This window comes from Lepisma saccharinum, chromosome 21, assembly GCF_977018435.1.
Source record: "Lepisma saccharinum chromosome 21, izLepSacc3.1, whole genome shotgun sequence".
NCBI lineage: Eukaryota > Metazoa > Arthropoda > Insecta > Zygentoma > Lepismatidae > Lepisma > Lepisma saccharinum.
The window spans coordinates 10,331,303-10,403,391 of NC_139249.1; the positions used below are offsets into that span (position 1 = coordinate 10,331,303).

Consider the following 72,089-nt stretch of genomic DNA (forward strand, 5'->3'; position numbering starts at 1 on the left):
GGGGCCACCTAAAACAATTGGTTCATGCAGTTGACATTCCTAATGCAGACACACTTCATCAACGTGTCATGGAAGCCTGCGAAACCGTTCGACACCGTGTGGGAGTATGTGAAAGGGTTCGCCGGTCCATGATCCGATGAGTGCATGCGCGTGTGGAAGCAACATTTTGAACATTTATTCTGAGTTGATGACAGTGTCTAACAGATGTGTCATTATGTTCTTTCATTAATAACTGAGAAACTAAGGATTTTCGGACATATGCTTATATGAACTATTTTTCATGTTTTGGTTTCAGGAACCAGCCCTCAAGTTTGTAAAATTATTTCTGAAACACACTGTATAGAAGAGGAAGCCTGAAATGATTTGCAATGCAAAAACTTGGCTGGAATTGTCAGCAATATTACATTGACCCCACTCTTATTGAGAAACATTAGGAATTTCAAGTTTGTAACAATTTTTTTTTGAACTCCTGAATCAGTACAATGTAATTTCCTGGATTATTCTGATTTAATCTGCATGTAAACGGCAATTTACAAAAATGTGGGATGTCTAGTAAGAAAGGTCAAATCAGATTTTCTCTTTGATTACACTGTCTCGTTGTCAGCAAGTGTTTTGAATGTGTTCTAAAAATGTTTCGCAAGGGTGCAAAAAACTGATTCAAAAACTAAAGTGTCCTGAAATTGATCGAAAGTTGCTTTTTTTGGAAACACTTTTGAATTGAGAACGCTTCTAGTGCACTTTTCATGTGTACTAAAAGTGATCAAAAAGTAGTTTCTAGAAAATGTACAAAAATTGATTTTGTGTTTACAGTGGAAAAGTTGGCAACATTGGTCTGGTGTTAACTCCCTTTCAATATATCACAGTCCATCAGTACACCCTCTTGATGGGTGAACGGACAAGAGGAGGAATATCCCGGGCGCATTCTCCGACGGCAATCTGGCAGATCTGCCCGCATTTGACTCCTCTCTTTCATGCGATAACTGAATCACGGGTGCACGCGTCAGTTAGTGTCATCATCCCAAAGTGGCAGCTAAATCATATCCGGCCGGCGCGCAGGGGAGGCCGTAAGGAGATTGCTTCGAGCGCAACGGACATCACACCCAATAATTTTAACATGTATTGCAATCCCATTTGTCTGTTCCTGTTCCCTCCTACCCGCTGCCCGTTCCTTTCTTTTCTTCCTGGGTGGACGGGCGGTAGTGGATTGGATACATAATCGTTTACTTGAGCATGAGGTATTAATCCTGACATCCACAGCATACGGTGTGTTCGGGTGGTTCGTTTGAAGATGGAACCTTTTCCTGTGGATTTTGCTTCTGCGGTGATGTGTACTAAAACCATTTCCTCTACCTGTCACACACAGGTTTCTTATATTTCTGCTTCTCACATTCCTTCCTAATATCTATTCTTTCCCCATTACTACTACTGACTTTCCCTCATCTCTATACTTATCTTTCTTTCGTCCCTTGTTTCTCTATCTTCTTCGTTTGCTTTCTTTATCCATTTTATCATTCTTTCTCTTTTACTATATTTACTCTGTTATTTCTCTTGTCCTTTGATTAAACTCTTCCTATTTTATTTAATCTTTCTTCCTCGTTTCTACTTCTTTTGTCTTTTTTTACTGTAGTTATCTCGTCCTTTCTCCTTTTCTTGTTCCTTCTTATGTTTCTTCCATCCTTTGTTTCTCATCTTTCTCAGTTTCTTTCGTCCATTGTTTCTGTATTTCTCTCGCACTTTGTTTCTTTTTCATCTTCATCATCGTCTTCTGTGTCTGTATTTCTTTGTTACTTTATTTCGGTTCCTTCTCTTCTTTTATATCTTTTTCCGTATCTTTCGTTCTTTGTTTCTGTATTTCTTTCGTCTTTGTTTGTCTTCTTTTTATTTCATCTTTAATTCTTCCTCTACTTCGCCATCTGTCTTCCTTCCTTCGTTGCTCTCATATTCATTCTTTTATTTCCTTCCTCTGTTTCTTTTGATATTTTCTTCTCAATTTATTTCTATCTCATAGTCGATTGGTGTCGTGTCGTTTCACACATATACATCTTTTCTGCAATGTCTGGAGTAGCGACGCGCAGAGGCGAAAGCTTGTGGAGAGGTCCAGACTAGGTGGAGAAGGGTGCGATTGGCTAGTCGAGTCGCCCTATCCCGCGATACCCCCTCCGCGCGTTCATTGGACGAGGCACGCACCCGCAACGTGCGCCAAGGACGAGTTCGCGTTCTCTTACTCCAGACATTCCGGAAAAGGAGTATAGCTACCACGTCTTCCTATTTAAAACAGTTAATCAAAATTTTGCACATGTTTATTTTGCGTTATATTTCTGTCACTTTTGGCGATGATGACGAGAGAGCATTAGAGGAATTTGCTGAATGGACACTTACAAAGAATGAAATCAATAATTCTTTCATACTTTAGCGGGGGAGGGAGAAGTAACCCATGTTTTTATCCTCTCGTTAGATGGCGTTGGTCACAGTTCGCTTAATGTTGAATAACCAATGAAGTGTTGTCAGGCATTAACCTAATGCCAATGCTGCATGCACTTGTGAATTTGAATGTAAAATTTTGGGCGCGTCAGCACTTAGGCAATTATGCACCCGTCACATTATACGGGGGCCAGCCCCTTACCATTACAGATAACAACTCTAACGTTGCATAACTGAAAACTTAAAATATTCTGACTTAGTTTAAAAGCTGAGGCTGTAAAGAAGCACTCAGCATACACAAGGGCAAAACACAGGACAAGACACACAAAATTATACTGGCCATAGTGCCAGTCGCCAGAGCCTCGTTCGTCTGCAAAATGCAGTCCAGGGTGTACTACGTGGAGGTGAGGTTGACTTTTGGGTGCCTATGTGGAAGGTACCCCTTACACCCTGTCAATGCTGCATGCAACGGTTACGCAAGAAACTCAGCTCAAAGTTTCTGCTCATCGCGAAGGATGAGCACTCATAACGGGAGAGACTAGCAATAAATGGCGATCCTACTATAATGGCAAAGTTGCAACACTAAACCAAACGCTGCCAGCATGACCCAAGGAGATTCTAATGAAAAGGAACAGCTAGTAACACTAATCCTACCAATGCCTGTAAGACCCAGTGAGTATTCTAAGAAAAGGGAACAGTTAGCAATAGCAATACTAGTCCTATCGCTGCCTGTGTGGCCTAATTACGATTCTAATAGAAGGAAAGAGCTAGCAACATTAGACCTACATTTGCCTGTATGACCAAATGAGTATTGTAATGAAAATGAACAGCCAGCATTACTAGGTCTACCACTGTCTGAATGACCCAATGAATATTCTATGGAAGGTGTTGGTATCGGCTAGCAGCACTAGGCCTAACAATGGCTGTATTACCATTGAGGATATTAATGGAAGGGATCAGCTAGCAATATTAGGCCTACCACTGCCTGTATGGCACTGTGAGTATTCTAATGCAAGGAAACAGTAATTTTAGGACAACCGCTGCCTGTATAACCTAATGAGAATTCTAATGCCAGGAACAACTAGCAACACTAGGTCAACCATCCCTGCATGACCTAGTGAGGATTATAATGCAAGAGAACAACTAGCAACAGCAGGTCAATCATCCCTGTACGACCTAATGTAATGGAACAACTAGCAACACTAGGACCATCGTTGACTGTTTGCCCCTGAGAAGATTCTAATGCAAGGGAACAGCTAACAGCACTAGGTCAACGGTCCCTGCATTATCTAGTGAGGATTATAATGGAAGGGAACAACTAGCAACACTAGGACTACCGCTGACTGTGTGACCCGGGGAGGATTCTAATGCAAGGAACAGCTAGCAACAGTAGGTCAATCATCCCTGTACGACCCAGTGAAAGGGAACAACTAGCAACACTAGGTTCACCGCTGAGTGTGACCCGGGGAAGATTCTAATGCAAGGGAACAACTAGCAACACTAGGTCAATCATCCCTGTACGACCTAATGTAATGGAACAACTAGCAACACTAGGACCACCGTTGACTGTTTGCCCCTGGGAGGATTCTAATGCAAGGGAACAGCTAACAACACTAGGTGAACCATCCCTGTATAACCTAGATATGATTATAATGCAAGAAAACAGCTAGCAACACTAGGACCACTGCTGAGTGTGTGACCCGGGGAAGATTCGAATGCAAGGGAACAGCTAACAACACTAGGTGAACCATCCCTGCATAACCTAGATATGATTATAATGCAAGAAAACAACTAGCAACACTAGGACCACTGCTGAGTGTGTGACCCGGGGAAGATTCTAATGCAAGGGAACAGCTAACAACACTAGGTGAACCATCCCTGCATGACCTAGATATGATTATAATGCAAGAAAACAACTAGCAACACTAGGATCACCGCTGAGTGCGTGACCCGGGGAGGATTCTAATGCAAGCGAACAGCTAGCAACAGTAGGTCAATCATCCCTGTACGACCTAATGTAATGGAACAACTAGCAACACTAGGACCACCGTTGACTGTTTGCCCCTGGGAGGATTCTAATGCAAGGGAACAGCTAACAACACTAGGTGAACCATCCCTGCACGACCTAGATAGGATTATAATGCAAGAAAACAACTAGCAACACTAGGACCACCGCTGAGTGTGTGACCCGGGGAGGATTCTAATGCAAGCGAACAGCTAGCAACAGTAGGTCAATCATCCCTGAACGACCTAATGTAATGGAACAACTAGCAACACTAGGACCACCGTTGACTGTTTGCCCCTGGGAGGATTCTAATGCAAGGGAACAGCTAACAACACTAGGTGAACCATCCCTGCATGACCTAGATAGGATTATAATGCAAGAAAACAACTAGCAACACTAGGACCACCGCTGACTGTGTGACCCCGGGGAGGATTCTAATGCAAGGGAACATCTAGCAACACTAGGTCAAGCGTCCCTGCATTACCTAGTGAGGATTATAATGGAAGGGCACAACTAGCAACACTAGGACTACCGCTGACTGTGTGACCCGGGGAGGATTCTAATGCAAGGAGCAGCTAGCAACAGTAGGTCAATCATCCCTGTACGACCTAATGTAAGGGAGGAGCTAGCCACATAAGGCTTACCGCTGCCTGTGTCATTCAATAAGGATTATATTGGAAGAGAACGGCTAGCAACACTAGGCCTACTGCTACCTCTATGACCCAATGAGGATAGCAACACTAGTCTCGACTCGAAACAGTGTAGGAATTGATCGGTCATCTTAAACCATTGTTGCCTTTTAATTAAGATCCTAAGAGGCTCCCCATGGCTGCGATTATTACGATCTCCTCCACGTGGGACATAATAAGAGCAGCCTGGGGGGAATCCCCATCGTGGCAGATGAGTCCTAAGGCAGACATTTGTTAGGGATTCCCCTCGTATGACGTTGTCACCCAATTTCAGCAGGATTTTCCTACATTTTATGGATTCGGGTGTTCCCGATATGGCCCCCATGTGTCCTCTTTTGTTACTAATCAGTTTACGTGCCCCCCCTTCTCCCCCCCCTAGTCCCCCCGTTTCTCAATGGGGACAATTGGGTTTAACAGCGCGACCGTTGTGTACGTGAGTTTAATAAGATTACAAGCGATGCCGGATGGAACCGACGTCCTAAGAGGGGGTGGGAAGGGGGAGATGACGAAAGCATCTGGCGTCGAGAACATTAATTAGAAAAATGATTTGCCTTAATGCACTTGGCTTGAATGTTTGTCACGTGTCAATGTAGAATGATCATTTGAGGAATAAACAGATTATGCACGTGGCGGAATCGTTTCTATTGGCTATTCTCATAGGGGGGTGCGTCCGGGAAACTCAAGAGCAGGTATTATTTTACGAATACAGCCTAATTTGATTGAGGGAATGATTCGGTCAAATTTCGAGACGGATGATACCTACGAAAGCAGTAAAGTATAAAATAGCGCACTTACTTTATCATCTGGGGTGTAAGGGAGTGGGTGCCCTTTCAGCAACGCACCCAAAAGTCAATCTCACTTATCCGTAGTACAACTTCTTGTAGGCCAACGAGGCTCTGGCGTCTGAACCCACGGCCAGAATATTCCTCTGTGCAGTCGTGTTGTCCTGTGGTTGTCCTTGTGTGTGCTGAGTGTCTCTTTGCAGCCTCAGCTTTGAAATGAGAAAATTAGATTTTAGTCCTCAGATTTCGTATAGTTTTAGTTCTTGTTAAGTAATTAAAGAACAAGTTAGGGGCCTGTACTAAATTTCGTTTTAGTTAAGGTGCCCATCCCCATAACGGGAAAAAGTAGCGTGCTGATATGCTCGTAATATCGTGTCGCAGCCCTAATGGCTCGGCACTCGCGCGCCTACACGCAGAGAACTAAATGCATCATATGGATTGATGCACCAGAATGCATCGAATGATGCACTAAAGTGTGTTTTATGGCTTCTTCAAATAATCAGATTCACATTTGATGCATTTGGGTGCATTTTTGTATGTCGTGAAAGAAACACCAAAGTGCATCATTTGATTCAAGTGAGGATTTCCTTCAGTCGAAATGCACTTCAATGCATCATCTCTTTTGATGATGCACTTAAACGTTTGGTCTGAGCTACACAAACTCTGTATGCAGGAAGGTGCATCAAGGAACATCAACTGATGCATTGAAGTGCATCTCGACTGAAAGGAATCGTCACTTGAATCAAATGATGCACTTTGGTGTATCTTTCACGACATACAAAAATGCACCCAAATGCATCAAATGTGAATCTGATTCTTTGAAGAAGCCATAAAACACACTTTAGTGCATCAATCGATGCATTCTGGTGCATCAATCGATATGATGCATTTAGTTTTCTGTGCGCATGTCCCCCAAAAGGACTGCGTTGAGGTACAAACCTGACCAGATTAAATAACAAAACGAAATATGTTTTCTAGATCTATAACCGTCGGGATTGAGAATGGCAAACACAAGGGAAGACGGAACTTACCCTGTGACGCGTCAAGTATCTGAGCGCTCAGCGAGCAACGTGATCGCTCAGCTATAGTGAAGGCCAAATAGGCGTTGCTCACTTGTGTGAACTTCAACCTTGCTCGCCACAGGTTTCAGCCACAGAATATAAAGTGGAAGAGGAGGAAAACTGTATGATGATGACAGGGTGGCGGTCAATGAGGAAATATATATGATGAACGGCTTGCGATATAGTATAATTACAGAGGAAGTTCAAGTAATCAGTGACGTAATATTCCAGTTTTTGTAATTGTATTAAAATGAAAGTGTTGTTTAAATATTACATAATGCACACCGTAGTTTTGGAAAGTTGTGCAAATGTGTGAAAATGAAAATTTCGATAGTTTTGTTCACATCAACTATTCCATTTCTATAATTAACAGCTTTTGAAACACCGAAATCTTGTACACTCGTCGCAGCCACATTCATCACAGATTATTCAAAGGCACTGATATGTTGTAACTTTGGCAAGTCTTTCGGAAGGGTTTAACATATGCATTATTATACCGATACGCATGCGGAAATGTCTTTGCATCATTGTGATTGAATCGATAGCTCCAACTCACAATACGCCTTCTACTGGTCATTAGCCATTTTGCGACACTGGCGATCCTGGTGGAGCATCGGCTAATCAGAATAAGCCTGCTAAGTGATGCCTTGTCGGATTTTCTATCATAAATAAGTGGTAACGTTCTCGCCTTGTAATCAAGGGGCCCCGGGTTCGATACACGGTGGAGGCACATAGTGGTTCGGATCCCACTTTAAACTGTAGGTCCAGTCCCGATTAGCCTCACTGTGCATAAAGTGGACTTAAAACACCAAATTCAATCAATCTATCATAAATAGTAACACTATAATAACTGCGTAAAGTTGCACCATTCATTTTGAATTACCGTGTATAAATGTATAAATAAAGCTGCTTCTAAAGTGTCAGTTTGTTACCTCTGGATAGATCAATAATGAAGCTAATATATTTTGCATTCTTTCCCACGTAGAGTAAGAGGGTCGATGATATTTTCTCGGAAATATTCGTTAAATATTATTCTCATGTTGTGCCCTCTCTCTCTGTGTGTGTGTGTGTGTGTGTCAGCATTCTCAGGTAGCTATGAGTGACGATGCTTCTAGCTGGGAGATTTATTGAAATGCGTTCCCTCCGCTGGGCATCGCATTGGAAGAGGGCTTCGTTCAGTCGCCGCATCCTCCATTAACCTCCATTTATAACGTCCGAGAAAATGGGGGTGGGGGAGGAGGGGTGCCATTGGATCTCGCATCGTAGTGCGTGTGTGCGTGTCTCCCATAACCGTAAACCGAGGCGGATGCACGAGATTTGTAAGAATTCGGCAACCTCGGAAGCGAGTGCTTGTCAAAAAAGCTGGAAGAGCGAATCGCTAGCCAGCCATGCCTCATTTATCATTATATTTTCTCCCCCTTTTTTTATTTGTTTCTATCAGTGTTGCAAGGTACAGTGCTTTTGCATTGTATTCGACATTAAGGATAGGGTTAATTTCTGTGTTAATTGAAGTCCTTTGTTCGTTTGACTTTGGCCTACCGACTGTACATAGCGTTCCTATGTCTCATCTATGTTTTAAATAATACTGTTGTATTTTCTAACTATGCACTGCCTTTGTATCTTCGTTGCTGGAGATATGTGCGTAAAAATAAGCGGGACGTTACGTGACGAAAATGCCGGCATCCGCGCCATACCTCGCCGTTTTGCAGTCACTCGCTATCTCGGCCCCGAGCCAAACTAAACACATGTTATACTTATTAGTAGAGTCCGGATATGTATCTAATAACATATTCTATTTCTTTGTAGATACATACCTCGAACAGGAAAATGTCAATGAATTATATAACTGACATGATTCTGCATAAGTTTTTTTGTTACATATTTTCACATATTTGCCAGGATATTACATATTTTACATATTTGATAATTTACTTTACATAAAACAACATATTTCGGTAATTTATTCCTATTTTGATCCTTTTCCCAATATTTTCGATCTATGAAACATGATGAAGGAAATTTGTAGCTCATATGATGTTCTATTTTCTAATCAATGAGATGCATAGTGCTTACGGCCACCTAAAATTGACTTTTAATTCGAAAGAGGCCGAAGAAAAGAAATGCTGGAGTTCCTCCCCTCCCATCTCCCCCCCCCCTCTGGTTACATATTTTCGTTTCGCTTTCAGGTTCAGAGGCAAAGCACCTAGAAACTTGGCATCGGTAGACAAAAAAGATGCATGCTTTCCTGTACGTAGTGAGTTACACAATATGTTTGTTCCCTTGTACAAAAAATACAATGTATTTTCATTCGATTGTTCTTTCTGTAGACGTTTTTATTTTTCACAATTTGTTTCGAAAGTTACAAAGAGCTCTCTTACATATTTACATATTCTACAATAATTTGCTATGTGAAAAGTACTAATTAATAGTTGACAAAATTGGTTTCTTAAATATGTACACGTTACTGTGCTTTTAGAAGTTTATAAATTTTATACAAATTTATGTTGAATGTGTTCAAATAAAATAAATATGTAGCAGAATTCTTGAAATTGATTTGACACTCGATTATTATTAATATTACATATTCTTTGACACGTATTTAGTTACATATTCTTTTGGTAATACATATTTATGTACCTATTTTATCAATTATTGTTACATGCATACTTTGTCTACTTATTAGGTATTACCTCATTATCCAATTTGTATTGCAATTTGTAAATCCTCGTATGTACATACTTACTGCTGTATTAAAATTTGATTTAACATAAAGAAAGTAAAAAATGCTCCGTAGAAGTTTTTATGGCATAAGTATAAATATAAATAAATGAATATTTTAGTTGAGGTTTGACGCACGAACAAAACAATAGTTCAGTTCTCGAAACAACCATATACTCAACCTCGAAACTGCCGTCGCAAATTCGATTTTTCCTTTTTTTCTGCGGAGAAGTATACGTTACATCCGATGCGAGTAACTAATAACACTACAAGAGTAGACTCTCTCGACCGTACTGTCATCTATCTTAATTTGTCTCGTTTCATCAGGTTGACCTTTCATCGGGAAGGTTAGAGCGGCTCGGTTTGCGAGAGGGGGAGGGAGGGGGGATGATGGAGGGAACTGGGGAGAGGCGATAGGGAGGAATGCCGGAGGAACCATTTGATTTAGGAGATTAGCTTTCTCGTTAGTTCGGTAATTCACTTACTATTCCTCCCCCCCCTTCCCCGTACCTTACATCTCATCGCTCGCGAATACTATATTCCCCGCTGTGTCATAACGAATTAAAAAAGCAGGCTTAGGCAGAAATGTTTGATATAAGCTTCGTGCCGAAAGGACTGGGACGTCCTGATTGAAGATAATAAATTATGATTAAAAATTAACTTTTTAACAAAATAATGACGTTTATGACGAGTCACCACTTCAAAGATGAAGAAGAATGAGGTTGTTTTTTTTTAGTCTTAAGTTCACAAATAAGCTAACCGAGATTGCATGTACTTGTGACTTTTTATTACAAGGAGACGATATCTTTATTTTCTTGTCCGTAATTGTTGCGATCAGCCTACACAGGCAGAAAGATAAAAAACTAGTGATGGGCATTAGTCGACTAATATTAGTCGATTAGTCGATTATTAAAACCATCGAAAAAATTATCGACTAATGAAAATTAGTCGACTGAAAAAATTAGTCGACTAATATTAGTCGAATTAGTCGTTCGACTAATATTAGTCGAATTAGTCGTTCGACTAATATTAGTCGAATTAGTCGTTCGACTAATATTAGTCGGATTAGTCGTTCGACTAATATTAGTCGGAAACATTCCGACTAATATTAGTCGGAAACATTCCGACTAATATTAGTCGGAAACATTTCGACTAATATTAGTCGGAAACATTTCGACTGATTTCAGTCGGGAACATTCCGACTAATATTAGTCGAAATGACCGAACATGTCTCATTTCCAGACGAACAATCGACTACTTGAGCAGAGGGCTTATTGTCAAGAAGGGAAGCAAAGCAGGTAGGTATTTCTTGGAAAGGTCAGTGACTGGAATCTTTTATCCCTTGATGCCGGAACAGAGCTGGTATGCAAAGGGAAAGCTGACCCTGCTGTAGCTCTATCCCCCCCTACCTCCAGGGGGCGATGCCTACCGTCATTCATGTCGCTATTTTTGTTTTCTCTGAAGGGATACACATTCATAGTTCCGAGAGTTTCTTGGTATTCACAGGCCAGTGCACATTGTTGGTGCAAGAAAGACACCGCAACATTTTAAAAGCAAAACTATCCATTTCTTACCTTCAGATGGATTAGAGGGTTTATGATAAATGCATTTTACTGGAATGGAAATATTCTTAAACTTAAAAAACCCACCCAGCGTCGAATGACATGGGTACCTGGGGCCTGGGGGGTAAAGGCGATCAAGGGCGTGATGCTGATCACATCACCCCCACTCACGACCGGATCAAGAAAGTGTGGGGCGTTAGCCCCACACCCCCTATACGCCTTTATGGCGTGTTGCTAAGCACAGGGGAGCACTTTACCTTTATAACGAACATTTTTTGGTACATATCAATCCGTTCCCTATAACCCTTGTTTTCCTATCAATGAATATTCATTACTCTAAAGGATTGTGTCGAATTTTGCCTGTATTTGCAGTTTTCATAATTAGCATTGCATTTCTGCCACTTTTGGCTAATCGCGACGATGAGGATGAGTCATGATCAGATGAATTTTGATGAAGATACTATCGCAAAGTGTCATGAAAAGATATGGATTTTATTTGAACCAGGAACTTTCGGTGGTAACTTCGTTAATCCAGAACTCAACACGTTCGTCCACCGAGTCTGCCATGACAATGCGTTGTCTTACACTATCATTTTGTAATCAATAGATCGCTGGATTTATATGCTGGGGCCTACATATTTTATACTGCCCCATTGAGCCTACATGAGTATAAACGTAGAATTAAAGAATCTCAAATAATAATAAAAGTTCAACTTTTATTAGTTAGGAAAGGAGTGAATTAGAGGTTCGACTGATAAAGAACTTCATGTCCAGCCACGTCAGCAATGGGGCCATTTTTTCCTAGAACTATGATACGTTTTAATGTGAAGCTATAAAAATTTACGAATATAATGAATTCTATTTCGTCCTTGCATAAATGAATGGGTTGTTCGCAGAGAGAGGCAGGCTCCAGTCTGCCATATTTGGTAATTGTACCCAGGTAGTTTTATAACAATTGATGCAAGTCTACCAGACATCCACATTTTTTGGGACAGTCAAATCTTTTTAATCCCTGTCCCGAGTTTCTTCTAACTAACCGTCGCACCCTGCTTTTTCAGTCAAAAAAATGGTTTATAATCTCTCATCTCGTAATCGTCGCATTGGTGCGTTAGAGAACGAAACCAATTATAGCGGCGCATGATCTTTCGACACAGTTTCGCAATACTCTGGTAAATTTTCTCAGGTGTAATATTTCGACTATAATGCACAAATCAATAACAACTAATGTCTTACTTTTTTGTTTCATACCGAAAAAAGGCTTACTGTCACAAATAAATTATGTTTGTCGTTTTAGACTATTCAATTTCAACTTATTCGCTAGTATTTCATTCATCCTAATATTGCACCAAAGGCAGTTTACATCGTAATAAATAATTTTTAACTGATCAGAACTATATTTCTAAAAGCTTCACATAATGGTCACACCCCTTTAAAAATTTCGACCAATATGTGTTGGATAGTATGGGAGCAAGAACTCGCCTCCACTGTTGATTAAAGGAAATTTGAAAACACTGTTAAGGAATACAGTACTATTAGAATACTATTAGAATACTTCTAAGAATATATGAATGGCTTATTGCAGAAAGGGACCTGAGTCACTTTTGCACAATTCTGAGAAAAAGAATGAAAAATCGTATAATATTAATAGTGTAAGAAAGAAATGTGCCGTTGTTGGCTCAAATATTCAACATAATGAATAGTTAATTTTGCAACCCTCAATGCACCCCCCTGCAGTATGCTGCTAGACACAGTGGAGATGAAAAAATTAACTCCGATACCTCAAAAATGTGACTCAGGTCCCTTTCTGCAATAAGCCATTCATATGTAAACATCAAACATGAAGCTGTACGACGTATGCGAGGTATCTATCAGTGAGATTGATTTGTTCCGTTACTTTAGATTTTAATGTAGCATCTCTATAATTGTATGTCTAACTGTAATACTACTATAGTAAAGTTATCGGTCACATCTGACACTCCAACAAACAACATTTCGAATCTTTTCTTTGTTCCAATTAGGATTTGTCCCCCCCCCCCCACCCAAGACACATGATAATTCCCGTCTATGGGCCTGCCTATGTCTTCTTTACGTCTTTATTTGAAGCCGGAACCTTGATGGTGACTGACATCGTGAGTACACAACTCAACGTTTCGGGCCACAGAGACTGTTCTCAATGTTCTCATGCGTGACCTTGTAATGAAGAGATCCCGGGTCTATTCTTTGTGCGCCTACACACACACACACACACACACACACACACACATATATACATATACATATATATATACCCATACAGCACACGAAGTCAGAATCATGTTTCTGAAAGGTTACGAAGTCTCATTTACATAACATACTTCAGTGTTTCCCTGTCGTGGTTGCTTTAACGTTGCGTGGTGCTTTCATTTTTGGAGCTCGTTACATCTTACACAGGGATCTTTCGGCGAAGTTACTTGCGATAGCTGCCTCGTTGCTTCCCATCATCCACTGCGCCAAAGAAGTTGAACGATGCTCCGCACCGACGAAGCCAAACACAGATGAGTAGCGTGGTTTCAGCTTCTTTTCATGGGACAATCGTCTTTGTAAAGACAGAGGTAAGTGTATTAATATTTACTTTTTAACAGTAGTGTTTTTTACGACGAAAATACAGCACTCCCAACATTAAATAAATTAAATATAGTCTACTATTAATTCTGCTTCCTCCATGATTGGAAACAAAGTCAGTTTTAGTGAGAAAAGTATGTTACTTTTATTGTGAAATTATAGTGGTGTGTGTGAACATACATATTAAAAAAAATATATATATATATATACACACAACAGAATTACTCACGTACCGTGTAATTTATTTCCTATTTCTACGTGTAACGTAATCAAGCATGTAGATAGAGTTTGTTATCGTTCTGCCGAGCGTGGCTGACTATCGCGGAACCGTTTACCCACTGTACCCCTCGAGAATTACGTCGAAATTTTTTTAATCGACAGATTTCAATGTTTTATGTAATGTAAAAGTGGTTCCAGCTTTAGGAAAGCACAAATAACGGACATATTTGATACCATAGAATGGCACACGTAAGATAAAATCTTAAATTTCTAAGTATTTTCGCCACTTTTTGTTGGTAAAAGTTGTTTGTATGTACAGTAAAATAGCAAAAGAATACGCCGAAAATGACTATCAGTACCAAACCTAACAATCGTAACCTAACTACGTAAAATTATAGCTGCTTTTGTGGAAAGTCGTTTTGGGTGCTATATTCACTTGCGTGAAGCCTTCGGACTGCTCTGCTTCACAGTAAAGTAACATGCTAAGGAAACAAACGTACTTTACTTCACAATAACACATTTCCGAGAGCTAAAATCAACTGAAAACGTTCATAAACAACAAAATCTTCATAAACAATGCAAGATATTTCACTTTCTTTTGGGGTACAGAGGGACAAGGGTACCACTATTGCAGTGAACATTTCCAGCGCGCACAAATAAAATAACGTGGAAGAATACTGCAAAGTGTTCCGTTGTGGACTGCTGCTGCTAATGTCACTTGACGTTGGTATGAATAATTATTACACACCTAAATGCTTTCATTGTTAGGTTAGGAAGCTCAAATATGGGGCTGTTAGCATTAAAATTCTTCCGTAATACAATGGTCTCGCTGCAGAACATGGCCTGCTTTTTTCCTCTAAATAGACTAACAAAATTTATATCCCCTGAAAGTACGTACCTTCTACTTCCATTTTCCGGTGTTCCTTTTACGATTACTATTATATTATTGTGCGTAAAAAATGTTTTTCCTGCTACTAAAAGCAATGCATTTCTCCATTTGTTCGCGTCCATATTGTTTACGCGCTCAAGTGTTGTGCGATAAGTGAGACCCTTCGTTTCGCAGCATTCAAGTTGATTTGTTGCTCCGGATTCCACCCACAGACGCAAAGTTTCTTTCATTATTTCAGACAAGGTTAGGTTAGGCCTGTTAGGTTGGGTTCCAATAGCATAAATACAATGAAAAATGTTTTTCGTGCTACTAAAAGCAATGCATTTCTCCATTCGATCGTGTCCATATTGTTTACGCACAGTTCCTTTCATTATTTCTTTGAGGAATGCCTACAAGGTTATGTTAGGTTTCATTAGCATAAATACAGTGACTATTATTTAGGCTAAGTGAACTAAACCTAGCTACCTAACAACATAGGAATTTTTTGCTTTCACTAGATTTGTGCAGGAATATGCCTTTTCCTTCGTTGCTACGATTTCAATACCGCCCAACCTGGACACGTTTTTCTGTTGTTTTTTTAAGAAATTTTTTTTTCCGCACCTTAAAACTTACTTTTCCCGATTACTAACTACAAAACGTTACCAAAAAAATTATTAACCGCGTTCCTCCTAAGCAGCCCATATTCTGCAGTCTTACCAATACAATGCCCGCGATGTAGGTATGAAGGGGTATTACATTCCTAAATGCATTTGTTAGGTTAGGCAGGCCAGGTTTAGGGCTGTTGTGATAGCAATTCCATATGCTATTCTCATCACCTGGTGATGAAGCTGTGGCCTAAATATACACCTTTGCTTTTACAGTATAACCCCCCTCCCCTAAATTTTGCACAAAACTTACCCTATTCTTTGAAAAAGAAAATTTTCTATCTTTCCTGTGTATAGTGAAGAGGTGTAGAATACCTTGTACCATATAAGTTGTTACGTTCCCAGCCTCTATCTAAAAATATTCACGTTTCAACTAATTCATTCTGCGATATTGTTACAATGTGTAAATTGAGGACAGCACCATTGTCATGCAGTTTTTTGAATTTTACACACTGGCTAGATGAGTAGATAGCAACAGCTATGCCTGCTTCGAGATATGTGCTGACATGTAACATACTGGTAATGTGCTGATTGCTGACATGTAACATACTGGTAATGTGCTGATTGCTCACAATTAAATACAAACTAAAGGTTAAAAGATTAAAAATCAGTAACTTACGTGTGTGAGCATAAGATTTATCGAACTACGTTTCGAAGGTTATACTACCTCCTTCTTCAGGTTGAAACGATGTTTTCAGACACCTGACATGGTGCCTCGTCGAGAAAGTGATGGTTGAGGATTTAGGTTAAAATGGTATAGGAAAGACACTTTCTAAAAAATAATGTTAAATACACATACTAAAACCGCACAATACTCCATAAAAACAAAAGAACGTTCAAGGCTGATGAAGGCCAACTGCCGATCGGTGCTCAGGGTAGGCGAGCCTTGTTTTTATGGAGTATTGCGCGGTTTTAGTATGTGTATTTAACATTATTTTTTAGAAAGTGTCTTTCCTATACCATTTTAACCTAAATCCTCAACCATCACTTTCTCGACGAGGCACCATGTCAGGTGTCTGAAAACATCGTTTCAACCTGAAGAAGGAGGTAGTATAACCTTCGAAACGTAGTTCGATAAATCTTATGCTCACACACGTAAGTTACTGATTTTTAATCTTTTAACCTTTAGTTTGTATGACATGTAACAAAAACCTTTTTTGCCCTTTTGTATGCATAAACCTGAGCTGCCTAACCTACTCATGTGTGCATCCTATCTATAGCAGAAATAAATATGTGAATAGTATAGGTAAGTCAAGTTTAGGTTATTTCTGATACTAGATGCATACGTCAGTAGGTTAGGCACTTCAGGTTTATACATACTGTATAAAAGGCCCAAAAATATTTTTTGTTACATGTTCGCACATGTCTCCAAGCTGTTTTTCCCAACTCTATTTTTGATTACATTGCTTGCAAAAAAATAATTGTCACATTCTTGCAAACTTATGCAATCAGACTTTGTTTTAAAATATAGATGGAATCTACAACATGCACGAAGTAAAATTGTAAATTATTTTTGAATCTCGATTCTTGTTACTTCAGCTCCTTTGGTGGCAATAATAAAATTAGCCGTCGATAACACAAAATAATTTTCCATGATTAAATTGTGGGGGAAAAGTAATTTGCTGTAATGGTAATAATGGTCCCACGGTTGGTGGGGGGGGGGGAGGATGAATGTTCAATTGCAATGTTATGGGGAAATGAAACATTAACTCCAACCTTGCATGTGGGGTAGGTTCCACCACTACCATTTTTATACTCTACATTAATTCCACTATCAGTCACCCAGCAAAATAATCCTGTCAGTTCATTGTTGACTGTTGCATGTAATGGTTGTGTTCGGGCTGGGGTAGAATATACCCAATGTCCAAGGTTGGATTATTGTTTCTGCAATTTGTCTTCTATGCACTACCGAGCATCACATGTTAATTCATAAGTAATTTATTTGACTACTCATCCACATTAGGAATCCAATTTAAATAGAAATAAATTACTACTGATTTAATTCATAAAATTTCTTCTTTTAGGAACTGTTCACCAACACTGACCAAATGCTAGAGCAAGAGGTGTCTAATATGGCAGAAGTGGCGTGTGCGGGTCAAACTCGGAAACAACAAACAAAACAAGTAAGTTATAATGATGTAATGGAAACTGGGATAATTTGCATTTTTTTACTCGCAAAAGTCATGAAAAGCAATACACTGATTCAGATTAACATATTTACAGTGCAGTTACAGAAACCTAAGCACAAATTAGATATTTGCCGGGCTTGTGGTTGTGCTAGTTTTAAAGTGTAATCTACCATCACATTCTCCTTGATTTACAGTGAGAACATTGGCATCATCAAGATATAGATATCTGCCATTGCTCCCATCAGCCATTGTTCCTCCCACCAGACAGCTTGCTAAAGGCATATATAGCAAGAAAACTTGGTGAAACTTTTTCCCTCCATATGGCAAGCATAAAAATCCATAAAAAAAATTTAAATTTTTTTTTCGCAAGCACCCCTTCGCCCTAGTTGTCTCACTGTCACCATGTTAAACTACATGAGCATCCCCCCAACTAACCCCAAGGCTCTATCAAACATCCCTCAGCTAACATTTTCCACTTCAAACTCAGAATCCAGAGACAGTGAAATGCAAATTTCTTTTCCAAATCAGCCTTGAAAAGTTGGTTAAATTACATAGCAGACATATATTCACCTATGCTTATTCCTGTTTGTCCTTTTGGGTGACTTTCGCACAGCATAAGAAAATGTTCATTGCGTTTTGAAGTGTTTTTTTTTTTTTTTTTTTTTTTTTTTTGTTTAGGTTCACTTTACGCACAGATAAGCTAATTGGGTCTAGACCTACAGTTTAAAGTAGGAACCGAACTGCTAGGTGCCTCCACCGGAAATTGAACCTGGGACCCCTTAATTACAAGGCAACTACGTTACCACTATGCCATCAGGGAGGCAATAAAGTGTTTGTGTTATCATTTTTTATGTGAGATGCAGAATTTTTTCCAGCAATGGTTTTGGTTCTTTGAGAAATTGTACAAACATACAGAGCTCATAATTAATTTCTTTTCTCCCTTTCCAAAATTGTGCCTATTGTATTCTTAAAGCACAGACATTAGAAAAAGAAGTCTCATTTTGGCACATCTATCCGTTCCCTTAGATGTGGCACAGTGAGTTTGAGATGTTTGATTGAAGGAATTGCTGTAAAAGTTTTGATATAAATGTATAGAATTACTGTCATTCCATGTTTGTTTTATAATCTCATAGAGTTGGAAGTGGTCGGAAAACTGGCTTTTTTTTGGGGGGGGGGGAACAAGTTTTTTTCTCCATAGCTGTTTTTGGTTGAGCTTTTTTACAAAAGTGTCTCAAATCAATGAAAAAAAAGGAGTTGGCAGTACTTTTCCTGTTGCATGGTTTTCGTATATCTCCCTACTGTAAAATAGGCACTCATTTCTAAATATAAAATACAATTTACAATATGAAATTCGTAGCTAGATATAAACAGTGTTTTCAAAAAAGCTGGCTTTTTTGAATGGGCTGCTCTTTCAGAGTGTCATCTTCATATTTCGGTAGGCTTATTAAATATATCTATGTAGTATAAAAATATTCACATAACTAGAGTAGTTTTGTGTGTGTTTTTAATATAACCTAATAGTATGATATGATTTTCAATGCTTGAATTTGTTATAGGATCATTTACATGAAGCAAAAAAATAATATACTCTATCTTTTGAGAATCTAGTATGAAATCTCTTTACATTAAAGTTTGTGTTCAGTAAAATACAATTGTATTCTGGCTTTCCAGTACATAATGTATAATTTGGTTAAATGGCGGCTAAACCTGGTCACGGAGCAACTAGTGATGTAATTTTGCTACTTGTTGCAGTGGTTCTCACCTTTGAGATCACAGCCCACTAAATTTATTTCTTATAAGTCGGTGCCCTGATCCCAAGAATTTCATTCATAAATACATTTCTGATCTTTAAAGTTTGTGTAAATTAACATGCACTCTCAATGAATATTCAATATTAATATATAAACTATGGCATAATCATAAAGAGTAATACATAGTTCAATTATGTATAGGTTTGCTGTCAAATATGAAATTAGATTTAAATTAGTTGTCAACACCTGGGTGCAATGGACCTTTTGTTGAAATGAACTGGCATTAAAACTGAAGCAGAAGCAAATAAGACTGACTGCAAATTGCAAAAAAATATTTAAGACATCAGGACTGGACCTACAGTTTGGAATTAGATCCAAAGCACTCTGCCTCCAATGAGGATTGAACCTCAGACCCCTTCTTATTACAAGGCAAGAGCATTTACTTTTTATTCCACTCCAGAGTTCCATTTATTATTATGAAAGGTACCTTATATAAAAAGCTGGCCTTTTTCCAACAACAGTACTTGCAAATTGTGCTCTCTGATTTGCAGGCTAAACTAAATCTTAATCTCGGATGAAGTAGCTAATAATCTTGTTAAGTATAGAGAAAGAACATTCAGACCGAAGCAACGCATGGTAGTGGGGGTGTCACATTGAAACCATTTTATTATTGAATCACTGCTTCCTTTGCTGATTATATATGGCTAGTTATTTATTAATTATAATAATTACAGAAATTACTATCATGAATGAAAAATAATAACCAATTATTACATGAGTGAGCAACATATATTTTATCATTCCCTAAAACTCGCAAAACCGATGACATTTTTATTAATGATTTTTTGTTTGTAGAAGTGCAGTTGTTTATTAAATATAATTATTACAATAATTACCATCATTACCAACTAATTGTACACTGTCACTGGCATGAGTATCTCGCATTCAAAGATGATGCATGATATGTTCCCCAAGTGCATTTTGCCTCCTAATTACATTACATATATTTTTTTTATGAGCAGAAGTAATACAGAAATATTGGGAACATTCCAGGGAACCATGTAATTTATTTTCAAACAGTTGAAAAATCTAAAAAATAAGATGTGGTTGGACTGCAACCCCCCCTCCCCCTCTTCCTCGGTAAGCTAGGATTTAAATTGTAGCTGAACCATTATGCAATATGTGCCCACTGAGATTGGTCAATATATGTCTCTTGGCTGCTGCATCATGTAAATTTTTGTAGCTAGTTGTAAAATATGTGACTACAAACCTGTAAACTCATAACAATAACTTCAAGTGAAATAGTTTAGCTGCAATTGGTAAAAAGCCAAAATTTCTGTTGTTTTTTCTTTTAAAAAAAAAGCCTGCTTTTTATCGAAAAAAGAAACAGTTCATTCAAAAAGCTAGATTTTTTGCAACTCTATCATCTCACAAGAAAACTTGGCATGTTATGCAGTAGGTTGTTGCATAGCCCAGAATGCCAAAATTTCATCTTCAAACATTCGTCAAATCACAATTTCCCGATAACTTATTGATCACTTTTCACATTGTTGCAACGTTTTTATTTTCAAATTAAATGTCTTGCAAATTTGTGCAATATTCCTGATTGTTAATTGATTGAATTGGCTTATTTTACTTTGTATTTCTGCCACTTTTGACTAATCGCAAAGATGGGGATGCTGAAATTGATGAATGGGCACTCACAAATCCCTATGCCAGGTTTCGGTCCGGGACCCTTGGCATCATAGCATGTTGTGATAACTACTCCACTCCACCATGGAGGCAGCTGGAGTATTCTTTCTGTGATGAAGTTGGTTTTTATTGTTGATGAAAGTCATCTTTGTTTAGAAGCCCTAGTGTATCATAGGTATTCTTTCGCAGATATTATATATTAGATATATTCACACACAATATATTTTAGAAATAAAATTGAAGTTAAGAATATTTGGTATATGGGAACTAGAAGTTTAAAAAATCTGGGTTGTTATTTTACTGATGCAAAATATTTTTCTTTAAATGAAAGTTCTGACGAGAATGTTAATTCCGAATTGATATTACACATAAACGTATTTCCTTTACAGGAAGGAACTGAATGTTATTCCACTCCAACATGAGGGTATATTGCAGAACCTGCAATGGAATTCTTCTGAACTACAGATAAAAGTGTATTTAAACAAAAAAAAAAAAAAAAATAAAGGGTATATTTTATGAAAAAATGTTTTTTTCATAATAACCATAACCATATGATTGTAGAAAACTTCTTACATCACGTGCCGGCAACATATTTGTTAAAACACTAAAATCACACACTAACAGCACGATAAAAACACTTCGGAGTTCTTCGAGGACAGACCAGCCCTGAAGATGACTCCGTGAAGGAGTCGAAAGCTTGGAAGAACTCCGAAGTGTTTTTATCGTGCTCTTAGTGTGTGATTTTAGTGTTTTAACAAACCATGTAATGTATGTGTAATTTGTAGACTTCAATGCTGACATGAATTGGTTGGTTGATTTGGTGTTTTAAGTTCACTTTATGCACAGTAAGTCTAATCGGGACTTGACCTACAGTTTAAAGTGGGATGTGAACCACTATGTGCTTCCACCAGATATCAAACTTGGGATCCTTGATTACAAGGCAATGACGTTACCACTGTGCCATCGGGGAAGCCCTTGGACATGAATTGTGCCTGAGCACTCACTGGCATCATAACTGTGTCAAAGTATGTTTATTTATATTTGTTTGGTTGTTATTGTTGCTTTAAACACACTATACACAGATATGTACCTCCACTGTGTATCGAACTAGACACCCCTTGATTACAAGGCTCTCATTTATATTTCTTACAGTGTAGGCTCAAACCGGCCAAACATCATAACAATTGTCTGGCGTGTTCTCATTTTTGTAATGTTACTGCACAAAAATTCCTGAAGTTTAACTTTTATCCATTTTGCATTTGTCTCTTGTGAACTGGTAGTTTTTCCCAGTTTTTTAATTTTTTTTTTACTGGTTCATTAACTGAATCTCTTTTCATGGTCAATGTGTGTCTACATTCTCCAGTTATGTAAGTATAAGAGACATTGTCTTCCAATTCAGGTTACTTTAGGACCCTTTGCATGATCTCCAGAGGTATTTCAAGTTTACAGAATAATGCATAATACTTCACAATTAATATTATTAGAATGCAGACTTGTCAAGAATTTCAAGTAGGTACGTACAAGGTTTTGATAAACTACAAACATGCAAGTGTGCTATTTAATTAATTTATTTGAGATGAAAGGCTGAAGTCACGTCTTGATTCTTTTGTAATTAACAGGAATATTACAAAACAGAACAATATGTTACACCAGATTATACCAGAATTTACACATGGTAATTTTTAGTATATGGAAGTTATATACTTTAAAACCACATACTTAATTTGTAACATTTGGAATATTGCTGTGTAATACTGATAGTTTGACTCTGTGTAGGTTGAAAAACCATGAAAGTTGAACATATGTGTTATCCCTGAGAAATGCAGACAGAATTGAATTTTCAGATGACCATGATTCTGCAAAATGTTTTACATCCTGCCAGCCTCTCATCAATTGGTAAAGGGGATGGATAGCGACTGGAGCATGATGCTGATAACATCACTCAAATCCAATCTTCTTCATGACATGGTGTTACAAACCAGGGAGAGCTTTATTATAGCATGTAAAACACTATTTTATACAAATTTGATGTTATTTTAGAATTTAGTGATTTAGTTGTCAATATTTAATTTTCACTCTAGTTTCCTTATCTTTTTTTTATTAGCTCTACCTGTTATCTGATATTAATGAATTAATATCCAGTACTTTTATGCAGTTTTTCTCCCCTCATATTAATTGCGACAATTAAGATATGTGGTCAATTCATGAGAGGTAAAATAAATACATTTAGATATCTTGCCTAAACCTAGTTTTCTAAGTAGAATCTTGTGAATTCTATTTTCAGGAAATGATTTACAAGCTAATATTGTAATAATTTTTGAAGGGGCTTAACCCCCAATAACCCCCCTCAAATATGCCAACCATGAATACATGCAATATAACCACAATGTAAAATACCATTGCAGTAATGTAACTGAAATATTATGCAACCTAATGGAAATGTGTCTGTAATGTCGGTAATGTTACATTTACATGTTTCTGTAACATTCTCAATGTTGTGTTATGTTCGCGGACATTTCCACATTACTGAAACTTACCCGAAACATTTCTGTAATGTTCTGCAACATTGCCGCAATGTTACAATGTTTCACGACTTACGTGTTGCTAACGTATCTGAAACCATGTTGTGCTGTATGGGTATATATGTGTGTGTGTGTGTGTGTGTGTGTGTGTGTGTGTGTGTGTGTGTATAAACATTCGTTTATAAACAGTCCAATTTAGCCTGGATCAGCTCAGCACAAGAGTGGAGGAATTTGAAAATAATAAGAAAAATATATAGTTCCACTTTGACTAATATTTGTCGTTAACGACTGATTCGACTAATATTAGTCGAAAGACTAATTCGACTAATATTAGTCGAAAGACTAATTCGACTAATATTAGTCGAACGACTAATTCGACTAATTCGACTAATATTAGTCGAACGACTAATTAGTCGAAAAAATTAGTCGACTACTTTTTCGACTAATATTAGTCGAACGACTAATTCGACTAATATTAGTCAAACGACTAATTCGACTAATATTAGTCGAACGACTAATTCGACTAATATTAGTCGAAAAAGTAGTCGACTAATTTTTTCGACTAATTAGTCGATATTTTGTTTCGACTAACGACTAATTAGTCGATGGTGCCCATCACTATAAAAAACAAGAAAATACAAAAATAACAATATTTTAGCGCACTGGTGTTGTTGCTTCTAGAAGTAGCCAAATAAAAATATTGGCAACGCACTACGAAACGAAGAAAAATATAACCTGCAGAAATTAGAGCCTAACATGCAAGCAGACAAAAGACGCCACGGTAGAACGCAAGAAATGGATCGACTAGAATACCAACAATTGAAAAAGACGATACCACAGACGATACTCTAGCTACCTCAGCGCCACTGTCGGCAGTTACCACAACTTACCCTATCTCGACGAAGTGAACACTCTTGGTCTTGTATACGAAACGATAACAGTAAATGAATGTTCAACTGCACTGAAAAAACAACATGAACGAAAGCTTTCTGAAAGTCTAAGATTGGGTCGTTTACTCAAAATGCATACGATGTGACTGATAAAGAATCGTAGGATCGGGTGAATCTAACCCCTGAAAGTTCACATAAAAGTGTTGCATTATCCACATATCAATACGAGCACAAAGTAAAAACTTGAAATCGGGCACAGAAATGCTTATATCTTGATAGTTGATATGTCAGTTTATTTATGGTTCGTAATTACTAAAATTCTTTACAGGTTTTCAGTTCAAGGGGATTGAAAGTGCTGATTTTGAGATAGAAATGCAAGTTTTTTGTGTAATCCGAGGCCACGCTTCAGCATTTCAGATGTACAGAATTAATGTTTTGTGTCACTGTTTTACAGAATTAGTGCCATATGTTAAACAAAACAACGTGCAAATGCAAGTTTCGTAACTGAAAAGTAAGTGAAAGGTCTTGAATCACTAATACCGATGCGGGTAATTAAGTTTATAAATTGTTGTGAGTGAGTACAGTGGGATCCATGAGTATTACCGTGCAAATTGTCCATCACCATGTTCGTGGACTTTATTTGAGCCAATAAGAGCTTTAAGAATTAAGAGAAAACTCAAAACAAGCTGTTGACAACTTCTGCACCAGCTTACATAAATATCCATTGCTTTAAAACACATAGGATGTAAGAGAAATATTAATGAAAGTAGTCATGGACTAATTGTTATCGCAAACTAAACATAGTTGTCTCCTGATCAGTTACAAGTAAATTTATGCATTTGTATGTAGTACAACACAGGGGGTGTTCGTTGCTATGTGAAGTACGTATGTATTACGTCACCTGGGAGGATCGGGTTTGACGGTGCTTTTTGCATGTGCAGTAAGTTTGGTGCGGGGTACATTTAGCTACTAACACGTCACAAAAATCGGAACAAGCAGGTTATTGATTTTGTAGCGTTCGATTTATTTTTATTGTATTTTTGTACTTGTAGACTGCAATCATGTCTAATTGTGCTGTAGCAAGCTATGAAAACTATAACCAGAAAACTAAAGGAACTGACATAAAATATCATAGATTTCCAGTCGATAATTGCGTAAGTAAACAGTGGATTCATGCTTGTAGACGAAATGTAAAAAATGCAAGTGTGCAGTGCCAATTATTGTGAAGAAGACTATGTGCGATATCTAAAAGCAGAATTTCTGTATTTTCCACCAAAGAACGTGCTGAAGCCAACTGCAGTGCCATCGCTAAAATTACACCCAATTTAAGAAATTTACCTACTTTAGTACCAAAAAATCGAGGAAGACGTGCCCTAAACAAGCTAAAGAGACTATGCTGTTAGAAAGGAGAAAAATATATAGACGAAGATATATACACAAACTGCAAGCAATGTTTCGTAGTTGGAAAACATATTCGATCGTTTACAAAGGGGAAACACACGTCTGCATTCAGAAGCAAATAAATTAAAGATTACAAACAACCTCTATCAACCTGCTTTAACTAAATAAAGAAGTTCAAAATCTAAAACGTAACCTAACCGACATTACCACAAGAAAAGTCATCAATATCTTGAAAATGTGTTCAACTAGTGCGAAGTACGTAATGAGCCTAACTGATTTGTTATGTACATTTTATGTAAGTCGGATTTATAATTACTAACAAATTCATTTATTTAACACAAACCGATGTTGATTGTGATTTGTATGTTCACATTTTGAAAAACGTTGCCGAAAATGTGCATTTCGAAGATCGCGTACTAACTTCCACGCTATTGGAAATTAAATTCACTTAGTACATCTTCAATTCGAGTTACATAGAGTTGTATGCACGATGGTAAATATTGCATGAGTGAATATTACACCCATCATTGAAATTTTTGCAACTTTGTTCAATTTTGGTATTTCACAAATACATTGTAAATAATTTTGTACCCTTGTACTCAATATAAACCATTGGATGTTACATTATTTTTTTGTAGTGCATTTCTGTCAAAAAGAGAAAGATCTAAGATTAGTCTAATGCAAGTTACTTCGTTAATGTACAAATGTGTGTCGCCTTGGAGTATATGTTCCGGTTATACAACTCAGACACACATGGAAATGGAAATGGAAAATCTGCGGACAAAGTCCTTTAACGAATAATGATTCGTACATTTGCACGGTCAATCATTGTGAGTTCATGTAACTTTTCTCCTTTATTGTTTAATTAAACTAAGAACTAAGATATTTTCATCGATATTCTCAAAGCGTTTCATTTACCGTGTGATCATAAATCTATTTCTATAGGCTTGAATTTAGTAGGTTAAGACATTTAAGTTTGATGTTCCTAGCACTCATCAAGTATTTAGAGTAGGTTAAGTTAGTTAAATTAGTACTTGTACACTTCGGCTCGTCTTCTGCACGCGTTTGTATGTAAAGTTCTTAATAGAAACAATACTTTTCAGAACTATGACAACGATAACTTGCAGCCAAATTTGAACCAGAGAAATTTAAAATATCTGCAAATTACAAACTGGAATTTCGTTTTCAAAGTCTGAAACTACTATCTTACAAACTATTTCGTCATTCTTCCTCCACATAAAACTTCCCAAAAAAAATTTGCATGTGGAACTTTGATCCGTAAATTATTGTACAGTAAATAAATATATGAAGAAGGTTGGGGTTCTTTCGAATTCAGAGTAAGATTCAAATGCAGAGTAAAATTTTATCTAGATTGTATATTGCATCTTTCACTTGATAATTTGAAAAATACAGTTACATTATGAAGAACGGTAAAGATTGGATTTTAAGTATATCAGTATAATGTTAATACTTTCTGATGTTATGTAAAATTTGAAATGTTCTTGGAAATGATTGCAACGTTCTGAATGAATAAGAAGGAACGATTCAGTCAGAAAACTAAATATTAGGCTTTTGTACTGCGTTGTGTTAAATGTTGTAAATTGATTATACCGGACTACTATCGGATTAAAAATTAGGGATATTCAAGTTTGGACTCAATTAAAAGTTAACCAGTAGAACCACATAAAAACGAGTTACATCAAAATTCAGCTTATTCAATTCTGTGTCAATCTATAGTTACCAATTTTTTTTTGATTATGCCTTCTATTTTGATCGTCGTGAGAACAAAATAGGATGTTTTTCTAGTTTGGCAAACTATCGCTCTCTTTGAAATTCTATAAATAAAGAACGGGTTTTTTATTTATAGATTATATATTATATAATTTATTTATTTATTATCCAAACTCTAATATCCATAGTTTATAATCCGATAGTACTCCTGTGACGTTCTGTGAGGCCCGTAGTACCTCGGAGGCCTCTGACGATGTCCGTGGGGGAGTTGTTAGAACAGCGCACTACGACGCCAAGGGTCCCGGGTTCGAATCCAATCGGGTAAGACATTGATTTGTCCTTAATGAGAAAATTGAGAATTTAGTAAATGTGATAGTATATGTGGAAACAAAGATTTATTGATTGATTTGCTTTACTTTACTTCCCTTCTTGTGCCACTTCTGGCTAATTTGCAAAGATAGGGTTGAGTGATGAAATTATGCAATTGATGAATGATCACTCACAAACATCCATGCCCAGGCCAGGATTCGAACCCGGACCCCTGGCGTTGAAGCGCGATGTGCTAACCACTACGCCAAGGAGGCCGGCTTGTGGAAACAAAGAAAGAGAACGACGGGGGGGGGGGAGGACTATCTCTTATGTGTTTTCCTTTCATATTTAAAAAAAGACAGAAAAGCAGAAATAAACCAAATCTGTCAATCAATTCTTTCTTTGTAACTCTTTCACTATACAATTCTTCTTTAGCATGCAACGTTTTTTATTAAAATCATAATACGATTTATGAAATTATTAAATCTGAAATGCTAATGAGAACACGGACAACCTTCTTTGTAATATATCGATCAGGTTTCAGAAACACGAATTTTTACAATACTTTTGCATGCGCAATTTTCCCTCTTTTAAAAGTAGCATGTTTTAAAGGAATACCTCAGTACCATCCCGAAGTATGATAATTAATATTTACCCCTCAAAGTAATGAAACACTTTTCCTCACTGAAACTCGCAAAGAAATGATAGCGGCCGTTTGCTTCGGCCAAGCCCCGAACGAACATAACCGAAGGGGCATATATTATTATATTATATATTAAGTTACCTTGGTACAACATTTAATTAGATGTTAGTAAAAAAAAATAGTCTGTGTTCAATCAGTACGATGTGATGTGTACGACATTTAGGTAATTTGTGAACATAGCTGTATGGTAATATTACGTAATTACATGAATGCCGACTTTGTAACTATTATATTACTTCATTTAACACGAAAAATGTTGATTGTTATTTATATGTTCGTTTTATTGCTCATACGTTGTCTGAAATTGTGCAGTTTAATGTGCAAGAGTCACGTTTTTAACACATTTTCTTTCCAGTCACAGTAAAGGATATTCACTTACTTCTTCATGCTATGTTCCAGTTTACAAGAATTATGTGCTTGATATACATGACGTGAAAGAAATACAATGTACGTCAATAGAATTATTACGACTTTGTTCAATTTTATTAGCATATTTCACAAATATGTTGTGGATAATTTTGTACCTTTGTACTCGGTAATGGATGTTATATTTTCGCTTTGTCGATTATTTCTGTCAAAAACAGGAAGATCTTTTTGATTATTGCGATGTAGTTAACGAACTATAAAAACGTATACTTGTGTCACCAGCATTTAAGGTATTTGGAAATGTAGATAAGTTGTAGACAAGTTGCTAAAGTGAAAATTTACTATGTAAAGAATAACGATTATTACATTTGCATAGTCAGTCATTGTGATTTCATGTAACACATTTGATTGATTTACATTTATGCTCTGTGGAAAAGTAGGAGAGCGAGATATTATCTCAACCTGTTCTAAATATCACAAGCACAAGGGGAAAATATAATTATCAACTTATATGTCAGCGAATATTTGCATGACACGATTTCAGTACATGTCCTGGTACAGTTAGAAGTAAATTGTCGTTATTAGGGATGAATGGAACACGCTGATATATATTAAAACTTACGTCTTATCCTCAAAAATAACTTGGCTAACTTGTCTCTTGGTTTTTACCTTTATCTAGCATGCTTACCAAAAAGGAATATAATTATAAGAACTTTAGAATACGATATTCTTTCAACAATAGTCTCCTGATAGAGCATGAGGTTTATTGTATTCTCTTGCTTTTTGCTTTGGGCTTCTTAATTAAAGTAAGTTGCTTACACGTTGCATTAATATTCTCAACGAGTTTCATATTCCGTGTGATCGAAAATCCCTTTTCATAGGCTTGAATTACTGTTAGGATATTTAAGATTGGTATTCATAGCATTTAGGTATTGCGAATAGGTTAGGCTAAACGTTTGTTGCATTACCATTTGTACACTTTCTCTCTTTGCTTGCATGTTAAAATTTTGATGCGAAAAATGATTTTTAAAAAGATGTAAACTACAACCAAACCTACTTGTGCATCCAAATATTTACCAGATTTCTAGAAAATTAAACATTTATCAAATTAGACACAGGAATTGAGTTTCGAAAGTTGGAAAGCTTATTTAATACGAAATTCTAATCTTACAAGCTCTTTCCTCAACCATCTGTACGTAAACTTTTACAAAATTATCTTGCATACATAACTTGGACAGTAAGTTCTCATTCCACAGCAATTTAATAGCAATTATATATTACTAACGACGATAATTCTTTACAAACTTACAGTAAGTTCCAAATGTATGATGAAATTTTATCTATATCGCCTTTTTCCATTGATAATTTGAAAAATAAAGGTACCTTATGCAGAACGGTAAAGATTGGATTTTACGTTTATCAATATTATTTATGCATTTTCCAATGTCATATAACATTTGAAACGTTCTTCAGGTGAAAGCAACGTTCTGAACGAATAAGATAGGACTATTCACTCAGAAAACTAAATATTATACTCTTACAATGCACTTCGTTAAATGTTGTAAATGGACTATAGTTGACTAATCTTGTGACGTCACCCGAAAGCTAGTGTGAGGCCCGTACATAAGTATAAGTATCTCGGAGGCCGCGGGTAAATTCCAGTCGGATGCCCATTACTCGGCAAATTGTCCATGACTAATTTCATTAATCTCTGTCTTGCATCATACATGTTTTTAAGAAATAGATTTGTGTGCGTGCTGGTTCAGAGGTTGTCAACAGCTTGCTTGGCGGTTTGCTTCAATTCCTGAACCTCTCATTACATAAAACAAATATAATAAGCATGGTGATGGACAACTTGCTTGGGGGCATTCCATTATCACAGGTTACACACGCCGACTACATTTTTGATATTAAAGTAACTATTCTTCTGATAGCTAAGCAACATTTTTCTTACAGTTTCTGTGCAATGAATATGAAACTTAACACTGTTGATTAAACATAACTACCCTTAAATACTTTTCCACATTTGTAGCTACAAGTCAACAATTTTGTGTCACGGGTGCGGCAGACGAAACACTGCCTCTTCACTTAATGATAAATTTATTTTAACTTCTGTGAATTGTCAAATGATTAAAAATAAAGTATTTATAACAAGGAGAGAAGGTAATTGATATTTGAATATTTCAGTGGATTTGAGGGGGGCAATGTAACAGTTAAAGGACAAATTAATTGTCTTTTGGTGTCACGGGTTGGGCACAATACAAAACACAAGTACATCAAAAAATTAAACGAAAAATATGTAAAATTACTCTTACCTTCTAATTTATTATGTGCAATACTTGCATTTTTATGCAAATGACAATTTTAGATTGTTCACTCAGAAGTTACAGCATTGCACTTTTGAGGTTCATGCCCCCTGGTAATACTTATGCATCCCACTATACAGGGGTGAAAGTAAATAACAGAAATGGCAACTATTGTACTTCTTTGGAAGGTTCAGTCAGGATTGAAAATTTCATCTTTGTATTAGCACGTTATCTCATACACAACGCCAAAGAGGTACAAAAAATAAACAAGACCTTTACCATTTCGAAAAAAAAAAGGTTGGATGAATAATGTGTTTGCTTTCCATCAGTATAGCTTAAAAAATTACACTTCATAATTCCGTGGCCCGGAGCTCCGTCCCCGGACCGAAGCCCTCCAGCATCATGCAGAATCTGGTTGATTTACTGGAAAATTCCAGCAAACCCTGCCATCCAGCCAACGTTTATTAGTGATGAAACTGCACTCTAACAATCTGCTAACACGGTTTAAACCGTGTGATGGACATAATAGCAAGCAAACAGGAATTAAGGGTAATCCCTCTCGCTCGCTCTGTTTGCAGGCTTTGCCCGCTGTTCGCAGCGCCATGGGAGTTTCCCGCGCGCGGGAAGAGGGGCGGGCGGAAAAGTACGGATGAAAACAAGGATCGTGCGTTGTGCGTAGGAAAGTGCGTAGGTATTTTACGCGATACACATCCCCTCCAGTGTCTGCAAGAGAAAATTCGCGTTGTGGAGGCTATGCTAAAGAGGCTATACTCGTCTCAGTGGCGGATGCTCATGGTGGTTATCTGTCAGATTTGCAATTGTTATTTTTTGTGGGATATGTATCGGTTTTTTAAGTAAATAAATATATATTTTTTTGCATTTCTGGCAGTGGGTTATAAATTCTGAATGTAGTAAGCCTGAATACAGCATAAAATAGAATGCAAATGTCCATAAATGGCATTTTGCAACTTTTCTTATGTAAGGTTATGTATTTTCAAGATATTTGCTTATAAATTAATCCATTTTTGTGCAATATTTTCCAAAATTTTAAAATTAATTTGCTAGAAATAAATAAAACCATCATTTTCTTCAGGTTCATGGTAAGTTAGATATTGAAATTTGGTTTTAAGACAACTTTATGCAAAGAAAGGCTAATCGGGAATGAACCTACAGTTTAAAGTGAGATTGGAACCGCTATGTACCTCCACCGGGATCATGGTAAGCAGTCACGATCTTGGGTTCGACTCTCGACTTGGGAATGGATGTATCTTTGTCAGTCTTCCTTCATCATTTTTATTCAATCCTTGTTCAGTCTCATCTTACCATACTATAATGCTCGAATTGGAAACATGTGCTGGAAGGTGAAGGCTTGGTTTTAAGTTCACTTTATATGTACAAATGACTTACAGTTTAAAGTGGGATCCAAACTTAAATATATAGTATACCTCCGCTGGGTATCGAACACAGAGTCCCTTGATCACAAGGCGACGACGTCACCACTACGACATCGGGGAGGCCAGGAAGCAGAATGGGCCCCCAATTTTTCAGGTTTATACAAGTTAAATGGTACCTTTGTTAACCTGGGAACACGAGGAGTAAAGTAATGGTTAATTTTTATGATTTTGCAGACGTATAAGTTATTTAGCAAATATGGTTGTGGATAGACCTAGTATTTTTAGAGTATAGAACACTTTTTTTTTAATACTCCCTTCCAAAGTTAAGCCTGAAGATCAATTATGCCTCCTAACACAGTAGCGTACGCAGGATTTCATCAAGGGGGGTTATTTCTAAAGCTTTCTCCAAATTTACATTACCATTGTTTTATTATACTTTAATTAAATAATAATAATAATAATAATAATTAATAATACTTATAATTTATTAATTATTTGAAATACTACTAATAATACTACTAATACCACTACTACTATTAAGGAGTAGAGATCTACATAAATATAGTATTTATGAAAGCAATAGAACGAAATTACTTTCTAGTCATTTCGACAAATTCTAGGAGCATTTTTTCTTTCTTACGAAATAATTGTCTGGTCAACGAGTGAGACATTTTAAGTGTGAAGAAAATGCATAAAAACGAGAAAATATATTAAAATAAATTGAAATAATCAAAGTATGGAACTCATTCAAGGAGCTGCGGTGGTCTGATCGGTAGGGCGTCTGACAACCGCGCGGGAGATCAGGGTTCGATACCCGGAATTGGTTGGAATTTTTTCAGCTCTTGTCCCCGATAATTTATATCTGGATTGTTTCGCTGTTCATACCAACAAAACATTTTACAATAGTTAAGCTTATTGTCGTTCGAATTCAGAAATTCAAACGTGCCGATGTAAACAATGGGAAGGCGGATTGGTTGCTGTGTATTCTTGTCTTTGTCCGCCTAGCTTTTGCCTATTTATTACCCGCTTACAACGAACCAAGAACTTTCTCTAGTTAATGCTCATTTTTCACACTGAAAAAAATACATGTTCATTGAACATTGCTGTAGCTGAGATACAAAACAACTTTTTTTCTCTTTTAAATCATAGTTGCCCTCATATTTTATTTTCAAGAATTCGTGTTTATTTTCAAGGCATTCACTCTGAAAGACATGTGTGTTTGGTATGCTGTGTTTTTCTCCATGCTGCATGGATATATTATTATTATATTATTATTATAATATTCCTGTATAAAACGATACTTCGTCCTATTCTTGAATATGCAAATGAATTATGGTTTCTGACTGCAACCAGTCACCTTCAAAAAGTTCAATCAGTTCAAAAACTTTTTATCAGGTTATTATGCACAAAGTTTAAAAAAAATTACTATGACCAACATTACTCTGAATGGTTATCACAGTTGAATATGTTTTCCTTAGAAGAAAGAAGAAAAATGAAATGGATAAATTTTGTAGAGAAGATATTAAATTTCCAAGTTGACAGTGAATACTTTTTGAATAATATAGCTTATAAAATTCCCAGATATTCCCATAGGTATATCTCAATTCTCACATGCCTAAACAAGGCCAGAGGTTTAGTAGCTGATCTTGTTGAAACCTACAATTTGAATTTATGTTGATGTATAAGATTGTAGGATCCACTGTTTTATTTTATAATTATGTATTCAATTTTTTAATTTTGTATAACCAATTTTGACATAGTGATATACCTGGTTGTTTAATTGTTATCATCACTTCAATAAATATGATTATTATTATTATTAGAACAATACACAGTTAATTGCACAATATTATATAAGAATAAACAATTATTAGTATCAGATATATAATAGATCTCGTTGAAAACTGTAACTTGAAGTGTAAATATGCAAACTTGTTATGTTATGTTATTCTACAGCTTACGTATTTTATTCGTGTAACTTTGTACTTTTGTATTTGACGTAGTGCTGTATTAGGTTTCATACTGTGCTCAACACTTAAAAATAAATGATTATTATTATTATTTTTATTAGTAGTAGTAGTAGTATTGTCGCACATCTTTGACTGTGATAAATTGGCCATATTTAATTTTCTCCACAACGTTTATAATTCAAAATCTCAAGTTTTTTTTAAAAAAAATCCCGTAACCCCCCCCTTGCGTACGTCACTGTCCTAACCCCCCTTCCCCCCGAAGTTAGTCCCAAGTTATGTCCACTCTTTCTGTTACTCCCTCGTGGAACCATTTATTGTTTGCATTAAGCGGTCGAGCATGAAAATATCAAATTCTGATAGTGTCTTCTGGATTTGACACACTCCTTTTCGGAAGTAATTCGTAAACTTACAATTTTCGTTCAGTTATTCCCCCGGAACTAAATGTGCAAAACGTAATTTATTTTATCGACAATGATAACTCCAACCCAATTTACGATGTCAATTTCCAGGGTAGAGGAAGGGGTTTACTGATCCGTTCACCCCCTCCCCCCGGGAGGTGGGTTGCTGGAATAATGTGAAAAACGGGATGAAGACATGATAAAATAATTTTAGATTTAGATTATGTTAAAAGTTACTTACCAAATATTTGGGCCCCTTGAAATGAAATCGGCCGTCAGTTGTCATCGGAATCATCGGTTTAATTTCCATAAAACAGCTTCTATGCTGAAAAAAAAGGACACAGAACATTAATCTCATGGTAACTATATCGACAATTAAAGTAATGAAATACTGTCGGGTCGCGACAATTGTTAACGGAAAATCATTGAAAAGACGCTAAAACATTTTAATCAGGCAATGGAATTAATGTTAGTTTCTGGATATGACGTGTTACTGTATGGAATTTTGTCCTTGACACTTGGTTACATAGCTCCGGAATTAAATTAAATCGGATTCTGCAATGCACTATTGACATTTTTCGGCGGGTGTAAATCCCAGGTGTTTAGCTATAATTCTGCACGTAATCGCAGTATGACTGTATTGACAGCTTGTTGTGCATCAGTAACAATTATATTCTCTTCCCTGCTTGCAACTGGAGTTTATGCTGTATCCGTTCATACATGGGCATCCACAGGGAAATTTAGGGCTACTTGGTTTTCTCCAGGGTTGTTGAAGGTCCAGGAATTTGAAATAAATTCAATTCCGGTCCAGGAGAGAAAATCAGCAAGCGTAAATGTGTTCTGGACCGTAAAGAACCTTTTTATCTGTAACGTATTTAAATTCGGTCCAGGAACATTTTTTCCGGATCAATTTAAATACGGTCCAGGAACCTTTTTTCAATGAAACAATACGCAACTTGGACCGAATTTAAATTGTGCGAGAAAAAGTGTTCCGGTCCTGCAGCGGAACCCAATAGAACCTATTAGAATTTGTGTGCTCCTGGACTTTTAACAACCCTGGTTTTCTCTAGATGAAGGACAATTGTACTGCCTTTGTTGGTTCACACATGTTACATATTATTGCATTCCTCTCTTGTACATAACTTAAAGTATATTACTTCCTCCGTTTTTTATCTTTTTTACTTCTATTCTTGCTTTCACTTATTTCACTGTTATATTTCCCCCCCCAATTTTTCATTTCTTTTATCTTTCCTTTGTTTATGTTCTGTTTACAGCGTGCACGTTGGGACAGAGTCTTAACCTCCCTAACGATCTATCATCCATGTTGGAAGATGACGACAGTGTTTTGTCAAATGTGTTTTAGGTTTTTGAGAAGAGCGGGCCTTTTACATTGTGTCTGAGGAAGTCTTTAGACTAGCCTAACCTTTTTTAATGTCTTGTGCAGGCTCATTAAGGGACCTTGCACACATACCGTTCTTTTACCGGGGTAGTTTTCCGCAACAGCGCCGAACCGACTGCGTGTTCTTCACACGCACCTACACAATCTGGGTTTCACCCCATGACCTTGGAGGGAAGACACGAAAGCCTGATGGTTGCTGCCCTGCGTCGCCAACCTCCCGATAACAAAACTGTTTAATCTGTGAAATTATGCTAAATGCTGGTGAATTGTGCTGGTATCTAAATCATAATAATAATAATAATAATGAATTATTATTATTGTAATTAGTAACAGTAATTTTTTACTGTGATTACTTATAGGATGACTGTGATTTTAAGTTATGCATCTATTTTCCGAGATGAGTTCAACATTGAAGTAGAGAAAGTTTGAGATGATTCGTTGAGTACAAAGCAGAACATTTGTTTTATTTGTGTCCCACAACTTTCTGCCGATTCTTGCCATGAAATGTTCCTCGCTAGGTAAACGGGAGAATAAATAAAAGATAAAGAGGAGAGGGCGTGGTTCGAAAGACATGTACTTACCTGCACCGGAAATAACATCTATACAACTTTTCCGGAATGTCTGGAGTAGCGACGCGCAGAGGCGAAAGCTTGTTGGAGGGGCCAGACTAGATGGGGAAGGGTGCGACTGCCTAGTCGAATCGCCCCCTCCCGCGCGTTCATTGGACGAGACACACATCCGCAACGTGCGCCCAGGACGAGTTCGCGTTCTCTTACTCCAGACATTCCGGAAAAGGAATATAGATGTCATTTTATGTTTAATTTCTCAAAATAGCGTTCTTTGAAGCGAATTTCTCCCTCCCAGAGGAGCAAGCTTGCAAATTATGTTAGATTTTCCCATCATGCAAACACAGTGTGCTAGGTGTGAACAAAACTCATATTGTGCTAGGTTCATTAGCATCATTGAGCTAGGGTTGGCATCGCTGCCCTGCTAACTTGTATGGCTTGGGTCTGTGTGCTCTTTCTTCATTGCCCGAGGCGCAGGGGGCTGGTCCCGATTCTAGATGTGTCGAGGGGAGCTCCGGACGCATACCCACTACCCACCATCGAAACGTCCCAGGAAATTTGTCGTGCGCCTGTCCAACGAGCTTTTTAATGTGTTGTGCTTGTCCTGTGCATTTATATTTAAAAGTTGCATTTTTAAGTAGCGGGCTCCATTTCGAAATCCAGAAAGCATTCGATGCGCTGACCACGCGTCACCCAATGAAAAAGCTGCGCTGGTCGACCCTCGCGTTTACACACACACCGGTAACATCGATGGCGTTCCGATATCGAGTGCACCAAGAAACAACGGGGCTAAATGGGACAGGCGCACACGTAGACCTGCTCGACAAATTTCCTGGAAGAACCCTTCGATGCGTCCAGAGCTCCCCTCGACACATCGAGAATCGGGACAGGCCCGTAGCCAGGCAGGGGCCGGGGGGGGGCAGCCCCCCTGGCACTGCCATCAGCCCCCCTTTACATTAGGTAAACTATTTTGCATAATTTGTTTGCAGGGAAGAGTGAAAATGAAGACAACTCACAACTTTAAGGATAAATCCACAGAATATGAACAGCATCTATTACATTCGCTCATTTTGTTTATGAGCAGAAGTAGCTGCAAGTATTTAGAATATTCTCTAGACTTCAGAAAGTTCTTTCATAGGGGAGCTTCTTTATCTGTACCTTCACTGTTCATGTTGCAACTTCCCGTTTAGACAGAAATCTGTGAATTTGATGTCATCATGCAAGTTCCCTTCGCATCTGCGTCAAAGGGCAACAACAACTCCCAAGTCTTGGGAAGGAAGGGGAGTTTAATTGCTTCGGCCGGGGGTGGAATATACTGTAGCCACTGTGCGTTTTTTGTGTGTGATATACATATCTGTATAATCTAAAATAGTATGGGGTGTGTAAGGGATAATTTCAGTATCAGTCAATTAACACTTCAAGGGATGTTTTAAAAGATGTAGAAAAATGTAGTGTTTGTGTAGTATATGATATTTATAAATGAATGAGCACCCCCCCCCCCCCACACACATAATTTGCCTTCATTTAATATTTTTTTAAAAAATGGACTTGGTTTACAAAGCCCACCCTGACAACCCGTGAGCCCCCCCCTGGAGATCAATTCTAGCTACGGGCCTGAATCGGGAACAGCCCCCTGCGCCTCGGGCAATGAAAAAGAGGACACCGACCCAAGCCATACAAGTTAGCAGGGCAGCGATGCCAACCCTAGCACAATGATGCTAATGAACCTAGCACAATATGAGTTTCGTTCACACCTAGCACACTGTGTTTGCATAATGGGAAAATCTAACATAAATTGCAAACTTGCTCCTCTGGGAGGGGGAAATTCGCTTCAAAGAACGATATTTTGAGAAATTAAAAATAAAATGACATCTATATTCCTTTTCCGGAATGTCTGGAGTAAGAGAACGCGAACTCGTCCTGGGCGCACGTTGCGGATGTGTGTCTGTCCAATGAACGCGCGGGAGGTACATGTCTTTCCAAACACACCCTCTCCTATTCATATTTTCTTTATTCTCCCGTTTACCTCGCGAGGAACATTTCATGGCAAGAAGCTGTAGAAAGTTGAGGGGTCCGCTTTGTAGTCGACGAATCACCTCAAACTTCCTCTACTTCAATGTTGAACTCATCTCGGAAAATGGATGCATAACTTAAAATTACAATCATCCGAAAAATGATCATAATAATTTACTGTTAATTAATTATCAATAATAATAATTCATTCTTATTATTATTTAGATCCTAGCACAATTTATCAGCATTTAGCATAATTTCACAGATTAAACAGTTTTGTTGTCGGAAGGTTGGCGACCCAGGGAAGGAGCCATCAGGCTTTCGTGCTTTTCCTCCAAGCAAAGGCGTCTCCTAAACGCATGCAGTGCATGCTGCGCATGCGTCAATTGTGGGAAAAAGGACAGCTTGCTCTGCAACGACATTAATGAGCATTTCTACATTCTAATTTCTTCATATAGGAGAAATATTTATTTTACACGAGAGCGCTCAACTAAGCTTATATTACATTTCTTGGATCTGAAGTGACGCATGCGTCAATTGTGGGAAAATAATTACTACTTTCTTTCATTAGAATGTAGAAATGCTCATTAATGTCGTCGCAGAGCAAGCTGTCCCTTTTCCCACAATTGACGCATGCGCAGCACGATATAACGGTCAAATATTGAGTGACAAGTAATTAATCTAATTGCCCGTTAGTAGGAATTAATTGCAATTGGTAATATTAATATCCGTCGCGAATACAGGTGTCTAGCGAACTGTCTTAGCCAGCAATAGCTTGCTCAACCACCGTTTTTCGCCCGAATTCGGATTTACATGCATTCTTATGGGAATAACACGAAAAATGCAACTTCTAAACCAATGGACCGAATTGGATGAGATTTTCACCAGCGGAAGACCACATCATGAAAGTACTGATTCCAAGATTTGAGCCTAATCAGAACAGAAATACGGGAGTTATGATTTATTAAAGATTCATCGCCGAATTGAAAGGGAGACGCTACCCTACCGAGTTGTTGCTGCTTTTCGTGACTGAATACAAAAGAGGAAGAGTTAGCCTAATCTCTGCGCGAGGGGCTGCTGCCAGGGGTTAAGGACCTGAGTGAGCATTGGCCAGGATAGGAGGACAACGGTCAAAGCACCAGAAACAATAAACAAGCACCTGATCATAGAGGGTACAGCGTCACTACGTTCAAATCTGGAATAAAAGGAATAGCGAGAGACAGTTTTGCACAGTTTTGCCTAGAATCGCCACCAGAGTGTGAGCTACGCGCGACCGAGCTGCGAGTTGCAAGCAGACTCGTGGTCTGGATTTGTTTTTCTTCGAGTGAGTGTTTCAGAGCCATGGAGTAGAGCAAAGTAGAACCAGGGGGTCGTCCTCCCCTTGCCGTCAACGCATCCGTGCACATACGTGTGGTTATGTGAGAATAACGCCAGACACGTCCACCTGTGTCAATCGTCCGAAACAACGTCCAAAGTAGTGAAAGTTAATAACATTTGATATCCATGTGAAACCGCGAATGGCTAATCGCGTATGTTCGTCTCATCGCCCAAGTCACGTATCTGTACTTACGAGTGACCGCGAAGAACTGACCTATTATTGCGCAAGTTGTCGTATGGAGTCGACAGTGGGCGTGTACCGTCCTGGACGTCCCTGCAAAGTGAACGAGTGAAGCCAGGATCCGAGGATGCCAGATGGAGCTGCCGACTGATCCACTTTCGCCAACCAGGATAACCGTGAAGTGCAACACTGGAGTGTGGAGGCCTTCCAGAACTGTAGGACCACTTTCACCCAACCCAGGTCAGAGGGAATGCAGCTAAGGTAAGATCCAACCATGTGCGTGTGTGAGAAAGATGACGACTATCTACCGCGAATCTGCGTGAATCAAATCATTGCATAACTTACATCAGTGCTATGGCAACCCTAGACATCTGTTTTCCGGCGGAGTAATCAAATGTTAAAGATGAGAGTTTATGTTAGCTGCAAACGATAGTTCATGAAATATATTTATACCTTCAGAAAAGATAGAAGGGGTTCGCACAAGGAACAATTATTCACTTTATACTTAAAATCCTAAACGATAAATTGTAAAAGGCAATGTAGCCAAGACATAGCAAGAGTATGGTCAAAGTAGTAATTAATCTAACCTTTGTATTTGTCATATTGTCGCAATATGCCATAGAATGAGAGAATGAATGTGAGATCGAGTGAAAGAGGGCAAGATGTAATGTGTATTTATCTGTGCTTTAATATATGTGTATATTCAGAAACACCGTAGTATTATGTAACGTCATTTCAGGTATTTATAATCAAATCCTCCTAGGTTTATTCTCGGTAACTCCGACTGTTAGGCACTTATCCTGACCGTATTATATTTCATGTAATGTTTAATTCGCCCAGCAGGTGAGGCGAGAGATTCTTCGTTGTTGCGTTGCTAAGCTCAGTTCAGTTGAGTTAATTGAGTTAATTAGTTATTAAATTAGCAGCCCGTGACAACGAGACGCTTCTACCTCCAAGGTCATGGCGAGAACCCCATATTTGTGTCGGTGCGTGTTAGAGGATGGTTTTGACGTGGAGTACTTCTAGTATTATGTAGGTATATAGGGGAGAGTTGCCGAAATTGGACCAGTTGGTACCAGTTTGCTTCTGCATGAAAAACAAGACACAGAAAAAGAACGAAATTGTAGGTATGAGAAGCACAAACTATTAGCTTTCACTTCATATGTATTTCAACAAAACATGCAGGAACAAATATAATAGGGTACATAAACGAAAGTAGTGACATCGGTCCATTATAGACAACTGGTTTCCTAACTTGGACCACAGGTTGCTTAGGTTGGACCGCTCACAAAAGGTATGTACATATATATGTCTACGGTATCTAGACGCCTGCAGCACTCACTGCTCACACCATTGTGGTATTTACTCCACGTTCGCCGCTTGTAACATCACCTACCTGTGATTTTCCTTTCTTTGCTACAATTTTTTGTGGACGTTTCTTGACTGTGGTGAAATCTGACTCATATACGTTGAATATTCGGTCAGCTGTAAAACCAAACAAATCATACCTTCTACTACACTCGTTCAAGCCATAGTCCGCATTATTGTATGGTGCTATAGTAATTTGAAATTCCATCTCTGTCCACAGCCCATACTTTCCCCGGTCCAATTTGGGAAACACGCGTGGTCCAACTTAGGCAATTATGCCCCGTCAAAAAAAATATGACGCTACACGAACATACGCAACTAAACCATAGTTTTACCACATGTATTTAGTGGTAAATGAATGGCACTTTTATAATATACTACAGGACAGTTGATTACTTACCCCTAGTCTACACAAGAGCTTAAGATCAGAAGCACAACAATTGCAACACGAACAATGGAAACACAATAACAGCACTCCACTTCGTCGAACGTGTCTAGTTGACTGACCATTCAGTCATTTGTACATGGCACTGACGCCAACCAGTAGTGCCAACTCACCTGTTTCAAATACTCGTCTCAACCAAAAAAAGGCGGTCCAACTTGGACAACGGTCCAATTTCGGCAACTCTCCCATAAGTATTCTCTAAGAGTAACACTTGAGGTATTTAAAAATTAAGGCTATTACTTTATTCGTTAGAATCGCATCTATATAACAAACATATTTCACAGAGGAAACTCCTGCTAAATGTAATGAAAAAATTGATAGGTGAACGGAGGCTCCAGCATTTGCAATTCCTGCGGATAGGGGGGGGATATACTGTTCAGCCAGTTCCTGCACCACTTTCTACAACTCTTCCTGATAATAGAAGAGTTACTACCTAAGGTGAAAATTTTATCTTAAGAGCCCTTTTGTTGTAAACACTCCGCCACGGAGGTGGACGTTCTAAGCAATTTCCGTCATACAAAGGTGATTTATTTCTTGTTTAATGCCTAAGTTTTGTTTTGTGGCGCCAACAGCAGAAAAGCCAAGTCCTCAACAAGCACGTTCATTACTGTAAACTTTTCCTCCACACCTGTCCTTGCTTTATGATCTACGAAAGCGACAAAACTAAGAAAGTTTCCGGCGCCATTTTGCGTTAAGGCGTCCAAAATGGTCGCAGCCATAACAATAAGCATTAAAGAAGAAAAACCGCCAGATTTTGACGGCATGCAAAACTTGGGGCCGTGTTTCGTGAGTTACTGCCCTTGTAAATCACCAAGTATTGGCAAAAACTGAAACAAAAGAAGAAAGAAAATATATATTGAGGAAATTGCATTAACAAGTCCTGATACTTTCGTGAAACATATGCTCCAGACTTTTACCCATTGTCGTATAAACTTCGGCAATTGGCGGGAGTTAAGGGGGTCGGAGGAATTAAGAGTTTCAACCTTAGGGAGGGGCAAAATGCATCATCTCTCATACTCCACGGATGGAGTGGAAGAGATTTAGGTCGGATAATGGAAGAGAACAAAAGAACGATGTAAATATAACTTCGGATATGACTGTGACAACACCGTGATAAATTTCTTTCCAATATGAAACGCAATTAAGGGTTCCCGTGCTCTCCCCCCTCCTCGGATCATGGCGTATAATGGCACTCTTGGCAGTCAGGATCCGAAAAGACTTTTAATTTTAAAAAATTCTCCTGATTCATTTTTCATTTAAGTTTAATTTTCGGTGCGATAAACCCTGTCATCGAAGCGGAATGCATGCTTTTCCGAATGGCCCTAAATGAGAAAAAGTTCGGTCTTAGTTCAACCCCCCCCCCCTCCCCGTACCCTTCCCGTTCTTCCTCTTCTTTTTTTCCCTACCCTTCTTCTTCTTCCGCGACCCTTTCCCCGTTCCACTCCAGAAAACTCCTCCCTTACCAAATCCTGTCCGTTTTTTTTCTCTCTCTCCTTTTATTTATTTTTCAACAGATTTCGAAAAGGTACCACATGCAACTAACGGAAAATGGAGGGCTCCTATTTCTCTCGATGACTTTTACATGATCGGATTGGCTCGTAAAATTTTCATAGAAAATTCCAACTGAGTTTGGACGGAGTCGTTAAGCCCTTGCCTTCTGATGGTCATTAGAGTCTCCTGCGACAAACAGCTAGCTCACCGTTGATTTTTACTGCCTCGGATCTGCAATGATCGTCTTGCGAAAAATTGAGTCTCCCCCTCCCCCTCCTGTTCCTTCTTCCCTGCCAATAAAATAAGGAGAGAGGAATTAAAACTAACAACAGACAACAAATCGCCAAATTGCAGACGGAATCCAAGTATCAAAACGACGAGGACTTGTATCCGAAAATTATTCCAGTTCTTATTACCAGCTTGAGGATGTCTGGTCTCCAAAAACGGTTGTACTGCACGTTTACACTGTTTCCAAACGTAAACTTACAAAATCCTATCGCAATGTCTTTGTTTCAAGTTTTTGGTACACACTTTCACATATGATTAAGACCAGTTACTACATTTTTGTTATGAAGCCATACCGCAAATCTTGACGTTCTAAAAAGACTGAAGCCAAAGACCTGCTTTCAGCTATAAAATCGTTGGATTTCATTGTATGTTTATCAGTATGTTCTGAATATCTCCCCCTCATAAATGTTTTATCCGGTCCCTTCAGAAAGCTGATACCTCAATAGTTCAAAGTTCCAGTGTAGCCAACGGAGTGATTAAGGAGCTTGAGTCCCAGGGAAAAAAACAAAACAAATTGGGACAGAAAATGGAATGGAATAAAGGGTGTTGACAAAGAATTAGGTCTAAACATTTTTGAAGGTGGAGGTGAGATGAAAGAAGGCACAAATCCAGAATGGCCTAGACTGATATCAAACAAATTAGATGTTTATCGGGTTTGTTCTTCAGTTGGCCAGAGAACCAGAGAAGAGACATCTGCTGAAACATTTCCTATATTTCAAAGTGAAGAAAACTGGAAGAAAAAATACAAGTATGATTGTTTTATCCATTGCTGGATATGTGGATTGGCGAACTGAAAAGAAGATTTAGGGGTGAAGCTTTGGAAGTTGCTGAACCAAGTGAACGATTTATTCGTCTGGATGAAGAAGGAGCTGCATTGAGATTTACTCCATTCCTGGTATTGACACAACAATGTTGATGGCAGAAATGACCATTTTAAGAAATGTAATGGAAATTTCAGGTTTGAGTTTGATATGTGCGCCTTTGAAGAATGTTGTTCTAAAGAGAGTTGACACAGTTTTGAGCAAACATACAGAAACACACACACATTTTAGCATTCTTCTGAAAATTTCTCTTACCCTACCATCAAATAGTGCCACTTGTGAGAGGACATTTTCTGCTATGAGGCCAATCCACAACTGGTTGCGCTGCACAATGGGTCAAGAGAGATTGAAGAATTTAATGATCTTATACTCTGAATCAGATGTTGTTAAAAAAGTTAACTAGAGGATTTGATTGATGTGTACAGTTTGAAGAAAGAAAAACGTAGATAGAGTTTGTGTTGAGTCAACAGTTATTGTTGAGGCATCAAAAGAACTTTTCAATTTAATTTTTCTAAAATTTCTGAAGCTTCCTATTGCACCGTAACTTTTTTAAAGTAATACGAGTATTGTATCAATAAAAAAAATAATGAAATATAAATTGCAGTAATCGTACTGTTTCGCTTTCTTCAAAAGTGACAACCAATGTACTAATTAATATTTGTTTACTTAAGCGAGGAAATTTAACATTTTCAAATCTAAAAAGGTTAAAACACAGTGTTTTTAAGTTACTTTTTTTTTAATTTCCTGGGGAATGCCTCCGGACCCCTTATAAACTAGGGGACATTCAACACCCTCAGGTACATCATATGTTTCTCCCAGAGTCTGTCCCCCCCAGAGCAAAAGCTCAAACTCCGCCCATGCTTTCATACCTTTTTAATGAATGAAACTATTTCGTCTTCAAACGTGAGTCGCAGTGTTTGCAATTAATTGCCTTATCTCCTAAAATACCAGTAAGTTTGATTCAAGCTTTACATGTAAAGTGAACAAGCTTGCTGTAAGCATATAATGGCAAGCTGAAAGCCTGCACCAGGCTTGACTCAAGCCAACTAGTTACCACGTATTAACCAAGCTTGTCACACTGAGGTGCAGCTTTGATACATAGTCCAAGCCAACTGTCAGCGTGGCTCAATCTTGCCATATTCAACTGGCTTTGACAATCTACAAGCAAGCTGCCGCCAAGCATGCGTTACGATTTTGTTATTTTTTTTCCAGTGTGAAATTATTACAATTACATCTTCAAGCATGGGTTCCATCGTTTACCTCTTGTAAATCAATCCTGTCTAAGAACGCAATTTCATTGTTGTTAAAGTATGAAGAGGCCTCCCTGATGGCACAGTGATAGCGTCGTCGCCTTGTAATCAAGAGGTCCCGAGTACGAGGCACATGGTGGTTCGGTTCCCACTTTAAACTGTAGATCCAGTCCCGATTAGCCTTACTGTGCATAAAGTGGACTTAAAACACCAACTCATTCAATCAATCAAGTCCTCTGTAGTTGTATTCAGGTCTCTGTAACTTTCGCAGCTCATTTCTTGAGCGAGTTGCTTGATACGCATAATCGGATGAGTTTCTCTCTCCCTCGGGGTTGTAAGAGAACCTTAAATTTACTCCTTTGGAGGGACGTTTCTCGTCTTCATGCTAGGGTGAGCGAAGATCTGGCGTTGAAATCTTCACTCCATCTTGTGCCAGCCAGTGTAGATTTTACTTTCAATTGCAGCTTTCGTTATTCCTTTGCTTCATGTCTCATAATATGGTTTACCATCCTGCATCTTCTCTGGCCGATCGTCTTCACAGGTTTCTCTTGCTATGAACACGTCTCAAAACATCTTTGTTGCTTTGTCTATCCGCGTTCTGTAACACCACATTTCGAAGGTTACCACTGTTTTCCTATCAGCATCGGCCGCTGTCCATGTTTCGCATACATACGAGGGGAGAGTGAAAAATTTTGAGCCTCACAGGAAAGGTATGTTTGAGCTACAGTTTCTCATTATGATTTCTTTACATAATCACATAATCTCTATAATCACCCCCCAGATCAATGCACTTATGCATTCTGTGCTGCAATTTGTTTACAGTCATCTGGTAGAATGATTTGTCCTGAGTCTCACACTACTTGAATGACCGCCTTCGTCCACGTGAAAGTGACGTCCTCGAAGTGAATTCTTCATAGCAGGGAAAGGATGAAAATCTGACGGGGCCAGGTCTGGGGAGTAAGGTGGATGGGGAAGTGCGGTGAAGCCACTCGACCAAAGTAGCCTGTGCAGTGAGGCCTTGCCGACAGAGGTACCGAATCACGGCCACTCTCTTCTCTGACACTTCATTCATTTTCAACCTGACAAAAAGTAGAAGAAAACATGTGAATTTCATAAAAGTTCGCACATAGTGTCCTAATACTCAAACCTTACATCCTCCAAAATTTCAACTACCTAGGATCACTCCTTCCGTATGAGGCTCAAAACTATTCAATCTACCCTCATAGACAGTGTCCGAAAGGCGGAAGACCGTACTTGAAGCGGGCACCCTTCGAAAATGATCTCGCAGATCAGTCTTGAAGACTTGAACTGGAGGCGAAGATCTTTCGAATTGCTCTTCGACTGCAGCGCCAACGGTAGATAAAACTAAGAACACATTGTTTTTCTCGCGTTTTAAACACGTATTTTACACCACAGAAATCACATATCATTTTAAAAAAATCTTACATTTACATACCCACACTATAGAAAAACTACAACCAACATCCGACTTACTCTCGACTTCAGACAATTGAACAAGCAAACTAGTGTGCATTGTCGCTTACGGCATGTTGCGTGTTCGATTGCTCGTTTAATTGGCTCACGAGTATGTGACGTCACTTCCGACAAGACCATACTTCAAGTCTGTTTTCTGGACCTTTCAGACACAGTCATATAGGGATGTTCTACAGGCAAATGACTTTATGAATCTCTTCCTTGTATCCAAGGGCGTCCGCAAGAGGAAGGGGCAGAAGCACGTATCTAGAAATATGTTTCGGCGGGTCCGAACGAAGTGTCTGAAATTTTTAACTTAAAATAATTATATTAAATAAAATTAAAACTAATTACAGCACATAATATTATTACACGAATATGTAAAAAGACTGTGTAAGAACACAAATATAACAGCGTATATTCATTGCGTAGCGTACCTGTAGTTAAGACCGGAATAATTTACATAAAAACAAGTGCCATGGCAATGAATTAATGTCAAATAGATGAATAATTGAATATTTATCGAATAACAAAAATGATGTTACATGTAGTTGGAGAAAAGTAAGTTTCTGATTAATATTTTATGCATATTATTTTGAGTAATAGTGTACATAAATCTTCTTTGTAATGTCATTCAAAGCCGTATGATCCCAATATAATCCTTGTCTTCCAATAAGTTCAGTGGAAATTATACAACAAATACTAAACGAGTATATTTTCATTTAATTTTCGTACTTAATAAGTATTTCGGTTTGGGGGGAGGGGTCCGGACCCCTAAATACGTCCTTCCTGTCCTTCAAAGCCATATGATACCAATTTAATCCTTGTCTTTCAATAGGTTCAGAGGTAATTATACAACAAAGGCTAAAATAATATATTTTATATATCTGCAAAGATTAATGTAATTTGCATGGTGAAACTGTGGCCATATTTCATTACAAATATTATTATTGTTTGTGATTTACATGCTGTAAGTTACAATAATTAACTGTCATGTCTCATATCCAACAAAATAACGAGAGAAAAATCTTCACCAGATATTATGTTGACTCTCGTAACTAGAGATGTGCGGGACACCCAATTTTTGGTCAACATTCGGGACTGAAATAAATCGCCATTTAGCGACTAGGTAGTGAAATTTTCGAAATTACTGACACGAACAAAATCTTGAACTTATACACACTATTTCCCTCTCAAGTGGTTGTTTTTACACATCTGAAATAAAAACGGGTAATTTCTAAAAATTTCAGACTCGTACGAGGGCCACTATTTATGTTTTGAGCCTTGGCAACACTGATTGAAGTTAGGCGCGATTTGTCGTTTGCACGGAATCGTCTGGCATTATTGACCATAACGTACTTCAAATGTTTTGTCAATAGCTTCATTTGTGTTGTTTATGTTGCCTTGGAGATTGCGCGACAACAATAAAATGGAATTAACTTGTGAACATTTTCGTGCGATGATTTTTTACGATTTTCGACGTGTATTATCAAGGCAAGAGTGCATCGATCAACTTACTTCCACATTTGGCGATGAAGCCCCATCCTTTGCCACTGTGAAACGCTGGTATAAGGAATTTGGCCGCCATTCGCTCACCGACGAGATTCGCGAAGGTCGTCCAAAATCAGTTGTTGTTCAAGAAAACATTGATGCTGTGCAAAAACTAATACTGCAAGATCGTCATGTGACATACTGTCAGATTGTGGCAACCATAGGCATTAGTTCCACCAGCATATATAAAATATTACATGATCTTTTAGCTGTGATAAAGGTATGTTGTCGTTGGATCCCACACAATTTGACAAAAACTCAAAAAGACGATCCCGTCAATTGGTGGAAACAAATGCTCAATAAATACAATCGTGGTGCTTCAAAAGACGTATATAAGATTGTAACAGGTGACGAATCATGGATATATGCATATGAGCCGGAACGTAAACAGCAGTCGACTGTATGGGTGTTTCAAGATGAACCCAATCCAACAAAAGTTGTTCGCGCTCGAAGCACATCGAAACAAATGGTCGCCTGTTTTTTTCGGGAAAACTGGTCATGTGGCAACTGTGCCTTTAGAGCAACGTAGAACGGTCAACTCTGAATGGTACACAACAATTTGTTTGCCAGAGGTCTTCGGTCAAATACGGAAAACAAACAAACGCCGTCGGATCATTCTTCATCAAGACAATGCCAGCTGTCACACATCTCGTCTAACAACCGACTTTATGAACAGTCAAAAAATTGAATTGATGGGTCATCCGCCGTACAGTCCTGATTTGGCACCCAATGACTTCTTCTTGTTCCCAAATGTCAAGAATAAATTGCGTGGACAACGATTTTCGTCGGCGGAAGACGCCGTTGATGCGTTCAAAAACCATATTATGGAGGTGTCTCAAGAAGATTGGAAAAACTGCTTTGACAAATGGTTCGAACGAATGCAAAAGTGTATTGACCATAAAGGAGAATACTCCGAAAAACAATAAAGCAGTTTTCAACGCCAAATTCCTGTTTTTTCATTGTTAGGCTCAAAATATAAATAGTGACCCTCGTATAGTGCAGAAAATACATAGAATTAACAGTTAAAGAGTACAAAAGTAACAAAAACAAATAATAATTAATCAACAAAGTTATAAATTGATTGATTGATTAATCGGGTTGGTGTTTTAATTCGACTTTATGCACAAATAGACTGATCGGGACTGGACCTACAGTTTAAAGTGGGATCCGAACCACTATGCGCCTCCACCGTGTATCGAACACGGGACTCCTTTGAATTATAAGGCGACGACGCTACCACTGCACCATCGGAGAGGCCTTACAAAGTGATAAATGTTTACAGAAAGAAAGCAAGTCGAATCCAGTTTCTATTTAAATTGTGGACTCAAGTCTGAACTTGTCAACAACGCAAAGTACAGTAAAACCTCGTTAATCCGGATCCCGATAAGCCGGACTTAGCTTAATCCGGACGGGCAAAAGGCAAAAAAGAAAAAAAAAGCAGAATGCAAGGTTTTAAATGTGGCTAGAAGTCAACAAGAGAACTTCCCAAAGAAAAGGCAGTCAACCACTGATGAAATTCTGTTTCCCGCAGACTTTGTACTGTCACGTGCCAGTCGATGTCACAATGAGAGTTGCAAGGAGGAATGGTTTCTCGGAATCGACGAGAGATGGCAGCACGCTATATAAAGAGGAGCAAAGGAAATTATAAAAGACTTAGAGTTGAGGAGAGGGATTATATATATTATAGTAAATTGAGGAATATACAAAAGAAGAGTTCAAATACTATAAAAGAAATAAATAGAATGTTGTATATAGTAAATTAAAATAATTAAGAATATGGTCGCATACGAAACGTTTAGGAAAGTTATTGAGTAAGCGAACGAATTCAGAAATCTATCTCTTTTTATTTTTCTGACGAGGAGAACATCGTCAGTGTTTTGTTGTTTGTCTCCGGTGGCGCTGTTGTCAAATTAGACGCCCCGAAGCACTGTACGGTTGCGCTCTTTATTAGTCGCACTGGGCCATTGGCAGCGCTTGTTATTAGCGATCCTGGTTATTTCCCTTGGTTGTTGTTTTAGGAGGAGGCGCTATTGTCAGATTAGACGCTCCTAAAATCCTCTATAGCTTTGGTTCAATTCTCTACAAGGAATGCAGCATAATGATTTGTCTATATTATTGAGAAGAGATATGGTAAAGAGAAATATTTGCGATAAATGAGAGAAATAAGAATTTGCTGTGGAAAGAATGAATAGAAGAATTTATCGAGAATATAAGAATATCTCGTCGGAATATAGAAAATAATAAGAATTGCTGCTGAAAGAAGAAATAAGAATTGATATGAATAGAGGAAATAAGAAACAGCGATGAAGAAAAGGGAATGACTACTTTTGTAAATAGAAGAAAGAGATTGTCATAAAAGGTAGAAGAAAGAAGAAGAAAATTATCCTTTTACCAAAGAAAGGAAGTGGAAATAAAAGAAGAAGAAGCCTTTTAAAAGAAGAAGAATCCTTTTTCTATAATAAAAGAAGAAGAAGCCTTTTGATGATAAAAGAAGAAGATGCCTTGTCGATAATCAAAGAAGAAGAAGCCTTTTTCCTATAGAAGAAATAGATACAAGAAAAGAATACCTTTTTGATTATATATATATATATATATATATACATATTTTTCTCTGTATTTTTGTATTGTTATCAGAATATAGATCCGAATTTTACTATATCCTCTTGGCTATAAAACGCTTTTTTATTTGGAATTCTCGAATAAAGAACCTATCCCCTGAGATTAAGATATCTGTAGCCGTGGTAAATAACATTTTAGTACGTACCCAGAGGGACGTAGCAGTACTGTACTGTATAGTATATTTAGGCCTACGCCCTTTAAATACACCATAATAAACGTCTTTTGTTACTATAAACAGAGTTTTAATGCACTTTCTACTGTCCTTTTAGGTTATTTCAGTTACTCCGGACTTTCGTTAAACCGGTCAACTTATCCCCTCCAATAGTCCGGATTAATGAGGTTTTGCTGTATTTTAAATTCAATTTCAATTTTATGATTTGTAGAATAACAATAATAACAACAATAATAACAGGTAAAATACAAGTTTCTTTGAGTGAAGGGCAGAATGTGAAATCTTACTCTGCCTCCCCCTTCTCCCGATAAAATATCCTGCGAGCTGCCTTGCTTGTAACCAAAACTATTTTCAGGAGGTTAATAATAAAGCTTCTTCCGATAAAAAATACCTCTTCCTTGTCTGTGTTATCTTACTTGGAATCATTTTACAAACACGAAACTTGAAACTTAGCTAGACAATATAGTAGTGAAAAGTGCACGAGCAATTCGAAGTAATATCGTTGAATACCCTAACCCCAACTTCAATCTGTATGACCACATCTACTAATCATTTCGCTTTTGGCGGGAAAACTGAATTTTCCCCGGTTTCTAATAAAACAGAATTTCCATGCAAAACCAACAGATGTGTCCTCGGGATTGTTGAGCTGATAGAAGCTGAACAGATAGCTATTCAGCCGCTGGATTAAGTCCCGCAGATTTATGCTAATATAAACAGCTTTTGAAGCTTTTTCAAAATGCATTCGTTTAGGAGGGGGAGCGTGCGGTATTAAAACCGTTTTTTTGCAACAATGGCGAACCAATCCAGACCACATTGTTGTAAAAGGATGCGAGATAACGATCAATTGACCGGTTCCTATAGGCGGGTAATCTCTAAGTTGTATCTTGTCGCAATAGAAGACACAATAAAAGCCAATCCATCGTCCTTCTTCGACAAAAAAAAGTTCCACCCCTCCTCCTGTCGAACTTTCCACCACAAAAAAATAGATGAAAAAAAATTCAGGCTTACATAGCTTGCGGGACGTGTGGTTTCCACATTAGCATAGAAATGAATTGCTCGTATGTTCTTCCATTGAGTCCCAATATATTGGATGTTGCTGGCCGAAAGTGGCAGGCAAGCTGTCCGCCCGTGGACAGTTGCGAATCGAGTTTTCAGAGCGGTAGTGGTAGGGGGTGAAGGAAGGTAATGTTTCTACTGGGAAGTACCGGGGAGTTACCGATAGAGACCCCTCAGTGCAACTCCCAACTGAACGTTGATGGGATAAAAATTGCCTACAGACGAAAGAAGGGAGGGTGGGGGGAGGCCAATATGGGGCAGAAAAGGGAGTAATCAAACTGCCATTTTGGTCTGCTTCACCCTACGAACCTTCTCTTGTCAGCCTTTCAAGCCTAGAGATAACGTTCTACAACCGACAGCCTCAGTGTATGCTTCGGCCATTATGGCGACGATCTAATACCCAACACCTTGTGTATCAAAATTCGACTCAGGTCTACGCTGGTGGCCAAGTTAATTTCAAAACCTAACAGCCTGACGGGAAGTGTTATTGTAAATTCCGGCATGATCCAAACTTTCGCCAAGAAAGGGGGGAGATAAGTGTAACATTTCTTTCCCCCCTACTTCAAACACACAAAAACCACTCACCCATAGCTACATTTTCCCGCCAACGAAGAGCATCTTTAACATGGAAGTTATGGCCAGGTGCTTGTCAACCATTTGCTTGTGTCTCGAGTCTCGAGAATCTTGTTCGAATTGGGATGAACTGCGGAAGAATCGGCGATTGATTATCGATTATGAGTCGTTAGGAAGAGTTCCAGCGAAGAATTGTTACTTTGGATCCTTCGGTGTCATCCTCAAATGGCGGTATCATGATGCTTTTTTACCCATCAACCCCCGCTTAACTTGGCTCTGAAAGTCATGGAGAAACTTGCGGAGAGGTTCCGAAGAGTAGCACCAGGGGGCAGGCTTGTAGAATCAGGTGCGGATAACGGCGGGAAATGAACCTGATGGTCCTGTGATAGTGAGAATTTTTTGACATGTGAGAACATTGTGGATTCTAAGAAGTTTTCTAATGCGTTAAGTTAGGTAAGGATATGAAAGTTACCCGGATATCAATAAATTGATATTTCTTTTAAAATGTGATCATTCTATGTGAAATACGTACTAGAAATCCCTCAAGACTGGACATTTGCTACTAGTTGCCCAGATTCGCACAGAGTGCCATCTTTTGAGAACTTTTTGTTTATACGTACAGCAGCGCCGACTTGTAAAACTTATTGGGGGGTCTATGATCACTGAAATAAATGAATGAATGACTCACTCCCTCCCTTTTTTAAAAATAAAAATTACGTCTTCGTATAGCAGTTTTAAGCAGCTATTATATTCCTCATGCAAAAGAAATGTAACATGAAAAACGTTTAGAAAATGTTTCAAAGTCTCTTTATGTCTTTTGTGTCTGGTCATTTGCTTTTTAGATAACAATTAACATTTTTATTGAAAAGTATGTATTTACATTAAGAGGCCAACCTAACAGTTTTATGCCGGCCTCGGCAGCCGAGCGTGTTGGGTGGTACACTCAACTCGCTTTGATCCGGAGGTCTCAGGTATCGTACATATCAATATTGCCTGAAAGTCGTGTTTACGACCTCAAATTGTTCAGAATTCACTAAACAACATACTGGTATAATTGTCATATCAACTCGTTATTTTGAAACTCTTTTTAGTAAAAATGTTAACAATACTCATAATTACATACTTAGTATATAGTAATAAGTCATGTGTTTTGCTGTCTCTGGTCATAGCCCCCCCCCCCCAAAGTTGATGGTTTAGCGGTCTCAGCCCCCCAAAGTTGATGGTCTAGAACATTTCAAATGTGCATTTAAAGTTAAGTTCATGTGGCACAATTCAGAGTAAACTTTACAAGAGAAGCAAAATAATACATTAGATCCTCTTAAGCAAAATTAGTTGGGGGCTCTGCCATCACATCGTTAACATGGCGGGGGGGGGGGGGGCTCGAGCACCCCAAGCCCCATGGAGTCAGCGCCTATGTATACGTAAGTAACTTGGTGTTTCTAGGTCCAACCCCCACCACAGGGGATGAATATCGAAATAAAATACCTTTTTATTGTGTGCATACGACATCAGAGGAAAACACTCCTAAACTTTCATGTTTCTATGATACAAAACATAACTACACATTTTAATAACATTAAACACAATCATTATAATTGAAATACATGTATTAATAACGTCTAATTATATAGCATTAATGATATTAGTGCAGGTTTTAGTGATCTAAGATCATTTTATTTCCTCTTACACGCTTTCATATGAATTTCTCGCCAACTAAGATTTTGGGTCCATGCTGAGTCCTGATCATGGATGTTCCTGTTTGTTCGCATTCATTCTCTGCACTGGGATATAAAGTAAGCAAATCATACAACACTGAATTCGGTATAAACTAATGGGGAATATTTTTATAGTTGTAAATACCTCTTTATTATTGATGGATGACAGTTGTTCACATATTAAACACTTAGAAAGAGCACTACGAGATTCAGGTGTAAACATGAAACGTATTTACACAGGGTGGTTGTGGATGCACGAATAAGTGCGGAAACATCCGTTTAAAACAATAATCATTGAAGCAAAACATTCTTGAAGGTAATTACACACTCACCGACATCCCTCTAGCAAAAGAAACACAACACCGAGATCTAGGTATCCTCATAGATTCTAAACTAACTTTCGATAATCACATATCAACCATCACAAAAAAGGCAATGCGTATGCTAGGCTTACTTTACAGATTCACCGAAATCCATAACCCTAAAGCACTTTCCATTTACTTCAAAACTTTTGTGTCCCCCATTCTAGAATACTGTTCACCCATCTGGAACATGGCTGCCCCTTCTCATACCTCCAAGATCGACAATGTTCTCAGCTTTTTCCTCTCCGATATAGAGTGCCGGCCCTGAGACACCTACCTAAGAGAGATCTGCTTGTAAACTTAAACATAAATACTTCAGAATCACGTAGATACGTTGCAGATATGAAATTACTACATAAGATCATTAATGGAAACCTAAGATGCAGCACCCCACTCTACGACCTCTCCCTCAGAGTGGCCAGACATAAAACACGGAGCAAGGAAACTTTCCACACTGCAACTCCCAGACTCTCACTCATTCAACGTTCACTATTTCATAGGCTACCAAATCAGTTCAATGTAATCTCAAACCAAACCGATATCTTCAGTTCATATCCATCTTTTATCACCAACATAGAAAAAATTGTATATAAGTAATGCTTTTGTGAAACACATCTGTTCACCTTGGAACTGTCTCGACTTGTTTATGTTTATATTTTGTTTATTTTATTTTATCTTGTTTCGTGTGTTCTTTTGACACCAGGGTACTGTTTTACTGTTCTGTCTTTCCGGTTTAAAATGGCTTCTGCTGTATTGGAAATTGCAATAAATAAATAAGTAATAAGAAAACCACAAACTAATTGTTCAGATACATGCCATAGGAAAGTCTTGAATTGATTAATTGAGTTTTACGTCGATTTTTCACTTTTGGCTAATTGCAACGTTAGGGATAAAGATTAAATGAAGGGTTCTGGTGTAAAACATGGTGACATTTTGGTTATTTGTTAGTTACATAGTAAAATGTGCCATTTTTCAATCTTCAAGTGAAATTGCCATGTCATACAATTTGCATTGGACTCGGTGAAGCCTTGTGAAATTGGTAAACACAACACCAAAACAATTTACCTACAGTATAGCTTCTAATAACCTTTTTTTCTTAATGAACTCAGAAATGACCAAACTGCCACTTACCATGTTTTACACACGAGGCCTTTAAATTAATGGAAGAACAATCACAAACATATTGACAACACAAGAGCCCAACAAAGTATTATACTGGCGGTAAGTTCAGACGCCAGAGCATCGTTAGCATGCAACACACAGTCCAGGAGGTACTACGTGCAAGTATTGTAGAAAACTGAAGAAAAATCATGATGTACGTCATATCGGAGTCAAAGGAAAGGCTGTCTCTTGAAATTCTACCACGTTTTGATATGCCACAATGAGAGATGAAGAGACATACCGTTGATGCAATTTTCTTTAGGGCATGTACAGTGGGATCCATGAGTATTACCATGTAAATTGTCCATGACAATTTTCATATATTTTTCTCTTCCATCCTGTGTGTTTTTAAACAATTGATTTTTTATGTATGCTGGTGCAAAAGTTGTTAACAGCTTGTTTTGAGTTTTGTTTTAATTCTTGAAGCTCTTATTGGGTCAAATAAAGTGCACGAACGTGTTGATGGACAATTTGCACGGTAATACTCATGGATCCCACTGTACACTAATTTTCATTCGGTCTGTATTGTACAGTGTGATGACGATGAACTGAAATAATGACGACAATATGCAGAGGGCTTGCTTGTTGCTTCGAACCAAAATGTTTTCATTCCTTAAAACAACAAAGGATGTAGTCTGATTGATTGATTGAGTTAGTGTTTTAAGTCCACTTTATGCACAGTAAGGCTAATCGGGACTGGACCTACAGTTTAAAGTGGGATCCGAACCACTACGTACCTCCACCGGGTATCGAACCCGGAACCCCTTGATTACAAAGCGACGACGGTACCACTGCGCCATCGGGGAGGCCCCCAACACAGGATGTAGAATATAAAAGTAATGAAAATAGTGTGGACAATTTGATCTACCATTATCTTTGCAGTTGACTGTATTTAGAGGGGAGCTGATGGGACTACATCCTCTCCCGAACTTTTGAACTCCACTCTTAAAGATCTCCGAGCACCATTTCTGTGTTTTGAACAAGAAAGAAGATTAAAAATGGTAAATGCGAAATATTTTATAATGTATCCAGTCGCTACATAGAGCGCAGCTGCATGGTAGACAGCTTTGACTGTTATGCATGTGAAGCTTCGGAACGAGTCACAACTCTCGAAGCAGCTAACAACGAAGCGAGCCGCTGACGTAATCTCAACACAGAACCTATCGCTAAGCCCCCTGCTCAGGCTCTACACGCCCACTAGGCTCGCTAGACAGACTCGCGTAGTCCGCTGGAGATGTTCCGAAAGTAATTTTTCTATCCACTTTTACAATTCCATTCCCCTCCAGAAAAAAAAATATCCTGTGTACGCTAGTGCAGTAGGGTATACTTCCACCACTAATAGGGCCTGATTTATCTGACTGTGTGAGAGAATTGAACCACTCGGCTCCGGTACCCTTTTCTACACCCTCGATTTTTTGCACATTTCAAATATTCTCGTTACAAAAATTAGTTCTTCATAATAAACGAAGTTTCTAAACAGCGCGGAAAGTAATTTTTTAGATCTACGTGCTACGAAACTTACGTTTTTTATGAAATTAAAATTCCTTGCGTAACGTCAAAAAGGTTTTTCAGAACTTTATGATGGCGAATGATGCATTCATGTCACAGGCGCAAGTCTCAGGATTTCGGATGATCGATTTATGTCACAGGCGCACGTCTGATTTTTTTCTTTTTCTTCTTATGATTGACTTGTGCAATGGGAACATTTGCGATTGCGATATGTTGTTTGTGTGATATATTGGCGGATTGGACATTTCAGACATTGGATTTCATTTATGCGACTTCAAAAATTGGAAATAATAATTTTTTTTTGGCAACTGCATGCCGTAAAGGGGAGTTTTTTTTTTCTAAATGACTTGTGGGATGGGATAATTTGCGACTTCTAATTTTTATGATGGGAAGGGAGTGGAGGTTGGTATTCTGTGGAAAAGGACAACAAGGACTTTCAACGTAGGAGTTACTTCATTTTTGGAATTACAAATTGAACTTCGACTCACAATTCAATACCTGGCCTTGGTAACAAGAGGTAAGTTACCTTCTTTGGTTTAATTTTAGCCTTCATTTTTTGTATCTTCATGTGTCAATGCGGAAAACAGTGAGAAATAGTGTAATAGTGTAATAATTCCGTATATTATTATGTAAGACTCAAATACAGCACATATGAAAGTATGCAATATCTACAGCCCGAAACGTAAAATGGATACACATGCTGACAGACCTGCCTAAGCAATTACAAATATCGTTATCACAGAGCAAGAGGTACGTGTACATCATTGCTCACTTACCGAAAAGGATAATCATATTCTGCGAAGTAATAAAATGCAGTTATAACATTCAATCGAACATAATTTCAATGTGAAAATAATCGTAGAAACATAAAATGTCAGTCTAGGTAGTTTCAGCCCATAATCATTTACTTCATTTTCACGTATCTCGATAAGATACACAAAACAAAATTTTAACATAGAGATGATGACTATGTTCACTTATTTTTCAAATTCACTTCGTGTTTTACTTCACGATCCATATTTGAGGGCGCACTATCATACATAAATGACGGAAATACATGTGCTAATAGGGTTCGAGAGTTCGAGTGCATTTCGCTCGTTCGGTCGTTCTTCGCTCGAGCTGAAGAACTATCAATTCTGCATGTCATCTAGCGTTACCCGTGCGAACTATTTGCCACTCAAGCGAAAAACGCTCATTGCAGCACTCTATTGTGTACGGTTCGTTACGAGTTTACAAGACGCTGGTAATCTGATTTTTTCTGACTTCATGGATTGTTTTGGCATCCTTAAAAGTATACAAAAATATTGAAATACTTAATTTTCTGAACAAATTACTACTGCAAAAATATATCCTAAAAATCATGTTCAAAAGAGTTCAATCAAATATCGTTCAATTATAGAGTGAGGTCATGAGGTGGAAACTAAGTAACTTCACTACAGCGTCAAAATTCAATGAAAAGTAAACAGGACAAATTACAATAGAGAATGTTATTGGATATGATTAAAAATTGCCACGTTCGTAGGTATATGTAATAATAGTTTAATATCGAACACACCGAGTTTTGTAATTTATGAACATCACAATAGTGGCACATCAGAAATGAAATTAAAATAAATTTAGAAACATTTATTACGTTCCCGTAATTCTTGGTTATAACCTTCTGCATGTTCCGCTCACTGCTCTTAGATAATACAAAGTATTATGAAATTGTAATAATGCTTGTACTATGATGTAACTGTCTGCTTCAGATTAAGGAACAAAGATCTCTGACTTTTTCGGACTTCTGAAAAAAAAAATTAACCATATAGGGTGGCCCCGTGTGGCTGCTTTGTCAGTGAGGAGGAAATGAAGCATCTCCAACACGCAATGTTCTCCTAGGAACGGAGATCGAACTGGGAACTTTCAGGTGTCCCGATGGGTTGATGTAGCTCACTGATCATTCGTCCTCGTTTGTGGAGCAACTTGCTATTCATGGCGATCTTGATGGTAAGATGCGAGAGGTACTAACTACACGCATTCAAGAAGTGGCAAAACACAACCATTTGAATTTTACGCTTTCAAGTTTGGATCACACATGTCTTTGCTGATAGCTCTGACCTTCAGAGTGAACACTTAGGCGTGAGGTACAACTCTCCTGCTGCTCCCAAGATACAGTCCCCTGAAGAAATGACCCCTCACCGCCCGTTGCACTCAGTCCTTATTCTGTCTCCTTTCTCCCTAATTCCGAGTCATTACCTTTTGGGTCAGCATCTTATTTACCTGTTTGCAAAACCATTCATTCAGGAAAGTTGGTTAACTTCTGACATGGATTTCTTTAGATACCTATGAGTGCACCGGCTGGTGATCGTGTTTATGAACTTCTTGCCTGATAAAGTTTCTCAGTTTTATGGGGGATGTTACGATATAACATTCTGGTCATGGCTACATTAATTAACACCTAAGGCTTGGCACATTCATTTCGGTCCCTAAAGCCACATCCTCTTCTAGAAGCCAAATTATATTCGTATCCATGATACTTTCTTTTTATTGCTTTCGGTATCACCATTGCTACAGGCTCATTATAAGCACTTGTTGTCCACAGTTACTCGCTCCGGGTTGCAACCTGTTACCAAATCCAAGAAATCTCATTTTCCGTGCATGGGTGATGGATGCCTACGGGGTCTAGCCCCTCCCCCATCCTCCCCCAAGGCTGATGTCCCATGTGCGTCGCCCGGAGTACCTTGCCAGATGCGGAGGACATCGTAACTCAGGAGGACCTTCCGGGATTGACTCCAAAGACATTACCAGGGATAACGCCGGAAATGGACCTTTCCACCGGTTTCAATTTTGATTCCGGAATTGTTACGTTCCCTCAGGTGTACCGAGGTTTCGTGCTCTCCCTCGAAAAGCATAAATTTTACAACCCCCTTCCTTTCGCGTCCACTGGATGCCATCCACTTCTGCGACGTCAATTCTTCAGCTCTGGTGGTGTGGGACCCAAAACAACCACGACCGTAAAAAAAGACTCAGGACGAACCTATCCACCACTTGCTACTGATTCCATACCTTCTTTCACCTGGCCAAAGAAGAATAACAAAATTTTTATTGTTGTACTCTTTTGGCTCCAAGACCCATGGACGTAAAAACTTCTGGAAGCCTCCGACTGTTCAATATCTTTCCTGCGTCGCCATATCGCTCGAACAGTATTTTTACGACCTCGAAATATCCTTGATACTAATGTTCCCGAATGCAACTTGTGCCCAGCACGGGAGCGCTGAACGTTAATGCAAATCGCGGTCTCTCCGTGTGCAGGTGTGACGTACGCGAGCGCCTCTGCAAGGCGATGGAGGTACTAATTCTATGATGGCGCGCTTTTTAATTGACTCTGCTTACTTTTTTAAAAAAATGTGACGCTGCAGGAAATTCCTCATTTCTTATGTGCTTACATTAAATCCATAGGCGTGCACACGGTGGGGGGGGGGGGGGGGGCAATTGAATCATGGACGTCCGCAGATTTTTTTCCACGGAGGGACAAGCAAGGTATTTTTTTCATGGGGTAATATACCCCGATAAAAGTGTTGGCCCCTCAAAAAACACCACTTGAATTTGAAATTATCGCATTAATGTAAATTATTATGGAAATCAAATTATACGTGGGAAATATATACTTTTAGGTTGACATTCGATTTCTAAGTGGGATGTGTGGCCATCCTTGCCCCCCCGCCACCTTTCCAGACGTCCATGTCCGTACATTATTGTACTGTCACCTATAGAAATTTAATGTAGAGGAATCCTATCGTCGTCATTAAACTATATTATACTCTAAAAGAAAATCAAGTATTTTCAGCCGATTAAAGTTCAAACAACTGCGGGAGAAGGGGGTGCAGTGGCAAAACCACAGGGGGGCAATGGGCATTACCCGTCCCCAACCTTGGTAGGAAATCAATTCTAGGGGCGGGGGGGGGGGACATTGAGGTAAAAGATTGTTGTAGAATCTAAGAGTAGCAGGACAAAACGATACTCAAGATGGAATTAGTTTTCACGTCTTTCTTGCATTATTTCTTCCAGACGGCCAACAGCACCTGCAGGGGGCACAAAGCGGCAATTGTCATCCTCGATATCAAACTTCATACAAATAAAAATGCATTACGTAAAATTTTGTTGCTCGCTTCGCTCGCACTGTCTACTTTTCTTGCAGTCTTGTCAAGTTCAGAGCTATAGTTAGGGGGCGGCGGGAGTTGGCCCTGGGCGCCGAACGATCTAAATGAAAAAAAATGCAAAAGAGAATGCCATGGCGCTACATGAAATCTTTTGTTCCATATTAAATCAATATTGTTTTAGTTTGCAAAAATTTGGATCCAATTTATTTTGGCCGCTTCGCTCGCAATTTTATTGCTTTCTGTAATGTATTGCAAATTACCAGAGAGAAAAGTTACTACTAAGTACTTCAGACTCTTGCTGCTAAACTGTTTTGCCTTAAATGCATGAACACAATTGTTTGGAGGAAAAGAAGCGCGGCATATCAGAGAGACAATGTGTATATACATAGACCCATCAATGCAAAGAAACTAAAACAGTGAGATAAAATGAAGTTTTTTCTTTCCAACTGAACTCTCATCAAGGCTCTTGCCCCCCTAATCAGAGGGGCAATGTTTAAATCTTGCACAAAAATAGAGAAAATGACAATGAATATAGAAGTAGAAATTATAACACCATTAAGCCTTGTTTCCATGATATGAAAAACTCAATATGCTGACCAAGGCAGAAATTTATTTTATTATAAAACATAAACTAAACGTAACGTTTCAACCTTTTAGCAAGGTCTTCTTCACACTCTGCAACAAGTACAAATGTAACAAGGTACAAAAACAGGACGATATATATACACAAACATTACTCCCCTCCAGACTATTAGAAAGTTGTTCTGGAACATTCTAGCAGGTGGCTTTCCCTTGTCAACTGTACTTTCACCTAAAAGGCTAAACATATTTTCTTCCATCTAGAATGTGGTTGGACTCTTTATCTCACGCTCTTTTTCCTTCATTCTTCTTCCTTCTTCTCTCCTCTTTCTCTCTTGTCCTTTCCACTCTTTCTAACATCTTCTTCCATTCTTTGTTTAACTTCAGTCCCCCATTCCAGTTCATTGTGTCTTCTTCACCTTTCTTCTCTATTTCCTTGGCAAATAGCAAATAGCAAAACTGACAAATATTGCTTATATGTACTTTCATTTCGTCTAAGTTGTCGATGTTTGTATTAAGTCCGCTTTATGTTCTCTCCCCCCCCCCTCTCTCTCTCCTCACCCCTCTTTCTTTCTTCATCTCTTCTTTTAAAAAGGGCCAGTTCTGGTATTCCTTTGTCTATGAATATATACATATTAGTCGAAGATATACAGATCATAATACAAGGTCCCACCACTGTAGTGTAGCGGTTACGTTGAGCGGAATGCTTTCATCACGTGACTATATACCTACGCGCAGGATTCCTGCCCGACTGCCGTTCGAATAACCAATAAGATTTCTCAGAAGTCACACGTATTTCTTTATCTTCATTTGATTCTTACAGTAGACAGAGATTAGAAACGCACACATCCTTCCCAGTCACCGACGATGCGAGATCAGAGACTCGCCAGGCCAAGAGGAAACATTGTTCATTCCCGTTCCCCCACCTCACCATCTCCTGTGTATTCCTCTTAATTCCAAACAATGGCGCCTTCTGCCAATTAACGAGTCTAGTAATAGCCTCTTTATGTCCGCCTTGCCGACGACGCTCAACTGTCTTGGGTGCACGGCATGAAAATGCCTTCATTACTTCTGCGGGGCCTAGGGTTGCCAACTCTGTTTTCAGGAAAGTTACCAGTTTTGGGGTAAAGATTGGAAGGTTTGCATCACTGAGCAGTGGGATAGAATAGAAGTCACCCTATCTCCCTTTTGCTGTCATGATAAAATTGCAGTGAAGGAAGGAAAATAAAATAGGGAAAATTAATTATTCTTATCTTCTTCTTTTTATTTGTAATACTCCGTTTTCTGTCTTTTTTCACTTTTTGATATTCCTTGCTTTAGTATTTCTTTGTTCGTGGATACTTTCACTTTTGTTGAACATTTCTGGGTTTCTCCACAATTTTCTCTCTCATTTCCTACATTTCTCTCTCTTGTCTCTCTCTCCGCCGCTTCTTCATTTCTCTTCACTCCTCTCTTCTTTCATTCTATCTCTCTCTCTCTCTCTCTCTCTCTCTCATTTCATGTTTCTCTCCTATTCATTCTCTTTTCTCTATCATTGTTTCTCTTTTTCTCTCTCCCGTTTCCATCATTTTCACTTCTTTATCTATTTTCTCTGTCTATTTCTCGTTCTCACTGTCTCTTTCTCTCTCTCATTTCTCTCTCGCTTTATTTAATTCTTTCTCTCTCTCTCTCGCCTTTTTGTTGGCTTCTTTATTTCTCCCTTCCACTTCTTTATTTCCTCCTCACTGTCAATTCATTCTTTCTCTCCCCTACTTTTTGTTGCCCCGCTTTCTTCCTTATCTTTTCTCACTCCTTTCTATATTCCGTTCTCAATGTCACTTCTTAATTCTATCTCTCGATTTCTATTTCCCTCTTTTCCCTTCCGATTCTTCATTTCTTTCTGTTTGTCACTTCTATATTTCTCTTCCATTTTTCATATTTCCTCGCTCTCTTCTCTATTTCTCTCTCTCTGTCGCGTCTATATTTTTCTTCTCTCTCGCTTCTATATTTATATTTTCTCTCACGCCTTTTCTATTTCTATTTCTTTCTCTTCCCTTTTCTCGTTTCTCTGTCTTTGTCTACTTCTGTGGCTAATCCTTTTCCCTTCTCTCACTCCTTACCGCTTCTTACATGCACCCTTCTTCTCTTCCCCCCTTTTAGAAACCTTCTGTTTTATAAAGACACGTAAACACCGAGTCAAAACATACAGGGTGTTTCCGGGCTGATGATACAAACTTCCAGGGATGATGGAGAAGGGCACATGTATCAATTTGAGATAAGGAACCCTGATCCGGAAACGACTTAGTCGAAAGATATAAGCGAAAATTGGTGGATGAAGATGTAATACTTTTATTACCTGCACAAGTTCACAATGTGCTAAATCCACAACAGTTGTTGAAAGTGGTGTCACCCGGCTTCGCTGCAGGCATGACATCGTCGCACAAAGTTTTGGCGTATCCAGGCAGCGAGAATTCTTGTAAGGAGATCCTCTGCAGTCTCGCTTCCTGTGACAATCTTCGAACGACCCCGGGGTTGTTCCAACGGGTACGCCGGTAAGTCGTTTCCGGACCAGGGTTCCTTATCTCAAATTGATACATGTGGCCTTCTCCATCATCCCTGAAAGTTTGTATCATCAGCCCGGAAACACCCTGTATAATTTAAGAACAGAACTTTACAAGTTTGTCCCCTTTTCTTGAAAATAAATTCTGAGGACGCTTGGCTGGTGAGGGGAATAAAGGCACACAATTACTATACATAGCCTACAGGGTGTCGCCCTACAACATCGACAAATATTCGCAGCGTGTAGAGGTCACCGAGACGAACAACTTTTCTCAGTAAAGCCACCGAGAAACGGCATTTTACATCCTGTGCATGCAGCCATGTGGCGGAAAACGATAAAAATGTTAATGCGCTACGGACGAACTGTGCAACTAATAAAAACATTTTAGTCCTATGCTTTTATCGGCGCTAAAAAGAAGAGAGAGAGAGAGTATGGAGAGATACAAGAACTAGAGCGATAGAGAGACAAAAATGGAGGGAGACATGGAGAGATAAAGATAGACATAGAAAGAGGGATTAGATAGAAAGAGAAACAGAAATAGACACAAAGAGCGTTTCTAGTTGGATAGAAAGTACAATGCCGAGTCGCATGGAGGAGAGGCCCGAGCTGAACGCATGGAGGGGAAGATACGCGAAGGCTTCTGCCCGAAGGTTCTTTCGTTTGTGGTAGCTCTAGATCGGTGATTCTCAACCTTCGAGAGCCCGCGGTCCGGTATTTTTTTTTTTAAAGTCGATGACCCGAACACAACAATTTTACTCGTAAATTGCTTACTGATTTTTTCAACTTTATACGTTAAATAATATGTACTATTGAAATTTAATAATAAATAAATTATAGCATAATCAGAGAAAGTATTACTTCCATTATGTCTAGGCTTGTTGAGAAATATAACATTTGGTTCAAATTAGTTGGCAACGGCTCAATATAATGCAATCTTCTAGTTTCGTCTGGCCAATATCATTAAATTAATTTGCCATCTTTTAGTTTCGTCTGGCCAATATCATTAACTTAATTTGCCATCTTTTAGTTTCGTCTGGCCAATATCATTAAATTAATTTGTCATCTTTTAGTTTCGTCTGGCCAATATCATTAAATTAATTTGTCATCTTTTAGTTTCGTCTGGCCAATATCATTAAATTAATTTGCCATCTTTTAGTTTCGTCTGGCCAATATCATTAAATTAATTTGTCATCTTTTAGTTTCGTCTGGCCAATATCAATAACTTAATTTGCCATCTTTTTGTTTCGTCTGGCCAATATCATTAACTTAATTTGTTATCTTTTAGTTTCGTCTGGCCAATATCATTAAATTAATTTGGTAAGTGCTGGTTTTCACTGACATGTTCCATTTCTAACACCGACAAATTCCAATTAATCAGAATATTTCCACTTCAATATATTTGATGATGAAAATTTCTTCGCAAACTAAATTGACCGTGGTGCTCGCTCACCGCCAGTGTCACGAGAGCATTATCTATTATCGCAGTCGAAACCCGAACGAAAGGCCATGTTTCCAGATGGTTGCCAGTTAGGGCTGCAAGTCTCTTCACCCTTCAGGCTCCAACTCGAGAAAGACTCAACCGTTAAAACTTAACCTTTTGTTTACCGAGCCCATTTTGCCAGGTACGCTCCTTGCTACCGGGCCAATTTTAAGCAAAATGCAGAGTTTCATTTAGATGACTGTGGATCGGAGGCTAATTGCCCTAGAGAGACGAATAATATATCGTTATACGCGGAATGAACCATACACTCGGACTACATACAATTTATGCACATTGAGTGTATATATGGATGCGGGGGAGGGGAGGAACAGGAAAATTTCAAAATCTCAAAAAAAATGCCCCTTCCCGCCTCCGCCCCTGGACAACAAAGTACAGGACATTGTCAAAATACACATGGAAATGATCGCTGGCATGTCTGGAACAAGAAAATAATTGCATTATCATCATACGAGTAATAGAACATAGCTTGTAACCCCCAAAAGACATGTCTATGCCCGACTGATTGAGTTTCAAAGGGCCGCCATTTTCCCGGCATCCCCCCCTTTTTATGGGGGAAGGAGTCTTTACGGTGCAAAATATGTGTTAACAATAATATAAAAGAAGAAAATCGCAATTCCATCGAAAAATAGCGACATTATGACGTAAAAACTACGTCCTTGTCAAGGTATCTATTTATAGATAGCTAGTAAACTTAAATTTGGAGGCTGCACGGGTTACAGTCATGGGCGTCCACAGAAATTTTTGCTGGGGGGGGGGGGTGTCGGGCAAATGATAAAAGTTGAATAGTAGAAAATTTATTACCACGATTGTAAATATTATTATACAATAATAAATATTATGAACTAACAAAAGTAAATTGTTTTCGAAATAATAATAATAATTATTATTAATATTATATAAATGGGGAGAGACTATCCACCAAACGAGTGAATAACAGAACAACTATTCTCCATTATTTATTTAGCAATTTATGCAGTTATCTCAAGAAATGCCTTTTGATATTAACTTTTGCACGTCTCGTTCAAGAAAAGGCTTTAAATGTTAGTAATGTTGCCCACGAGACGAGACAGGCCAAAGTCCTGTCTCGTCTCGTGGAAATGCTGTCTCGTCTCGAAAATATTCGTTTGTCTCATGACTAGAGACCGGATGTTAGGCAAAATGCCTATTCTTTCCTGTTAGAGATATGATGAAAACAAATGTTGCGAAGGCCAGGGGGAGGCATTGGCTTCATTTAAAGGCAATTTAATTTTGCCTATTTTGCCTATTTCATACGATATTGCCTATATTATTTCATAAATGCTAGATATTGCCTATTTTAGGCATTTTCTCTAAAATTGAGACATGACTGAACTCTGTCCATACAATTTCCTGTTCCCAGGATTAATTTCCGATGCTTCCAAGAAATTTAAAAATAACAGTTAGCGAGTTATTGCAGCTAATGAGGACTTGGACAAATTAAGGGCAATTCATCAAGTTCTGAAAGGTGAAAATATACAAACTGAGTTAGATCCAAATGTTCTCGCGTGCTTTAAGTATGCTCCTGTAACATCTGTGGAGTTTGAAAGATCTTTTTCGATTCTAAAAAAATGTGTTGTCCGATTGCAGACATAACTTGTCGGTTGATCACCTGAAGAAATACCTTGTTGTGACGTGCAACCACAATTAGTGCTTCTTATTCAGAGACTGCCAAACCGTACAGTACAAACTTAAAATGCATTTAAACAGTTTCATAGTTCGAACTGCTGTGTGGAATATATAGTGTAAATTTCTTAACTGAAATAACCCTGTGTGCAGTGATAAAGTGTATATTTAAATAATTTGCGTACTGGTTGGAAGTAGCCAACTATTTCTTTTGTCAGACTATTGTGTGTAGCCATTATACAATGGAAATTTTTGGACTGACGTGATTCCTCTTTGCAGTGATTTATTAAGTACAATATTGGACTGCTGTGTCTAATGATGAGCTCCTGGTTTATTTTAAGCAACTATAAAGAATGTACAGGTATGTTTCAATATTATTTAAACACCTATTTCTTTTTGTATGTCTTTCTTCATTATTTTGAGTTAAATTTTATTGCCTTTTTTATTGCCTATTTGTATTTTAATGCCTATTTTACTGCCTATTTTGAAAATTATAAGTGCTTATTTGCCTGCCTATTTTATATGTTTTTAGTGCCTAAACATCCGGTCTCTACTCATGACACATGGTCAATCTCGTCTCGTCTCGAATTTTTAAAAGCCTGTCCCGTCTCGTCCCTTAGACAACACTAAATGTTAGGGGAAATTGATTTTCATAGTTTGTTGTGTGGCCTCTCACCTACAACTGTAATTATTAAAATTTTGATAACTGTGAAACCATTTGTTCTTTGGATGAAATGGTAGAATATAGCCTTGTTTCTGCAGTTTTCACTCAATGTTTTCCATCCAATGCATTATTAGTTTGATTATTCTGTTCGAATACTACCTAATTTACTTTTTTTCTGTTCGTAACAATAAAAGTAACAAACTTTTGGCTTTCTTGTATCTTTAAATGAACGATGTCAATTTCCAGGGGGGGGGGGGTCCACCGACCCATTCGCCCCTCTCCCTGACGCCCATGATTACAGTCGGCTCTCAGCTGCGTCGATTTCCAACCTTCACTGGCGAGTAAAAAAATCCTCTTATCTCGGGTGAACCCCGAACGAAAGGTCATTTTTCCAGGTGGTTCCCAGCTCGGGCTGCAAGTCGCAAACTTCAGGAGAACCGCTCACGGCCCAGTATAATTGATGCCAGGGCCCGGCGGTTGTGGAAAACTGCTCTATATACTGCAGAGACTGGAGTCGTAAGAATCCAGAGAAAAATAAAGTGAGCTTGCAACACTGCAGTAGATCCGCGTGGTCACGCAGTAGTAACGTGGTTGCTCACCGCGGGGCGAGGGGTGGAAGGGGATTATTTACAAGGGTGTTTTCATCTCCATCTCAGGAGACGCTTAAAACAGCAAACACACGCATTTTTTCACCCCTTCCCCTCCTCAACCCAAGGCTTTCCAAACCACCCCCATTTGCATTTCAAGGATCGTCTCGGACCGTTCCAATTAATGCGAGTGATAAGGACCCGTTCTTGCACAGTGGCGAAAATCACGTTCCTTGTAGCTGAAGGAAGAAGCTGGCTTATGAAAATGGCTCCCTTTTGTACATGATTTCGGAAAGCACGAAATGAATGAAAGTTGCAATAAGAGGGCACGCACTATGTTAGAAATGGGGGGGGGGTGTTTCTTTATTTCCCGAAGTAATCCTCCAAGGAACGTGTTTGGAAGCAAATTTCAATATACATTAATTTATATGGCTTATACATTATATAGTCTTCTATATATTAATAATATTCCTTACATAATATATTAGCCACAAATACACACGAAACTTCAGCGTCATGCGGACCTTACCGATGACATAGTGGTAACGTTCGATACCCAGCACAGGTACGTACATAGTGGTTCGGATCCCACTTTAAACTGTACAACTAGTCTCAATTATCATTTGTGTTAATAAAATGGAATTAGGAAAACAAACTCAAAATTTCTGTCATATTAAGTTTACTTTATATGAATATATATTTAATAGAATTATTTTACATATATATATATATGTAGTACATTTATATTTAACTAAGCCTGTGTCCTAATTCAAAAGACAAAATCGATTTTAATATGCCTGTAAAGTTTTCTAAATACACGGTGTTTTATTCGCTCCTGGCCCCTGATTATCGCTTATAAAAATCAAACTATTGGTCATAATGTAATGAAATTTACTACGGGCATACCTTGGTGTATCAGAAGCATGGTGACGTCACAGCAAGTGTTGGAAGTGGTCGCCATTAGCATCAATGCATGCATGCACACGCCTCTTCATGTTACAGAAGGTAGCCACCAACACATCAGGAGTCACAGCGTCAATTTCCCGCCGAATACTGTCCTGTAGTTCCGCGAGTTGTCAGTCCGTGGCTTGCTGCTATGGACCTTCCATTTTCCAGTACGTGTGAACGATAAACACACGCTGTTCCACTGAGTATCGACTCATAACTGTACTGCTTTGTTACTGTTCTGTAATCATGAACCACTGCTTGAAAGCACGAACTTTCAAACGAACCACTATCAGGTGCGTCACAACAGCAGGGCCCAGAACTCAGACTGAAAGCACACGTCCGTAGGATTGGCATTTAACGGCAGAATCGCACAGACGCACGCGCATGCCCACGCAAGGACTAGAGAAAGACTATGGCGCTATCTCCAATGACGTCACCATGTTTCTCATACACTAAGGTATGTCCGTAGGAAATTGCATTACATTATGACCAATAGATTGATTTTTATAAGCGAAAATCAGTGGCCGAGAGCAAATAATACGCCGTGTAAAACACTACCTTCTCTATCTGAAAGCCTAATGGCCATGCGTATTGAAACCGGTTTTGCGCATGCGTGAAAAGCACATGCCCTGGCTAGTGAATGTCCTAGAAGACGCCTCCCGAAAGTCCTCAGTAGCGTCGCGGCAGCAATGAAACATGGCGGCTCTTATTCCATCTCCCGCCGCGTGCGAGGTTCGTTCGGTGATCAAGTTCTTGAACGCACAAAACATACAGCCGATCGAAATTCATCGTCAGCTGTGCCAGGTGTATGCGCCAGATGTCATGAGCAAGCAGATGGTGCGTTGTTCGTGCAGGACATTTACTGAAGGCCGGCAAAATGTGCATGACGACGAGCGCAGTGTGCGGCCATCGGCCGTTATGGACGAGCTTGTGGAGCAGGTGCAGCAG

The 72,089-nt window shown here is 38.5% G+C and overlaps 1 long non-coding RNA gene across 1 annotated transcript; it reads left to right on the plus strand.

The window, feature by feature from the left end:
- Positions 1-13,531: 13,531 nt before the first annotated feature.
- Positions 13,532-21,637, plus strand: LOC146004355 (uncharacterized). Its single transcript, XR_014443919.1, has 3 exons — positions 13,532-13,829; positions 17,616-17,714; positions 21,553-21,637. It is a non-coding gene; the product is annotated as an uncharacterized LOC146004355 (long non-coding RNA).
- Positions 21,638-72,089: the final 50,452 nt, after the last annotated feature.